Genomic DNA, 72,089 nt, shown 5'->3' with positions numbered 1-72,089 from the left:
CTCCCTAGGATTGATGAAGTCATCGACTCGATGGCTCGATGCGCTCTACTCTATTTCCTTGACTGCTACTCAGGGTATCACCATATAGCTCTCAAGGAAGAAGACACAATCAAGACCTCGTTCATCGCCCCGTATGGAGCTTTCTGCTATACAAAAATGTCCTTTGGGTTGAGGAACGTAGGGGCTACATATCAACGAGCCATCCAGGAGTGCTTCAAGAAGCAGCTACACCGCAACGTAGAGGCGTACATGGATGACGTGGTCGTAAAGACCAGAAATCCCGACGACTTGATAGCGGATCTAGAAGAAATCTTCGCCAGCTTGTGAGCGTACTGGTGGAAACTGAACCCAACAAAATGCGTGTTTGGTGTACCCTCCGAAAAACTACTCGGGTTCTTAATTAGTCATCGAGGAATCAAGGCTAATCCCGAGAAGGTTGCTGCCATCACAAATTTGCATGCCCCATCGTGCATTAAGGATATCTAGAAGTTAACTAGATACATGGTGGCCCTCAACAGATTTATCTCAAGACTTAGGGAACGTGGACTACCTTTCTTCAAACTATTCAAGCGACAAGATAAATTCCAGTGGACCGAGGAGGTGGAACCCGCCAGTTTAGAAATTGCTATACGCAATACTACTCACCTCGCGGAAGCTACGATACTACTTCCAAGAACACAACATCTCCGTCATCACAGACTTCCCCTTGGGAGACATCCTCCATAATAGAGATGCAACAGGAAGAATCTCCAAGTGGGTAGTAGAACTCGAAGCCTTGTCCCTGGAATTCAAGTCAAGGACTGCCATCAAGTCGCAAGCACTAGTCGATTTCATGGCAGAGTGGCGGGAAAATCAAGTACCTACATTGGGAGAACGACTAGAGCACTGGGTCATGTACTTTGATGGATCACTTAAGCTCGAGGGTGCCAGTGCAGGAGTACTCTTAATATCTCCCAAAGGCAAACGGCTCAAATATGTGTTGCAAATATTCTAGGAGGTCTCCAATAATGAAACTGAATACGAAGCGCTTCTGCATGGGTTCCGCCTGGCAGTCTCACTGCGGATCAAGTGGTTGTTGGTCTATGGTGACTCACTGGTAGTTATCAACCAAGTCAATGATGAGTGGGATCGTCTCAAGGATGATATGGATGCATACTGCCTGGAAGTATGCAAGCTAAAGAACAAGTTCTCTGGTCTGGAGTTCCATCATGTGGCTCATGACAACAACGTAGCCGCAAACATCTTGTCCAAGCTTGGATCTACTCGTGTTCAAGTTCCAGCTGGGTCTTTGTCCATGAGCTACACAACCCATCCATAGTGGAGCCAGCACCATCTAAAACCACCGATCGAGGCAACGATGCGTCAGACTGGGAGGTTATGATGATCGATGTAGACAGGAGAATCCCCTTTATCAACTACATCAAGGAGCACAAATTGCCTCTCGACAAGACAGAAGCAGAGCAAGTCTCGCGGCGTGGCAAGAACTACGTTCTAGTCGGAGATAAGCTCTACAGGCGAGGCGCATCATCAGGAGTACTCATGAAGTGCATCTCACGACAAGATGGCAAGGACATATTGGAGGAGATCTAAAAAGGCATCTACGACAACCACGCATCATCAAAAATGATCATGGGCAAAGCTTTCAGAGTGGGATTCTATTGTCCTACAGCTCTCGCTAACGTCGAAGAACTAGTCCGCCAGTGCCAAGGTTGTCAATTCTTCACCAAGAAGCAACACGTCCATGCCTACAAGTTGATCACTATACCTCTCTCTTGGCCCTTCACATGCTAGGGCCTGGATATGATCGACCCATTGCCTACAGTGCCTGGAGGGTTCAACCGAGTACTCATGGCGATCGACAAGTTCACCAAGTGGATCGAGGTGAAGCTGGTGACCTGTCCCAAGGCAGACAGGGTACTCAACTTCCTCGATGAAATCGTCCATCACTACGGCTTTCCCAATCGCATCATCACAGACCTGGGCTCAAACTTCAACAACCACGAGTTCTGGAAGTACTATGAGAATAGTAGGATTGACATCCGGTACATCTTTGTTGCTCATCCGTGGGCCAATAGCCAGGTTGAGCGTGCCAATGGGATGTTACTGTAAGCTTGGAAGAAAAGACTACATGACATTAGAAACACCAAAGGTAGCAAGTGGCTCAAGGAGCTACCCAATGTCCTTTGGGGGTTTGCACACAACCATGCAAGCCTACAGGGTACTCGCCCTACTTCCTGGTCTACGGATCAGAAGCCGTTCTCCCCGCCGACATGATGTGGAAATCTCCAGTAGTCAAGCAGTATGAGGAAGGTGCAGTTGAAGAAACAAGGCGTCTAGACTTAGACAGCCTCGAAGAAGCTTGTTGTGCAGCACTCGTCCAGTTAGCAAGATACCTTGAAGGAATTTGCCGCTATCATGATTGCAACGTCAAAGAACGTTCGTTCAACACAGGTGACATGGTCCTCAAGCGTATTCAAGACACCAAGGGGCTACACAAGCTAAACTCGCCTTGGGAGGGTTCTTTCATTGTCTCCAAGGTCACTGGATCTGGGTCATATAGGCTCCAAACTCTCACAGATGAAGAAGTCGACAACTCATGGAACAATAAACACTTGTGTCGATTCTACCCATAGTTTACATATTCATATAAATTGGCCTTCGGCCTCAGTTGTAAATTACAATACAATAAAGCAGAGTTATTTTTTATCGCAAAAGACTAGTCTCTTCCCACTCATGACTTGTATTCACAAGTATGCACATATATCTTTCGGGTTATTCAACTCGTTAGACAAGACAAGCAAATGGCAACTGCAAGCCTAAACACAAAATTACTAAGCTCATCATCTACTTGGATAAATTTGTCCATCGACGGCCTTTGCAAAAAGAAGTCGTCAAGCAACTTGGGAGTTATCTATACTACCCGAGTACTTACCTAGACAAGTTTGTCTAGTCATGGCTTGTAATAAAACAAGTTTGCAGTTCCAGATCTTCGAACCACAACACCAAAACAACCCAGAGAGGTTTCAAAGGTAGGCTCCAGATAATGATGTCCTGAAGAGTCTATTCGCTTGAAGAGTTTGACTACCCGGATACCAGAGTACTTGCACTCCGCAAAAAGGGGTCGTATCCCAAGTGTACTCAACATTGCATATCCGAAGAGGCTCACAGGAGTAGCCTTGTGCGCAGACACTCATGACTACCACACGAGCAAACATCAGGGTAGTTCGTGGGATGCACTAAACTGAAAAGATTTAAACAAGTCGACAAAAAAAATAGAAATTGTGACAAGACTTCAAATAATTTACATTTCATATTCATGACTTGTTTATATTACAATAATTTTTTTAGTTACTCAAGGTCTATTTGACTGGCTACCTCCTTGGCAATAGGAGCTATCTCCTCCAGATACTTTTGGAACTGCTCATCAAAGCAGTCCTCGGTGATGCCCATCGCCACAGGAGCCAAGTTGGCTTGTGGATAGAACGACTTCACCACTGCCATCAACTGCTTGGAGATGGACTCTACCATCTTCTGGATGTAGTCAGTGATCTTCACGGGAACTTCCTTGAGTACTTCCACCAAGGGGTGGGGCTCCACGCCTTCATCTGAGGGCTCCACCATATCGGCCACAGGCTGAGCGACTTCTGATAGCTCCTTCAGAGCGAGTTTGGTTGCTGCCAACTCAACCTCCTGCGCTCGGAGTTTCATCATCAGATCTACCAGTTCGACTTCTCCATCAACTTGCAGCTTCTTCTCTTTCTTGAGCTTGTGCTCCAGGGTCTCATACTTCACAGTCAGCTTGTCGTGCTGATCCATTACTCGATAGTACAAGTTTTGCTAGTCCATGGCACGATCTTGGAGATCTCTATTCTCTCTAGTGAGCTCTGCAAGAACACAAACACGGAATGAATTAGCATCACCAAGTATAAGATTAGTACTTGAAAACTAGCATAAGGTGACAACTTACCTTCACACCGATTCCTCAACCCTTTGTTGAAATTCTGTAGACGGTCTTTCTCCTCCGTGGCTTTTTGTATGGCATTTTGGTACTGTGCGGCTTGGCTGTCGTACTTCCTTAGTAGCCAGGAGGAGTACTGCCACTCTTCGACTAGCTTCTACTCCAGTGCCTGGGCCCGCATGGTGGTGTCCCCATACCCCTCGATCATCTTTGACTTCTCACGGGAACGCTCGATCAACTTTTGCAAAAATAGAGCAAGTACTCGTGTAAGCTACGAGCACAAATTTCAAGACACAGACAACTACACGAAGTGAAACTTACCACAATATACTCGCCTACATGGTGGTGCATCTCCATGATCGTGGCCTCCATCTCAATGGTGACAAGAGGGTCAGCTATCAGCTGGATCTTCTCCAGGTCCACCCCGGGAGCAATCCAGTCTTCTCCATGCTCCTCCTACTCCTCGGCCACCAGCGCACCGAGAGGGACCAGTGCTCGGCTTGGTGATAGACCAGCCTCCTTTGGTAGGAGGGAGCCAACGCCACAACTAGTCGACGGCCCCGCCTCGGACGGCGGGATGACGGCTAGTACTTGAAGCGCCCCACCGACCTCCACATCAGCTTCTAGCTCGGGGGCTGCAAGTGCAGCCTCGACTTCTTCAGTGGCTGCCACCTCCACCTCGGCCTCTGGCTCTGGCTTAGCTTTGGGGTTTAGCATGAGAGCCACCAACTCCGTCACCACCGCGGAAGTACTCTCCGCGATGGGTTCAGCCTCTAGCAGCTCAGGGGCTAGCACTACAGAAATGTTAAGTGATACCAAGATGTCATGCATAAGATCTGCGACAAGGGATACCTCACTTGGAACAATCTCAAGCGTGTGCTGCTGCTCCAACGGTAGAACTGTGGACTCCGAGATGACTTCCTGGGCCGAGCGGCTAATGCCATCGGCTCCAGACCTTGAACTCGGGCCCTCAGCTTCCACGCTAGTGGATTTCCTAATAAAAGACAAGTGTCACAACATACTACTCGATCACATCAAAGTTAAAATTAATGCACGGAAACTTACTTGATGGACCTCTTTATCTTGATTGAGGACCCGGTTCCTAAACGTGGTGCCTTAACGGTAGGCGACGGCCTCTTTGGCGCGGCTCACCAGATCACAGTTGGATCCTCGCCAGCCTTAGCTATCGTATCCTCTCTTTGAGTACTCGGCGCCGGGACTTCTTCTATAGTTGGCAGCCTCTGCCGCGCGATTACCGTAGTCATTTCTTCCGCCGCTGTCTCCGCCTCGACTACCTGCAAATTGGTCATGTCAAAGTCAAAGTTGAGAGTGTGGTAAAGCAAAAACAATTTTGGAGTACTCGATCCTCAAGATCTTGTTTTCCTTCAAGTGAAATTACTAGAGGTGGGACTTCATCAGCCGACAAGTTCTTCACCGCCCATTTGATGGCAACAGTGCGTGCCTTCTTCGGGGGTGGTGCCAATTCGACTTCCAGAATGTCCTTTGCTTCATGCTTGGACATCCTAGAAGATGACCCCGCCATGTCAGAAAGATGGGGCTTGACGACGTACTTCTCAGCAGCCTCTGATTTAGAGATGCTAAAGGAGGACCTTTCCGGCGAATCCTCTTTCTCCTCCTCCTCCTCAATCGCTTTCTGTACAGCCACAAGGGACTGTACATGAGGAGTGATGTTAGCTCCAGGTGGAGGAGGGTTGGAGATGTACAAGTTGAGTTCACCCTACAAGTAGAAGACAAGTCACTGCATTAACAGACTCCAAAATTAGTACTCGAGGGCTACAGGCCACGAGTACCTACTTAGTTTGGTGGGTTGGTGATGCAATGTTCTCTCAAGACCGTAGGGATGCCCCTGACGTGCTTGAATAAGCACTTCAACCGTGCCATTACTTCATCCACAAACAAGTCGTGTGACGTCATCTGTGATGGGTCATTGGGACCCGAGTAATCATATCCCCATGTGCAGCGCAGCTGCAGGGGTTGGACTCGCCTCCTCATGAAGCTAAAGGCTACTCCAACGCTGGTCAGACCGTCTGTCTTGAGCATGGCAATCTTTGCCATCAGCTCCGGCAGCTAGAAGCTGTCCGCAGTACTCAGCTTGTCCAACCAGTGGTTGTTCCACATTGGATGATGGCCGGTGATCTTGGGAAGATGAGGATCATGGTTCCCAATATAAAACAACCATTGCTTCCATCCAGAGTGGGAGTCTATGAGTTCATACTCCAAGTACTGACCCTTGACCTGCTCCCGAAGCTGGATCCCTGCCCGCCGACTACTTCTGTGTGGACCAATCTGGGGTGAGGCTTCACTCTGAAAAACTTCCTGAACAACTGGAAGTGGGGCTGAATGCCTAGGAATGCCTCACAGAGGTGTACGAAGATGGCGACGTGAAGAATGGAATTGGCGTTGAGATGAACTAGCTCCAAATTGTTGTACCTCAAAAGACCTCAGAAGAAGTCGGACAACGGGAGAGCTAGCCTGCACTCGATGAAGTGCGAGAAGATGACTGTCTCGTTGCCGAAAGTCTCCATAGGCCACGGGTCGCCATGTGCTTTCCTCCAGTAGGCAAAATCTTGCTCCTGGAGCTGATCAGCATCCACCAACGCCTGGATGTCTGCCTCGTTCATGACAGATTTTTTCCAAGCGTAGGCTTGGTTCGGCAGTGCTGTCTGACTGGTCTTCCCATACTTGGACGTCGACAGTTGGATCTCCTTCTCTTTCTTGGTTGCCTTGTGCTTCTTGGTCTCCGCCGGCTTTCTTGAGGATGCTTTCTTCGGTGCCATCGCTCCTATGGTCTTCATGCACATGAGCTGGAAGGCTAGAGAGTGGAGGGTGGTGGCACTCGAGCTCGAGAATGGCACATGGCGGCGCTAGGGCTATAGTGCAGAAGGTGAACGGGTGTAATAGCTCAGGTGAAATGAAAGGGATGAGTCTCTCCGTTATTTATAACCGCGGCACAGTTAACCAAGAGGCGAAAATTATGGGACATATTCCGTTTTTAAAAGTCCTCAGTTATCGCTAGAACAGTTTCCAAATTTTTTTGGAAGAGATAAGGTTACTAAAATTGAATGGTCACAGTGACCAAAGGTTAACCCTTATACCCAAACTAGTCGTGTAACGGCTCGGGGGCTATGTGCCACGTGCACATCAGCTAAAATGTTTTTTCTTTGGGTTTTAAGGCAAAAGAGATGCGAAATTACAAGATTGACCCTCAACCTGATTCTTCGATTCAACCTAAGGCTCGGGGGCTACTCCATATGGAGTGTGATTTTTATCGCATTTCCATATAAAGATTCAAGGTTGAAGATTCAAGACCAAAGTTAAATGAGGCTTGAGCACCTTTTAGCCGCATGGCACTACTCGAGCACATTCGAAGACTCAATCTGATGTAGTACTCAAAGGAGCACCACAAACTAGTCAAAGACGTCTACAGAAGTACTCAAAACTGTTGCATTTGACTAAAAAGTACTCGGGGGCTTGTCAGCCATACATCTATGGGCCCACCGAAAGCCTTGGACAGTCCTATAATATGGAGTTGTACATCGAGATGTGTCAGACATGGAGACTACGGTGCAGGATAGCGTGATCTATGTGGAGGACATTGACTAGTCGAGGATTAGGAAACTACTCATAGCAATTAGCGTAGGATTCTCTAGTCGAATCCGACTAGTACTCTTGCAAAACAACCGACCTGTAACCCTACCCCCGGCAATATAAGGCGAGGCAGGGACCCCCTCAAAACATAAGCGGCCCAAACCTGTCTAAATCGTGTGTTCGAGTTCACCTTTGAGTTCCTGATCTTTGGCGAGCCCCATGCACAAAACACTACCTCGGGTACCCCCTCGGTAGGTTGCCGGGTCTAAACATCCGTTTGAAGGGCAAAGAGGATGAACTTGTTGATGCAAAAATAAAGAGACAACCTTCACGCACTAACACACGAAATCTGGGAGAATCTACTTTGCTCTTGTTCGGGTTGTAGCCCTATCGATCTGCAGATTGACAAGGACAAGTAAAATGTCAAATACAAGAGCAAATCTTCCCTGGGAAAGCGCCGATGTTTACCAATTAACAAGTAACAAAATATTTTCTGTTCCGAAATCTCCTTAGTCATGATTGCCTGAAAAAGCGTCTAGGGGTAACAGCTCTTTGGGTTTCGCATAGGTGGCGGATGAGATACCACATTTACCCTCTCGGGTGAGTTTATAAATATACGACCGTCATCTTCTTCCCTACCGGTTCATCTTCTCGCATCGCCACACCTTGCTTCCTCTTTACTCCAAGCGAAAGGCGACCTTTGATGATTCCCAGCGACCATTAAAGATCTCCAGCGACCATCGGTGATTCATTTGCTAATAATTTCATATTCCAAACTAGTTCCATGGCCACTCTTACCATCGTCCCCGAGGTACACCTCTCTACCTTCATCATTTTCCCATGCTTCTATTTTCCTTTCCTTACTCAGCTATTTTCGCATTTCTCAGGAGCTTAGAGACAGAATAACCATCCCCGTAGCTGATACCTCTAGATTCATCACCATAGGGCCCATGGGAGACCCTGATTCAACAGATCTAATTAATTTGGAGACTAATAGAACCCCTTTTAAATCTGCATCGATGGATCTGGACAATTGGGATCACGCCTTTAGATCTTGGCCCGACCGCACACCCGGATGGAAAAACTGGTATCCTAGGATGGCCAATTCCAAAAGGGTCTTCTAGCAAGAGCGCCGCATCAGTCAGTGCATTACCCTTTCTCTGTCAGATATGGCTGGAAATGAACCCATGCTCATAGCCGCATCATATTTCTGGTCGGACGCCCTAAGCGTCTTCTTATTCAGTCACGGGCCAATGACCCCAACCTTAGCCGACGTCCTGATGCTGACGGGCTTGGATATCACTTTCGCCGATTTGCCATTTCACTTCCCGGCTAAAGGTTCTCATCGGCTGGAGACAAAATCCATTGGCGGATGGAAAGGTTATGTTGATCGTCACATCAAAATCAGATCTATTGAAGAAAAGGAGCATGTGGACTTTCTGAATATGTGGTTGGACATATTTGCATTATGCGGAAGATCGGCCGGCCCGGCCAGTATTCTGCAACCTTTGGCCAAAGCATTGGCAACGGGGTCTTCAATTCCCCTAGGAAAGCATCTTCTTGGATTGGTCTATCACTTACTGCATCAAGTATCTAGCAGACTATTGGCTTGAGAACCCATCGGCAATCTGGGTGGCCCTTGGTGGTTCATCAATCTGTGGCTCAATCTTCACTTCCAACACGCCTACAAGTACAACCTCAAGAGTATGTCCTTTCCTAGCGATCAGCCAGAGGAAGAACTAGCTGCAACCCACCGATGCATATCTTATGGTGAAGCAGTATAAGCTGTCCCTGGCAGTAAACTCACTCCTTCATGCAGCAGCCGAGGCCTTCAAGTGTTGTTACAATGGACACACCAAAGGGGCTACCGTCTGGTATGCTTATCACAGTGAAGTCCCCATTTCTGAGCTGCCATATTGCTTTGACTTCATCACGTGCACCTTTAGCGGAGAAGTCTTAGAGGCGATCATCAAGCCTGGAATCCTTCCAGCTAACTTCTTCATCGGTAAAGGTCAATATTCAACGTACGAATTTTATCACCCGTCGGTGGCAGCTCGTCAACTCAGCTTTGGACAATTGTCGATAAGACCTTATTTTGCCGATCTTGTGAAGCTTTGTGAGAAACTTTCCAGCGGCCTTGAATATAACAGACTCAGCAACTTGGCCCCAGACACTAGCACCATCAACTTAGAATCATGGATAGCTGCAACCTTCACTGTTAAACAGTTCAAGTTGTGGTGGAAAGAATGGAAGAATCATCTCTTCTGCGTGGCGACAGGGATTTATTGTAGGAAGTTTGACCCAGACTTCAATGATCCTGACGGAGGGGTAATTACTACTGATTTTGCTGAATCTTCTTTTGTCACAAATATTGTCTTCCCACTAATACCTCTCCCCTTTGCAGGGTATTGACTTTACACCTCCAAGAGTTAGCCAAAGCAACAAGCCGATTGCCTACGCTCCTCCATCGGCTGATCCTCTTATCAGCTACGGTGTGCCATCTTTAATGGACATAGTCTCAGGCTGAAAGTGCAAAGTCTCCACCCTCGAGAAGACTACCCACAAGAAACGCCTTCAAAAGGGCTTAACATCAGCACAGGCGACTGATCCGCCGATAGCAACGTCAGCCTAGGAGACTGATCCAACGGCAGCGACAATGCCCCAAACGGCCATTCTGACGGAAGTAGCATTGGTGGCAGCATCACTTTTGATAGAGGCTATCCAGGTAATCTCACTTACTTGAATCCCTTTAGATATTTTACCAGCGCTGACTCTTATTTCTTTCAGCCTTTCGCACAATCGGCACCAGAGGAGCCCGTCCTAGTATCGGCCATACCTCCGCCTCCTTCATCTACTGATCCAGAGGTTAAAGATACTCAGGAGACTGCACCAGCCATGACCCCAATATTTGAGGTAAAGCACATGCTATATTCCAGCCCTTTCAATCCTTGTTGCTAAGAATTAGCCGGGTTTCCATACAGACTAACACAGATGTGTCGGTCGCTTTCCTTGAATCATGCCGATACGTCTTCTGAGAACATGCCTCCTTTGGGTTGAAGTAGTTCAACAAGAGCCTCCAGTAGAGTCATCAACACAAGCTAAAGAGACTCAATTGAAGATGGTAAGCACTTTTTCACGTATTAGCTGACTTCCCATCAACTAGCTTCATCATCTTATACTTTACTGATCCTTGCAGACTCAGGACACTCCGGACAATAGCCTCTTCTCTTTCCAGGTTGGGGAAATCCATGAGGAAGAAGTTTTATCACACCCACCAGTTCCAAGATCTATCCCTGATGATGTAAAGGCCAAACTTCAAGACATACTAGACTTCCTTCAGCAAGACATCGGCAAATTAGTTAAAGATGCACAACCGATGCGCGACATCCTCTACAACCACAAAGGTCAGATCCCAGAAGACAAAGAAGAAGCCATCCTCCCCAAGGCCTACATAGAGAGTCACCAAGTCTCAGTGTTAAGGGCTCTACGCCGCACAGCCGATCATGCCAAACAGGAACAATTGCATAAGGACAAGGAATTCCATAAGCTTCAGGCTGACAAAATCCATCGTAAGGTTGGCTTTCTTAGAGATTCTCGCCCCAATATTGTTGGTGAAATTGATCGGCTCAAAGCGAGGAGAGCAGAACTGATGAAGGAATTGAAAAGCATCAGTGACGCCATCACCGTCGAAGAAACCAAGCTTGCTCAGCTTCCAGAAGTCCTCAAGCATTTAGAGCAGGAAAAGCAAGCACACGCCCATCAGGCTATTCGGCTACATCGGAGCATAACTGACATGCTCAGTTCAGCCGATGATGACCGTAGGGAAATAGAGGCTACCGATCAGATTCACCTACGTGCGATAGGCGCTATCTAGACTCTTCTGGAATAGTTGTAATGAACATTATTGGCCCCTATGTATTCTGGCACTTGATACATTCCTCTCGTGATGTCAATATTCAATGTCCATCTTGAATGTGAATTGGCCAATTCTTCGCAGCTTTCTCTGACTCGCCAATGGCTATTTTATTCAATGCGCCTTTTCTAGCCGACCGTTGTTCAGCATCCGAAGCCTTCAATGCCATTCTATAAATAGGAGCATCAATTGTCCTTCTTAGAAGCATCCGCACAACTGCACTAGCCTTCGCCTCTACAAGCACTCAATTCGAGCCAAAATCCACATGTCCAAGATGTCATCTTGTTCATCGGTCAATCAGGTATCGTTATGTTTTCTCAATTCTGAATTAATTATTGTGAACCAAACCTTGACTCTTTGTTCTCTTTTTTAGCCAAATCAAGTGGACGAATAGTTTGAACAAGTCATCCAGATCCTCCATTCCAATGAGCCTCTCACCCAAACAAACAAAGCTTTGATCCAAGCTCATTGTGACCAAATCAGAGATCATCTGCTCGCGAACATCAAATCGATCTTGTCCTCAATCGAAGCTGCAGGCTCAAACTAGCAGGTGCAGTAGCCAATCCTTCGAAGCCATCAACCTCCTCCTCGCGTATTACTCAAAGACAAGTTGACCAGTTTGGAGGCAAGGAGGATCCAACTTCTACTGGAACTAGGCCGAGTTGATAGGGAAATCGGCACTACTGAGACCCAACTGGGGCGCCTCCCAAGCACATCTTGCCAAAGGGAGTAGGTATTTGTCGATACCAATATAGAGCCAGCCAGATTTGCCTGTGATAAATTTCTTGGCCATGAGACGACAATGACTTCGATGTAATAACCTTCTGTATTCCAAATATTGCAAGTATTATTTGTTCTAAGGGCGACTTGTATTGCATCGACCATATCACATCCAATTTCATCAGCTATCCATATGTCTGCCTTTTTTCCTTCTTTTTTTTTTGGACTAAAGGTGATACCCTCGGTATTGGCTATGTCGGTCCGAGGCATCACACCGTCGGCTATGCATCTACCCATATACTAGGGTAGTATTTCTTTAAGTATTTTCCATTTAGAGCCCTTGTGAACTCCTCTCCTTCAAGTGTCTCAAAAATATACGCATTACTAGGAGCACACCGGTTTATCAGATACGGTCCCTCCCACATAGGTGACCAGTTTCCAAATTTGGGATCTTTAGACCCAATCGGCAATACCAATTTCCAGACTAAATCTCCTTGGGAAAACTCTTTGACCTTGACCTTTTTGTCATACCATCTAGCTACCCTCTTCTTATTTTCTTCGATGCAGATCAAAGCCCTTAGCCGATGACCCGCTAGGTCTTCCAACTCCCCTTTCATCAAAGTAGATTATTCTTAGGCTGTTAACTGGCCTTGCAACGACACACGTCTAGACCCAGTCTTTAACTCCCAAGGTAGAACTGCTTCATGTCCATAAACCAACTGATAAGGGGATACTTTTGTGGCTCCGTGACAAGCCATCTGATATGCCCATAAGGATTCATTCAACGTAGTGTGCCAGCACCTTGGCTGCTCTTCAATCTTCCTCTTAATTAATTTAATGATCCCCTTATTAGGTGATTCAGCTTGGCCATTTGCCTGGGCATAATACAGAGAAGAATTCAACAATTTGATTCCCATACTAGTAGCAAATTCTTCGAACTCTCCCGAAGTAAACATTGTCCCTTGATCGGTCGTGATAGTTTGAGGAATACCAAATTGATAGATGATGTGTTCTTTGACAAAATCAACCATGCTTGCCGATGTTGCATTCTTCAGGGGAATTGCTTCAACCCACTTAGTGAAATAATCTGTTGCTACCAATATGAACTTATGACCCTTGCTTGAAGGTGGATAAACCTGGCCGATCAAATCGATACCCCAACCCCTGAATGGCCACGGCTTTATTATAGGATTCATAGCCGATGCTGGGGCTCTTTGCACATTGCCAAACTTCTGACAATCTTGACAACCCTTATAGTATTTAAAGCAATCTTCAAGTATCATCGGCCAATAATACCCATTATTTCTAATCATCCATTTCATCTTGAAAGCCGATTGGTGAGCTCTGCACACCCCTTCATGGATTTCACCCATCAAATTCTTGGCTTCTTCGACCCCGAGGCATTTAAGCAAGACTCCATCAACCGTCCGATAATAAAGGTCATCCTCAAGTAATACAATTTCAAAGCCTAAAATCGAACTCGCCTATCGAATTTCTTGGAAGGATCCTTTAAGTAATCTGCTATCTCTTTCCTCCAATCATCAGCCATCAACTCCAAGGCCAAAGCGCCACAAATTGGCCGATAACCAGAAGCATGCTGAGCGAGTTTGTTAGCATCCTCATTGTAATCTCTTGGAATATGCTCAATAACCACACTTTTGAACTCTTTAAGTAACTGAAGGCACTGCTCATAGTAAATTCTCAAAATATCATCTCTACATTCACATCCTCTAGTCAGCTGATTGATAATAAGCATAGAGTCCCCAAATATCTCAACGGCATCAGCTTTGATTTCTCTCAACAATTGGATCCCCTTAAAAAACCTCGATACTCAGCCTGGTTGTTGGTAGCAGAAGCCTCAATCGGCAGCGAGAACTCGTAGTTTGCCCCCCGAGGCAATATGAGGATCAGTCCCACATGAAGATCCATCAAAGAATAAAGTCCATGGGGCTACTTCAACAATAGCAACCTCTTGCCCACAATGCTGAGCAATGAAATCGGCCATGACATGCCCTTTGACAGGTTTAGTCGATTCGTACTTTAGATCAAACTCCGATAGAGCAAGAATCCACTTTCTAATCGTTCCATTTAGAATCGGCAATGACAACATGTACTTGACCACATCATCTTTGCACACCACAACGCACTCGGAAGATAATAAATAGTGTCTAAGCTTAGTGCAGGAGAAATATAAGCACAGACACAATCTCTCGACTGGAGAATACCTGGTCTCCGCATCCAAGAGTCTTCTGCTCACATAATAAATTACTCATTCCTTCCCTTCAAATTCTTGGACAAGAGCCGACCTGATAGCACACTCATCGGCTGATAGGTGCAACCTAAACGGCTTGTTAGCTTGTGGAGGAACCAACACAGGAGGTGACACCAGGTATTGTTTGATATCATCTAATGCCTTTTGCTGCTCTGCCCCCCAAACAAACTCCTGATCAGCTTTCAATTTAAGCAACAGGCTGAAAGATTGGATCCTTCCAGACAGGTTTGATATGAATCTTTAGATAAAATTGATCTTGCCGATCAACGACTACAACTAAGTCTTATTTTGTGGAGCCATGACCTTGTTAATAGCGCTAATGATCTTCTGATTATTTTCAATGCCACGTCCATGGACCATGAATCCTAAGAATTGTCCAGTCGACACGCCAAAAGCACATTTATTCAGGTTCATTTTCAACCCATGTTTCCTTGTGCAATCCAAGACTTTACGCAAATCAGCTAAGTGCTCCTGGTACCCTTTTGATTTGACTATGACATCATTGATATAAATCTCCACTAAGATGCCGATAAGTTTATGGAAGATGTAATTCATAGCCCGTTGATATGTAGCCCCAGCATTTTCCAATCCAAAGGTCATGACCACCCATTCGAATAAGCCGATATGCCCAGGACATCTGAAGGCCATCTTAGAAATATCTTCTTCGGCCATTAATACTTGGTTATATCCAGCGCTGTCATCCATGAAACTGATGACTCTGTGTCCTGAAGCGACATCTATCAACACATTAGCTGTCAGCATCGGGTAACCATCCATCGGCGTGGCCTGATTGAGATTCCTGAAATCAATACAAACGCGCAGTTTTCCATTCTTCTTGTACACAAGAACCACATTAGAAATCCACTCAGCATACCGACGTTGTTGAATAAACCCTGCTTCAATTAATCTTGTAATCTCGGCCTTAATATCAAGTAATATCTTTGGATTACAACATCGCGCAGGCTGCTGGTATGGCCAATATCCTAGCTTTATTAGCAACCGATGTTCGACAATAGATCGATCTAAACCAGGCATTTCATGATACTCCCAAGCAAAGCAATCTTTGAATTCTTTTAACAACTTAATTAATTCGCGCTTATACTTAGGATCTAACTTAGCACTAATATACGTTGGCCTTGGCTTGCTCCCATCTCCAAGATCTACCATATCTAACTCGTTGGCTAATGTAAACTCGTGCCCCAACTTCCCGTCTTCTTGGGTGGACTCATCCATCAGGACGATTCTTCAGAGCTGTCTGCTTGGATCGGCTGTAGCTCAAAATCGGACAACTTCAGGAAGTCTATGTCCCAGACTCTTGTTGGAGGTATGCCCTAGAGGCAGTCATAGAGATGATGATATTCCATTTTTATCCATGATTTGTACATTGTGTTCATTGAATATCCATTAAAGGCTACTTGAATTGATTTGCAATTATGTGAATTGTATGTGAAACTCTTTACTTGTATGGTTATTCTAATGTTGTCCCTAGTCGGAGTTCATGTGAGGACACACATGAATATTAGACTAGCACATGTATTAGTTGATGACTATATTTCAGAAGTCATGGACATGGAGATGTTGAACTAATAATGTGGACACATGTGGAGACATGTGCTAGGACTGACCCAACACGAGGTGTAGTTCTCTCTTTAAACAACATATACGCTTTGTCCTTAGACCTGAGATTGTCGCATGTATTCAAGATGTGTATCGACCTACTTAGGGGCTATCAAACGCTATGCCGTAACAGGGTAGTTATAAAGGTCCCATAGGGTCACACACTTAAGGGGCTGGAAGCCCAATTCGGATCTAATCCGAGTTGGATTAGGTTTACACCTTTTTGGTGAAACACATCTGCCGCGCCTCCCACGCCCTCGCCTGTTGCAACTCGCGGATCTAGCAGTCCGGCTTGCGACGCTTCCTCCCTGCACGTGTGGATACCTTGGAGGTGTTGCGCCTGCAGCACTTGGACGAGCCGCCGACGAGCCACGACGAGCCGACGACGAGCCGCGGCACGAGGGCGATCTTGCTGCACGTGGACGAGCTGCTGAGGAGCTGCTGGACGTTGATGTGATCGACTACGTACGACTACGTTGATCGACTACGTACGACTACGTTGATCGTCTTCACTGCATCGACGCAAATCTACATCTTCCGCACCAGTAGTGCGTCGAGTGGTAATCCCATGATCCTTATACGACAGTTTTCCTGGTTTACGCGGTAGAATTTTTTGATTTGCGCTAGTGTAGCCTACCTCGTATCCCAACAACTCTGCTAGATATGCAGCTCACTTGTTCATAGTTCCACTGTTGTGCATCGGCTGCAGCGATGCTGAAAGAAAAATCGGCGGTGACCACTTCAACTGAGTCGCGGATCCATTGGACGAGACATTGATGCATTGTAGATAGGATGCATCAGTTAGCGTGAATCCAATCTCGACCCAGAAGCATGTTGTAGGACCCTTACCATTAATGACAAAGCAAGTAGTAGGTAGGGTCTTACTGTCGATTGGTGAGGTCGATGTAGAGTACCCCCCGGGCCGGGGAGACATTTCCTTCGAAGTCCTTCAACATCATGTGTATTTTGATCAAGTCTTCCTCGCCTTTGCTGAGCTTGTAGAACATGGCATATGGCATGATGTTCACGGCTGCACCTCCATCCACTAAAAGCTTGGTGACCGGTCTCCCATCGACTTGCCCCTTAAGGAAGAGAGCTTTCAGGTGCCGACGTTTGTCGTCTTCAGGTTTTTCAAAGGTGGCTGACATTGGCTCCAAAGCTAACTGTACCATCCCCTGTTCTGCTTCCGTTGCTTCTTGATCAGCTAGAGCCATGTATTCTATCGGCAAGATAAAGACCATATTGACATCAGCAACTGATCCGGGATTGTTATCTTTATCATCGGCTCTATCTTTGATGCTCCACACCTGGGATTTGACCCCTTTCCTTTCCGAAGCACGCCTTTGTTCCTCTTCCTGCTATTCCCATTGTTGCAGGCATTGGACCCTCCTCTTCTTGGACTTAGTCAAACCTGGTGGGCACCATCTAGGATGCTTTGCTGCTTTGTCTTGTGACGCACACTGCCACTCTGGTTCATGGCACAGAGGCTCTTCTTCGAGGACCCTTGCATTGGCCCTTTCCTCCAGTCTGCTGGGTATATTAAACTTGCCCCCCAGACGATCGTGTATACTGACTTTGCCCCCCAGCTGATCACGCATTGGGATACGCCTGTCATCATGGTAATAACTACTTCACTGACTCCTAGATATGCAAGGCTTTTTGGCTGTGGCTTTATTTTTGCCAAAACGTCTAAAGTTGGTCCTTACTTTCAATATTTTAGCTTAAGTTCTAAGTTCATTAACCAGTCTAGATTAGCAACTTATACTAAGCAAGCATTGTTTCCAAACAATTAAAGACCAAGCATTAAGATTAATATCATCATGTTCCATCTTTACTCAGTGCAGAATAGCGATCAAGTAGTTCCAAACTGTGAGAGGCAGATGAATCGATTCAAATTTATTAACCATGCATGGCAAACCTAATCCCACGACATCCACGCACCACAAGGGTCGCTTCATTTGTCAGCCATCCCCATCGATCCCTTAGGCACGTGTCAGGTCCAAACTTCCTTTGGTATGCAATGCTCCATAGTCCCAGCTTCTTGCCATACTGTGACCGCACTTGCACCCACATGATGCACCATGGGAACAACGTTCCAAGGACAGCAGGAGTATAAGCCACGTCCTAGTTCAATCAGGTACTAGGATTCCCTATCCCATAATAGGTATGAGAATCAGGTACTAGGCTTCCCTATCCCATAATAGGTATGAGATTAGTACTTTCAAACACTTGATCACGAACGCCAACACGTTTCGACCTTAGCAAGTTCATTACTAGACAGATGGGGCAAACCACCACATCAAAACCATTTTCCGGTCCCTTCCGTCATCCTTATAGTTGTAGCATGGGTAAACAAACAACTCCTATAACTCGCGAGTGACAGACAATCACTCGACTTTTACCAAGTCCTATTTAGCACAACAACTACTCAACCTTAGCACTAGTGTTCAAATCAAGGTACTAAGTTCATGCATCCACGATTTCAATAAATTCCTACAAATGTAAATGCACAATCATAAGCATCAACATATTGCACAATTTAAAACAGGGAAGCATGCACCGGGGCTTGCCTTCAGGCTCAGAAAAGGTTAGCGGGTCCTCGGGGTCTTGATCTAGCTCGGGCTCAACTTCCGCGTGATGTAGCTCTACGGCGGTTTCCTCTTCCAGCGTAGGGTGGAGCTCATAGGTTCCGCCAGCGATATTAGCTTCTACACGACATGCACATGCAAAGAGTTCAAATTCTCCATGCTTTGCATGAAGGATGCAAGACATGACATATTGCTGGAATGAAAGTTGTATTTCGACCATATTCACTTAAACAAGGTTCTAACTTTCATTAACTTCACGAGGTAAGGTGGGTTGTGGTTTAAACTCGAGGTTGACTTTGATGGTGATTGTGTACATATTTAAGATTCTTACAACTTAGAGTTTCACAAGGAAGGTGGGGTCACTTTTAGGATTGTTCGGGGTTCATTTGGAGAGTTATTTATTTCTAAATGTTTTTTCACCTCTTCCAAAACTTACCCATTAAGTTTATTAGGACTTACATTTCTTTATTCACTTAAACCGATTCCTTATCCAAAATTTGGTTCCACAAGCAAACAATAACATATGGCACTTAGAAAATTACAACACCTTACATATGTCATTAATGAGTTACTATTAAATTTTGGGATCCAAAGGATGAGTACAAAAAGAATAAAAAGTATTGTACCACCAAGGGTAGCATACACTTAACCATTTTTATCTTAAAACCTACAGTGATTCTGAGGGTGAAACTTTAACAGCAGATCGAAGGCGTGTTATAGAGACTTTGGTGAATTTTTCATGATTTTTAGAGAAGGACATCTATTTCCCATATTTTTCTCCTATTTATCTTGCTCTATAAAGGAAGGTGGGGTTCTTTCTATTTCTGACTAGGTTCCATATGTTTCCTACAAACGACACTTGAAAACTAAGCTACTCCAAGTGGTTTAACATTTTTCTCAGCTCTGGATTAAAACTTATGCAAAAAGGAAGATTTAAACCTAGATTTCAATTATAAGGTTAAAACAGTGATTTAAAGTTCTACTCCAGAGCCCTAAATATTTTTCTGAGCTTCTACTCACTGCAACATACACCACAGAGTTAGATTTACCTTTTTAGCATTTTTGTTCAATTTACTATGATTTAAAAGGCCTAAGCAAGAAATAAAACTATAGGGTATTTTTTCCAATAGTAACATGGGCAAGATTATTTTTGTATGAAACTAGACAGTTCACTGAGTCCAACAAAAGTGGTTTGACATTTTTCTAATTTTTCTATGATTTATGGTGCCTTTACAAAGTTTATCCTATTTTCTGCCAATTTAAAACAATAAATCGAAAATAACTTACAATCTACCCCTCGGCTCTATGGTTTATTTGCGCAGGGGTTCCTAGATCTTGCACTAAGGCCCCTAGAAAAAGGAGAACGACGCAGGGAGGCCCTTGCGGCGGCTAGCGGTGAGCTCGACTTGATTCTGGCGAGTCTCGGGGTCAATCGAGGGCAAGAACAGGCGGGGAAGACGTGGGAGCTCACCGGGGAGGGATTGGTGGCGTTTGGGGCGACGGAGTAGGCTCGGCGGCGGCAGAACGGCTTGGGGACGGAAGGCAGCTTCGGTGGCGGGGTCCCGACGGAGTTCCGGCGGAGTTCCGGCAACGGCGGGGCTTCGGGAGGGCAACAAGTCGCTCGAATAGGAGCGCGTGGTGGTGGCGGAGCTCTCAGTGGAGGTGTCGAGGTGCAGGGAGCGGCGGAGACAGGGGCTCCACGGGAGGGTGGTGCAGCATCGCTTAGAAACAGGGGAGCGGCGTGGTTTTGGCGAGCGGAGTGAGGTCGCGGCGAGGCGAGGGTGGCTTTTATAGGGCTGGGGAGGAGCGGGGGAGTGAGGCGGAGCTTCGGGCGCGCGCGGATAGGATTGGAGGGCTCTGTGGGCTGCGGGCCGGAGCTCCATTGGCGACGACGCCATTGGCCGGGGTGCAGAGACCGTGGGACAGGATCTCCCGGTCATTGGCCTTACGAGATTTGGGGCGTGCAAGCGCGGCAAAGCCGCGGCCGTGGGTTGGCGGAGTGAGATTCCCGCGCAGTCGCTGTCCAGGCATCGATAGGCGGTCGAAGCTTGGCCGGTTTGAGGCAGTGGCGTGGCATCCTCTGGTGGGTGGAGCTTGCTCGGGACGGGGCGAAGGAGATGCGTGATGCCAGGGAGCAGGATCAGCGCGCTCGCCTACTGGGCAGTTGGGCGTGTGAGTTGTCGTGTCGCGGCCACCAGTTGGGCAATGGCGAGTTTGCCGATGGATGGCGGCCACGCGGCGGGTGGCACACGGGCGAACGTGCGGACGCGCGGATGCGCTCCGGGCGTGCGCTGGACGGGGTGCTCCTCGGGGCAGCCAAAAGGTCCGGTTTTGGGGCCTTTTTCTCCAAACTTTTCAAAAGAACTCGTGAAACTCCAAGTAAAACTTGTAGAGTTAACATCTAGCTCCAAACTTTACAAAAGGAATTTTCTTGAAAATGAGATGGATTTGAAACTACGGAGTTGCAAAGTTCGGCAGAACGCCGGCCTCCGGGGACTTAGACAGATCTCGGTTTTGCTGTTTTACAGTGTTTTGGCCAAATTTGGCTCAGATTTTGAGTAGCTTCCTAACTGAATCAGGCCAAAATGTAATTGAAGGAAATGTTCTTCAATCTTAGGACTCCAACTTCTATTAGGGACTTTTCTCGAGTTCAGTTCAGCTTTTAGGAGGAACAGGCTTGCCAAAATCCGCGCTCTGGACGTTTTCCAGACTTAGCGCTGGGATGTAAGTAGGCTGAGTTGACTGCTTTACACAATTTTGACCAAGTTTCTGAGTAGGTTAGGTTGTGATTTGGACCTGGGTCAGTGTAACAAAGTTGGAACACACTCAAGGAACTACAACTTCTATTAAAGGTCTAACTTGAGGTTAGATATAGAATGGTTAGATAACAGGTTGCAAAGTTGAGGAAAAACATGAATTCCAGGTGTTGACGCCAGATTTTGACACGTATTTTAAATCGATGTCAGGGAAGGAAAAGATTAGCCGATGCGGCGGAGTAAAAGCCACAGTTGGGAATCGGCCGATTGGTGCTACAGTGTATTGGCCGATTGACGAATGGAGTTGATAGAAGTCGGCCGATTGGAAGGTTCGAGTAGCTGGGCCAATATGGGCTTAAGGTGGGCCAGAAAGGAAGATAGAGAAAGATTGGCCCATGGAAATATGATAACCAACTCCGATACGAGTTGTGTTTGTAAATATTTGTTTTCGTTTAAATTAGAGATAGATCCTAGTCGGTTAGGAAATCAGTTGTAACAGGCTATAAATAGCCATCTCTAGAGATTTGTAAGGAACACATCAATCAATACAAACAATCTACTTTTTCATCGTACTTTACCTTCAAGTCGGCGACTTCGCCAATACATCTTTTTCTTTCACGAGTTCGTACCTATTGTTTTAGTTTTTATCACCAGTTATCCAGCTTGAGATTTGAACTGTTGGCTTTATTACTGTTATTCTTGTTTATTATTACACAGCCGATTAGATCTATTTCAAGTGTTGCATTTGTAGCGTTGTTTAGCCTACTCCAGTAGTTTCAATTGCTGCGTGACTATTGGTTGTTCTGTAGCCGGTCATCTTCATAGCAAATCGGTCGATTCGCTGATACGCTTTTCGAGATAGATCGGAACTTTAGCCGATCGAAACCCCTGAAATTTAATACGTTTCTTTCCTTGTCAATCAATAGGTTAGATTGACTGGCACGCCGCGCAAACCGTACCAGGGCAATTACCCGAACAGGAGCTAAGCAGATTCTCCCGGGTCGTGTGTCCGATGCTGAAGATCATCGGCCGATTTTTAGCGCCAACACACTTTTGGCACACCCGGTGGGACCACTTCAACGTCCAACATGTTAGAAGCCGCCAAAATCTCCGAAGACAACATCATCGGGGTTATGGAAGCAGATCTTAAGGATGACCAAAAAGAAGAATTGGCAAGGCACCTAGAAGAATACAGGAAGACATGCTTGCAATCTTTCAGTCGTACCAGAAGCGGGGAGACCGTCAAGAAAGCTCCTCTTCCAACTCCCCGCCAGATCACCGTCGCTGAGGACTCGAGCAAGATGTCCGATATGATTCAATAGTCCGTTTATCAGGCTTTCATTGACCAATCCTCAGTGATGACCAACACAGTATACAATGCCATCATCAGTTCCCTGGTTAGTGGAGTAGCTCAGATATCAGGGGCCAGCATACGCCCCACCTATTGTGGCTCCAGTCAGAAGCTTACCAGGCATGTCTCACTCAGCTCCTCAGCCGATACCGACACAACATGGAGGATGCAACACTTCAATGCCTCCAGGATACAATGGTGCGCCATGCTTTCAATCAGAAGCGCCGCCTCATCCTGCCCAGATTTCCTCCGTGCAATCACTACCCTCAAACTCAAGGCCTTAAGGGGCACCAGCAATGGCAGCTGGTTTGGACCAATCAACCGGTTACAGAAGCTCTCCGATCCAAGCACCATTCCAATCGGCTATCCGGTCAATGGGCCCACAATATCAACCGGCCTCGTCAGAAAGCGGCAGGGGGGTAGACACTGCGGAAACACTCAAAAGCGCGACGCCGATGATGCTGTACGATGGGACAACAGATTCGCTACGCCACCAACTGTCAACTGCTCAGCCGGCCACGCTACCGCAAAATCTGCCACACACTTTGATCCATCACCCGGTCATCCCACTGCTGATCCATCAGCATGTGCCAATCCCTCAACCAGTCGTTCATCAGCAACAAGTGGATTGGACAGCAAGGATAGCGGAGGTGATTCAAGACCAATTCGGATTGCAGCCGAAGGTACAGACCTATATGTACAAGACGCCATACCCACTTGCCTACGACTTGCTGTCGTTTCCCTATCGGTACAAGGTCCCTGACTTCACCAAGTTCTCCAGACTGGATGACACATCAACCGTAGAGTACGCGAATAGGTTTATTATCCAATGCGGAGAAGCAGCCACACAAGATGCTCTGCGTGTACATTTATTCTTGTCACCCCTATCTGGATCGGCCTTCCAGTGGTTCACTACGCTGCCACCCAATTCCATCGTCACATGGGCCGATATAGAGAAGCAATTCCACAAATACTTCTACGCGGGAGTCCACGAGATGAAGCTTATAGATCTGACCAGCCTTAGGCAGAGGAGCGACGAACTAGTAAGCAATTACGTATAGAGGTTCAGAGAGGTCAGAAACAAATGCTACACCTTAGTCCTGACTGACGCTCAGCTGGCTGATATCACCTTCCAAGGTCTCCTGCCACACATCAAAGAGAAGTACGCCTCACAAGAGTTTGAAAGTTTAAGTCAAATCATCCACCAATTGGCCGGTTAAGAGGTACGCCCTTTCGACCAACAGAGGAATTTTCAAAAGAAGGTGGCATACTTGGAGGGATCTGAATCTGAAGAGGAGACAGAAATCGGCCTAGCAGAATGGGTAAAAGGAAAGAATCCAATATCATGCCCGTTCGGAGAAGCGTTCGGTTTTGATACGACAAAGGTCAACAAAATTTTCGATTTACTTCTCCAGGAGGGGCAGATTAAGCTGTCACCTTATCATACGATCCCATCGGCCGAACAGCTCAAAAAGATGAAGTATTGCAAATGGCACAACGCCACGTCCCACGATACAAATGAATGCAAGATCTTCCGACAGCAAATACAATCGGCCATCGAGCAAGGCAGACTCAAGTTCGAGGTCCCGACAAAGCCAGCAAAGCCAATGAAGATTGATCAGCATCCTTTTCCTACTAACATGGTTGATACGGGGAGAAACGCACTCCAAACCAAGGTGCTGACGTCAGAATCGGCTAAGAGGAGCGACGCCGTGGACCATAGAAATCAGGCTACGGTTGAGGATGTCAAAGGGAAAAGACGGGTCGACGACGAAGGTGAGGGATCAGAAAGATCATGCAGACCTATCACTTCCCAATTCTTACTCAACAAATATCAACGGCAGTAGGAGAGCTCGAGACACCGTGAGGAGATGATGCGCCGACACGAAGATCATTGGCGGTGCCCTTTCTTCATCCACTACTGGGAAAATAACCTCAGGTTGCCATCAGTCGATAATTGCCCTGAGTGCAGCGGTCCATATCGCGACAGTTGCCCGTTCAAGAGGTCGCGTTCCAGAGACAGAGGATTAGAGCCGATCAGCAGAAACTGGCGCGAACAAGAGGATCGGCGCCTTTCAGTGCGTGATGGGTTGGGGGGCAGAGTTGACCGGTATGATCGGCCAAGGGGCAGAGCTAAATAGTATGATTGGCAGGGGGTAGGATTGACCAGCACAAGCGATTGGCGGGCAGAGCCAGCGCACATGATCGGCTAGAAGACATGGCCGACGCCAGGGTGTCAGACAAAAACCCCCTAGGACAGGAACCATACTGGGAACGTGCAAAACCGCCGGTCAAACCGGTGAACCCCAGGTGGTGCCCTGATGGCTTGACCAAATCCCAAAAATGAAGAATCCAGCGCCTGCGCCAATGGGAACAATAAGAAGAAGAACAGAGGTAGACGGTGGATAAGAAGGATGACAGGTCTCGGGTCTGGTGCCCCAAAAGAAGAGCCGATGAGGAAGACGACAATCAGGAATTGGTAGCTGACGTTAGCATGGTGTCCATCTTGCCGATGGAGTTCATGGCTCCCGCCAATTGGGACGATGCAGCAATGATAGAGAAGCAAATGGCGCAATTGGCTTTGGAGCCAATGACAGCCACTTTTGAGAAACCCGAGGACAAAAAATGGCAACATCTCAAAGGTCTATTCCTCAAAGGACACATCAACGGGCGACCTATCACCAGGTTACTGGTAGATGGAGGTGCTGCAGTCAACATCATGCTCAAGGACTGACCAAGACGGACATGATGCTCAAGGACTTCGAAGGCAACGTATCCCCTGCCCGCGGAGCACTCTGCGTCGACCTCACCATCGGCAGTAAGACCCTACCCACTACTTTCTTTATCATTAATGGCAAAGGGTCCTACAACATGTTGCTCGATCGCAATTGGATACACGCGAATTGCTACGTCCCATCTACAATGCACCAATGCCTCGTACAGTGGGTCAGCGACAACATCGAGATAGTCACCACCGATTCCACCTACAGTGTTGCTGCGGCTGATGCGCAACAGTGGAGCTGCGAACATGTCAATTGCATATCCGGTAGAACTTGGGACACCGATTTCCTGAAAGTGTCCGATTTTGGCCTACAGCCGATTCGAGCAGTCGGCTCTGAAGATTTAGATTAGATGGATTAGTTCGTCCGGGAATACAGGAAGCTTGGTCACAGATTTACGTCGGTCGATTCATTAGAGATGGTGGACTTAGGGGATGGCAGCAAGTCAAGACTGACGTATATTAGTGCTAGCCTGGATCCCATGTACAAGTGTAAATTGACAAATTTATTGAAAGAATTTAAAGATTGTTTTGCCTGGGAATACCATGAGATGCCTGGTCTAGACTGGTCCATTGTTGAACACCGGTTGCCTATAAAACCAGGATATCAGCTGTATCAGCAGCCTGCACGATGGTGCAACCCTAAAATTCTACATAATATAAAGGCCGAAATTACAAGATTGATTGAAGCAGGATTTATTTGGCAGTGCCGTTATGCCAAGTGGATTTCTAATATCGTACCCGTATATAAGAAAAACGGAAATCTGCACATGTGCATTGACTTCAGGAACCTTAATCAGGCTACGCCGATGGATGGGTATCCAATGCCGACAGCCGATGTTTTGATAGATGCCGCCGCAGGACATAAAGTCATCAGTTTCATGGACGGTAATGCTGGGTACAATCAAATATTAATGGCCGAAGAAAATATTTCAAAAATGTCTTTCAGGTGCCCAAGCCACCTCGGTTTATTCGAGTGGGTAGTAATGACCTTTGGATTAAAGAACGCCGATGCTACATATCAAAGGGCTATGAATTATATTTTTCACAAGCTTATTGGTGTACTGGTGGAAATCTACATCGATGACGTCGTGGTCAAGTCAAAAGGACACCAGGAACATCTGGCCGATTTGCGAGAGGTGTTGGAATGCACAAGGAAACATGGATTGAAAATGAACCCAAACAAGTGTGCATTCGGCGTGTCGGCCGGACAATTTCTAGGATTCATGGTCCATGAACGTGGGATAGAAGTCAATTGAAAGATCATAGCTACCATCAACAATGTTGTGGCCCCGCAGAACAAAATTGAACTACAGTCCCTAATTCGCAAGGTCAACTTTATCAGAAGATTTATATCCAACTTGTCCGGGCGTATTCAAGCCTTCACGCCGTTATTGAAGTTGAAACCTGACCAAGAATTCGTGTGGGGAGAAGAACAGCAAAAAGCATTGGAAGACATCAAGCAATATCTGATTTCGCCACCTGTGTTAGTCCCGCCACAGGCTAACAAGCCGTTCAGACTATACTTATCGGCCGGTGAAGGGGCTATCGGATCGGCGCTGGTACAGGAGTTCGAAGGAAAAGAACGGGTGATATATTATGTTAGCAGAAGACTCCTGGATGCCGAAACAAGACATTCCCTGGTAGAACGGCTGTGCCTGTGTCTGTATTTCTCATGTACCAAGCTCAGGCACTACCTGTTATCGGCAGAGTGCATAGTCATATGCAAAGACGACGTAGTAAAATACATGTTGTCATTACCAATTCTGAAAGGGAGGATTGGAAAGTGGATCCTAGCTCTGTCAGAGTTTGACCTAAGGTACGAATCGGCCAAAGCTATCAAGGGTCAAGTAATGGCTGATTTCGTAGCTTAGCATTGTGGACCGGAAATCGCTGTCGTTGAACCAGTTCCATAGACTCTATACTTCGACGGGTCTTCATGTGGGGCCGGATCAGGAATTAGCATCGTCCTCATATCGCCTCGGGGGGCAAGTTATGATTTCTCTCTATCGATAGAAGCATCCACGACCAATAATTAGGCGGAATACCGAGCCATCCTAAAGGGCATTCAATTGTTGAGAGAGATCAAAGACGATGCTGTGGAAATTTTTAGTGATTCCATGCTCATTGTGGATCAATTAACGGGGAGATCTGAATGCAAAGATGATGTCTTGAGGATTTACTACAAAGATTGCCTCCAACTTTTAAAAGAATTCAAGTCCGCGGTTATTGAGCATATTCCCAGAAATTACAATGAAGAGGCCAATAGGCTTGCCCAACACGCGTCCGGGTATCGGCCGATTCAAGGTGCCATGACTCTGGAACTTGCGGTCGACGACTGGCGAAAGGAGATCGCAGATTACTTAAAAGATCCGTCCAAGAAAGTGGATCGGCGAGTGTGTTTTCAAGCCACGAAATATGTGTTGCTTGAAGATGATTTGTTTTACCGAATGATTGATGGAGTTCTGCTCAAATGCATGGGAACGGAAGAAGCAAAGGTCCTGATGGCAGAAATTCACGAGGGCATGTGCGGGGCTCACCAATCGGCTCACAAAATGAAGTGGATGATTAGAAACAATGGGTATTATTGGCCGACGATACTCGAAGATTACTTTAAATATTATAAAGGTTGTCAAGATTGTCAGAAGTTTGGAAACGTGCAGCGTGCACCAGCCTCGGCTATGAATCCAATAATCAAACCATGGCCGTTTAGAGGTCGGGGAATAGACCTCATTGGATAGATTTACCCTCCATCAAGAAAGGGACACAAGTTCATATTAGTAGCCACTGACTATTTTACCAATAGGTGGAGGCAGTTCCATTGAAGGCCGTGACATTGGCCGCTATGGTTGATTTCGTGAGAGACCATATTGTTTATCAGTTCGGTATCCCTCAAACCATCACAACTGATCAGGGGACAATGTTCACTTCAGGAGAGTTCGAAGAGTTCGCCGCCGATATGGGAATTAAATTGTTGAATTGTTCTCCGTATTATGCTCAAGCTAACGGTCAGGCCGAATCGTCCAATAAGGGGATAATCAAGTTGATCAAGAGGAAGATAGAAAAAAAATCCAAAAAGTGGCACCTATCTTTAACTGAATCTTTATGGGCTTACAGGATGGCCTGCCAAGTCGCCCTTAGAACAAAAGTACCAACACATTTATTGACCACATTTTTTCTTAATCTCCCTCTCGATCCAGCCTAATTCTATCAAGAGGCGGGTGCTCTTTTCCTCTAGATCCTCCATGGTGGCTTCGACCTCAACTTGATGAGGAAGTGGGTGGCTCCTGTCAAGAGGTGGTTGGGATATCACCGCCGCGGCATCCTCAAGGGTGACCTGACAAGGAAGCAGATGACTCCTTTCAATTGGTGGCCGCCTGGAGCAGTTGGCGTCCCTATGGTCCAGGATCTTCTGAACGTCAGCGGGGATATGATCTTTGAGTTCTTCGTAATGAGCCCTGATCAGATGTCTGTCCGCCTGCGTCAGCGGTTCGTCGGAATGCATGACCTCGATCGCTCGTTCTAGGTCAGGACTAAGGCGTCTCGGCTGAAAAGCAGCAAACAACCACTCATCGTCAGATTGATTGAAATGTCAGACGGAGGAATGAAGGAAGATTTTGTACCTGATTGACGGAGAAGGAAGAAGAGGAAAAAGACATCTCTGCGTCTAGTTTGAGGGTATGGAGATCAAACTACTAGAGGAAAAGAAGACGGGCAATGTGAATGCTTTTAGAAATGATACGGGGCTTCATACTTATAGAAGGAAAAGGATGAAGGGTTTGTAAGATGCGTCCCATCGGAATGAAGGGTCATTAAATGAAAAGGCTGCCACAAAGGACGGTCCAAGTTTGAATCCGCACGTCAACAGGCAAGAGGACATTAAATGTTACAAAGCATTCAGTACTTTTACAATTCACCCAAGGAGGGCATTAATAACCGCAATCGCTCACTGCCTAACCTGATCGGCCAAATCTAAAGTCCTCTGGTCATTATCAGCCGATCCAGGGACTTCTGGCATGTGAAAATGGAGTCTGATTGCTTCATGGGCCAAGTTCTGCCACTCCTGCTTCAAATCTGCAATGACAGATGGGAAGTCTTGAAGTTTCTTCTCTTCGGTGGCTATGGCCTTGGTCACCTGCTCCATCTTCTTGGCAAGTTCTGCCCTTCGCCGTTTGAGGTGGTCTATGGTGCTGACGATATCCGGGTGGGAGTTTTCAAGGAAGCTGATTCTTTGATGCACTTCTTGAGCTCGGTGTTTATAGGAGTTCTCTTCTTCACGTGCTTTTGCTAATTTGGCATGATCGGCCATATGGCGTAAGGCCCTGAATACTGGAATCCGCATTGACTCAATGTATGCAGCGGGTGCTAGGGCCTCTTCTGCCTCTTCTGGAACTCGGCCTCTTATTTCACTGAGAAGCTGCCGAATCGGCGAAGCGTCTTCCACTAGCCAGCCGATGTCATCTTGGAGGAGGGTTCGTATGCTCTCGAGCTTGACACGGACCTCATCGGGGATTGAGCTCAATGCGACTTGGCATGAGGCTACCTCTTCTGTTAGAGATATAATATCTCCTGTAACCGAAAGTATAGAGTTGGTTCTAGATTCTGGTTCCATTATAGATAGGACAGATGGTTTAGTTTATCTACAAGATGTATCTCTACACAATGGAATCAAACTCTAACCAACTAGGACTTGTAATCTATCTGGAGTTGTTTGGAACTTCCATATATAAACATGCAACCTATGGTCAGCCGAGATAGGCTGCCATAGTTCCCTGATTTCTTTCATGGTAATCAGAGCTACCTCTTCCTAATACATCTACAAATACACGTCGAAGCCACCTATGGCGTCATCTTCTTCATCTTCGGTTCAGCTCGGGCTAGTTGTATCCAAGAAGCTCACGCCGGACAACTATGTCCTATGGAAGGCACAATTCCTCCCTGCCGTGCGAGGCGCCCAGCTCGTCGGCATCCGGGAAGGATCTGTTTTGGCGCCATGCAAAGTCCTAGAAGTGACGGTTGAAGGCAAGAAGCAAGAGATTCCTAACCCCGAGTATATTTCGTGGGTAAGTAAGGATCAACAACTTCTCAGCTACCTGCTAAACTCAATTACAACGGAAGTGCTGGCAGGAGTAGCGACCACGACTACCTCCGCTGAAGCATGGAAAGCGCTGGAGAATATGTTTGCGGTGCAATCAAGAGCGCGGGTGACAAATCTGCGCATGCAACTGGCAACCCTCAAGAAGGGAAGCCTATCTACCTCAGCATACTTCAACAAGATGCAAAGCATTAAAGATGAACTTGCAGCTACTGGGAAGCCCGTCAGTGATGAAGAGGTTGTTGCTCATATTCTCAATGGCCTCGATTTTGATTATCATCCATTTGTGTTGTCGATGCTTGGCCGTGGTGATCTGATTTTGCTCTCGGATCTCTACTCTCAGTTGATCGAGTATGATCTGCGTCTGGAGATGTTCCAAGAAGCCGACCAATTCCAATCTTCGGTCAACTCAGCCTTGCGCGGTCGTGGCTCCAATCGTGGCCATGGAAATCATGGTGGTGGCCGTGGTAGTGGTCGGTTCGGTCAAGGACGAGGAGGTCAGAATCAAGGCAGCAACAGCAACAGTAGCGTCGGCTCATCCAAGAAGAAAGTCCAGTGCCAAATTTGTAAGAAGGTCGGGCATGAAGCTCCAAGGTGCTGGTACCGCTACGACAACGACGACCAGCAGCATGGCAAGATCGCAGGCACGGTCGAGACTGGTTATGGCTACGACACTAATTGGTATGTTGATAGTGGTGCTACAGATCATGTAACCAGTGAACTGGAGAAGCTTACAGTACGTGACAAGTACACCGGGCGAGATCAGGTTCATACTGCAAGCGGCTCAGGTATGCACATCAGTAATATTGGGCATACAATTTTTCATACCCCGCATAAAAATCTTCGTCTCAATAATATTCTCCATGTTCCTAGCTCCCACAAAAATCTCATCTCTGTTCATAAATTAGCTCGTGACAACAACACCTTTCTTGAATTTCATCCAAATTTCTTTCTTATTAAGGACAAGGACACGAAGAAAATTCTGCATCGAGGTAGATGCCAAGGTGGTCTCTACCCCCTAGCGCCGCATTCATCTAAAGCAAGTCCGAGCAAGCAAGTCCATGGAGTCAATAAGCCGTCACCTTCTCAATGGCATAGTAGGCTAGGCCACCCAGCTATTCCCATTGTCGAGAGAATTCTTAGTTCTAATAATTTGCCGTGTGATAATAATAAAAGTTTGGAGACAGTTTGTGATTCATGTCAAAGGGCCAAGAGCCATCAACTTCCCTATTCAGTTTCAAATAAAATTTCTAGTGCTCCTCTTGATTTGATCTACTCGGATGTCTGGGGGCCTGCACCAGTTTCTGTTGGGCGACATACTTACTATGTTAGCTTCATTGATGATTACAGTAAATACACTTGGATCTATCTTTTGCGGCATAAATCTGATGTTTTTCAAGTCTTCCAAGACTTTCAGAATCTCATCGAAAAAAAATTCAACAAAAAAATTCTCTGTCTTCAGTCCGATTTGGGAGGCGAATATGAAAAGTTGCACTCTTTTTTTCAGCGTATTGGCATTGATCATCGTGTGTCGTGTCCTCATGCTCATCAACAGAATGGCGCCGCAGAAAGAAAACATCGACATATTGTTGAAGTCGGCCTAGCTCTTTTCCACGGATGCGGCGTGGTTTGAAACGGAACGCTCTGCTACCGTCAGCGCTTACGGAAAAAAAGACAGTTACACACTAGGGGTACACAAGACGATCTACTCAGGGGTGTTTGATACGGGCGCTAAACTTTAGCACATGTCAATCAGAGGTTTAGATACTAATTAGAAGTATTAAACATAGCCTAATTATAAATCTAATTGCACAGATGGAGTCTAATTTGCGAGACAAATCTATTAAGCCTAATTAGTCCATGATTTGATAATGTGGTGCTACAATAACCATTTGCTAATGATGGATTAATTAGGTTTAATAGATTCGTCTTGCGAATTAGACTCTGTCTATGCAAATAGTTTTGTAATTAGCTCATGTTTAGTCCTCCTAATTAGCATCCGAATATCTGATGTGACCCTACTAAAGTTTAGTACATCGTATCCAAATATCCCCTCGGTCCGTCCCAAATTATAGTTCATTTCAGTTTTTTTAAATTCATAATTTTTCTATGCATCTAGATATTAGTGTATAACATAGCAAAGTCAATAAATCTAAAAAATCTCAAAACAACTTATACTTTGGGAGGGAGGGAATATCGGATAGGGATATGCCACGTCTCATGAAAAGTATAATCTTACCCTTTCAGTAAATTTTAACGTCATTGGCAAATGACCATGCAACCCTTAATAATTATCTCAATCCTGTTTATTTAGGCATGGTGTTCGTTTCCACTGGCATTAGTTTTTTTAGAACATTACGCTACCATAACATACTGATAATTAATTTTTGGAAAAAAATCACTCCCTTCATTTATGTTTATAAGGCATGATATGATTTGGCATGGTCTTCCAAATAACACTTTGGCCATTCATTTATTTATATTATAATATTATTTATGGCTTATAATAATTGTAGAGTATATTTGATTACGAATCCAACCATATAAAGATTACATTATAAAAATAAAAAATTAATAGTCAAATTATTGGTTAAAGATTGCAAAGTTTGAATCTTGATATGCGTCTGCGTCTTAAATAAAATGGAGGGCTAAACTTGCATTATTTTATAGATTTTTTAAAGTTAGAACTGTACTTTTTATAAAACGGAAGGAATAAGCAGCTACTGCAATTTTTACATGATCTTAATTATATTTTGGAGGACTAGCTTTGTGCTGCTCCCAAACTAATAAATATATACGTGGACTATCTTGAGGTTCAAGATCAAATATTTTTCCTATTACAATTTTTTTTAAAAAATAAATCCAATTTATGTATATTCATCTTTGAAGAGATAGCGTATTCTTTTGGGGGGGGGGGGGGGGGGGGGGTTGGGAATCTATCTTGCAAGCCCAAACCATTGCTAATTCGTGTAGCCATTAAGTCCAAGGCCATGAATTGAATTTTCAGTGTTCCACAGGGATCTACATACACAAATCCATCCCAAGCCCATCGATAAAAAAATCTCGATGCGCTTTCCTTGCAGGAATAGATTCGAGTACTCCGTATCAAGGAACCGAAAACAAGAGCGCGCCCGCATCAAGGAGGGAGTTCTATCCGTCCAGCATGGAGACCGAGTTCCAGGTATCCTGACGGCGCAATCCTTTCCCCTTGAGGCCTCCTTGTTCTTCGTTCCACGCGGATATGAGACGACGATGCTCTTATGTTCTTATCCAGAAAGTTGGATTTCATTTTCCTATCCGATTGGGATGTGTGTGTATGTTTTCTTGTTCTGGCTAAAATAATCAGATGGGGGGGATCGCTTTTCTGCTGCGAAATGGGTTTCTTTTTCTGATTTAAATTTCCTTGAGGGACGGTAAGCGGACAGCGGGTGATGGGATTTCCAGGGACCAGTGCGACGAGGGTTGAAGAGGGATCTCTTCGATAAATTTGGGATGACGGACGCCTTTAGGCCTTGTGATGCGAGTGGGAGTAGGAAATCTGTACGAGACGAACGAATTTGATGGAGACTTGCCGGGGTTACTGTTCCGAACAGCCTGAGTACGGAGTCTTGGGGGAATTAAGTTAGGCTTTGAAATAGCTTTCCATGTCCTGATGAACAGCAAATTAATGAGCTGATGCTCCATCCCATGGGAGTACCAGTCCCAAGTCGAATTTTAAGTGGTTTGCCGTCAATTCGGTTGATTCTGGTCTAGTGCTAACTGCTAAGCAATTCATTTTCTAGTTGTCTGAAACAGAATGAATTAGTCTTTGTTTATCAGGGGGATTTGTAACTATCACAATCACTCGTGTGTTGGGTCTTTCTGTAGCCGTCTCACTACCATTTGTTTTGTTCCACTGTGTCCATAATAGTTGGAGGCTTGGAGGATTCCCTAAGAATGCTATCAATTTCTTTGGTTTAGTCTAAAACAACTGGTGAACCAAGCGAAAAGTTTTTTTTTTGGCTTACTACCCACCTGTTTTTATTCCTTCATTTCTGCAGCCTTGACGAATAAAAGAAGCTAGTATGCCTGTTTAACTATTTAATGCAAATCGATTTAATGCAAATCGCATAGCACGGAATTTTTTATTTCTTTTCAGACAGAAATCTGCAGGGTTAAGATCATTTACTGTCCTGTGGTTCTGTCGCTTGGAAGAGAAAACTATCTGATGCCCTGATGGTTTAATTTATGAAGTGTTCTTTTTAATTTTTCTGCTCTCTATTTTCATTGTTTTCAGCTTTAGTGGCACTATTAACATAGCAGTTACCTTCTGGATTTTGACATATATTGCATAAACTTTATGGCGACTTGGATGCATTCCTAGTCACTGGTACTAATAGAAGTTTCAGTTCCGTTCTGCATACTTTCCTTTGTCTTCCCATGTTGAAGATCATACTTCCTTAGTCTACTTTCCTAAAGGTCAGTGAACATTAGGCGAAATTGCGAAAAGAAATATCAGCAATAACAATTAGGAAGTTCTAAAAGATCTTTTTGAATTTATCTGACTTCTGATAATAAGATTTTGATGTGCAGTTACTTGTAAAATTACTGCAATATTACTATAGTGAAGGACCATCAGATTTAGTACAAGTTGAAAAGTTGTCAACGTGGGTTCTTTCATTTTGTAAATCAGAATGGAAAGGCTCTGCCCTTTTTTCTCTTAATGGACACCGAAAAGAGCATATACAAGCTGCACACATACAGAAGACCTTGGTTAGAGATCTGTTACTTCATACAACATTTTTTATTTTCTAAAGTAGATCAATTCAGATAGTGCATATATAGTAATATACTTCAAATAAAATAGGAATTTGCTAAACAGAGAAAATATTTGTTGTCGTGCCGTCGCTCCTATAAAACATGCTTTGATAGTCCCTCTATTCATCAATGGAAGGCATATTTTGGTAGGGAAGAGGTCTTCCAAAGTCAATTTCGACCATTAGTTGCTCTTAAAAGATACTATGGATTGCTACAAAATTGACACCGTCTTGAAAGTACTTTGAATGCGGATCTATTGGTGCAATTTTTATACAGTAAACATGCATATGATTCTACTAATTGTTGGTCAAAACAAAGTTTGATTTCTCCGTATTCAAAACACGCTTTACGTTGATGGAAGGAGTTTCGTTGCATTTTTCAAATTTATGGTGCTATATGTGTTTATTAACATTATTACTATGACTGCTCTTATATCAGCTTGCACATTCTTAGGGGGTGTTTGGGAGGAGGGGATTAAATTTTAGCCCCTGTCACATCGAATGTTTGGACACTAATTAGAAGTATTAAACCTAGACTAATTACAAAACTAATTACACAACCTCTAGGTTAAATCGCGAGACGAATCTATTAAGCCTAATTAGTCCATGATTTGACGATGTGGTGCTACAGTAACCATTCGCTAATGATGGATTAATTAGACTTAATAGATTCGTCTCGCGATTTAGCCTAGGGGTTTTGCAATTAGTTTTGTAATTATCTTATGTTTAGTCCTCCTAATTAGTATCCGAACATCCGATATGACAGGGCTAAAGTTTAGTCCGTGGTATCCAAACGCCCCCTTATTTCCTTTATTGATTATCTGTACTCGCACTTGTCTCTAATAGTTTCACTTATGGTAGGCTTAATCCTTTTATTTTATTTCAATAGGATGGCAAGCAGGAGGTTATTGAAGCATGGTACATGGATGACAGTCAAGAGGACCAGAGGCTTCCTCATCACCGTGAACCCAAAGAATTCATTCCTCTGGAGAAGCTTTCAGGTTTGCACATTTGCAGCTTGCGCTTGAACTCTAGTATATAAGTGAAAAACATTTAATTTCCTTTTTTGAAAGCTAAAACATTTGCATCTTTTATATCTAGAACTAGGAATCATCAGCTGGCGCCTAAACCCTGATAACTGGGAGAAAGATGAGAACCTCAAGAAAATCCGTGAAGCAAGAGGCTACTCTTACATGGTCTGTCTGTGCCCTTAGGCTTGCAATGATGATTCATTGTCTTATGTTTTAGCCTAGTACTATTAGGGTTTAGTAAAGTGAAATATAAGAAAGGCATTTGTTGCTTTGCTACTTGCAGGACATTTGTGATGTATGCCCAGAGAAGCTGCCAAATTATGAGGCTAAGATAAAGAATTTCTTTGAAGAGCACCTGCATACTGATGAAGAGATACGCTATTGCCTTGAAGGGAGTGGTATGTCTTGTTATGTTTGTTTGTATCACTATGTCAACATTTTAAGAAACATGATATCTTTGGTATGTGTGCAAAAATGAAAAGGACATCTTTTTCTATATAGTTACATGTTTTGTTCTTATGTTTCTAGGATACTTTGATGTGAGGGATGAAAATGATAAGTGGATTCGCGTAGCAGTGAAGAAAGGAGGCATGATTGTTCTTCCTGCAGGGATGTATCACCGCTTCACATTGGACACAGACAACTACATCAAGGTACTTGTGACACTTGTGCTGCCCTGTTTTTATTGACTTAATAGCTTTAGTTGTGAACTTGTGATTGGTGTGTGGGCTCGGCCCTGGAATGCAAGATGGCCAGGAGCCATGATGGAAGTGGTGGTATTGCTGTAGAATAAGTGTGATGCACAGGGAGAGAAGGTGGTGTGTGGGGAAGTGAAGGAGAAGAGAGGAGTTTGAGATAACTTGCTTGCTCTATCTAGAGATAATTCTCTCTTTGAATAATGATGAGGCCCAACAAATGAATCTCCGAATAAGTGGTGTGGGTTTGAATGTTTTATGCGACTAATAGATAAGGTTTTGGTCCTAGCAGCCATAGAAATGGCTGACACAGGCCTAGCCTCTTGTCTGGCTCCTGTAAACCTTGCTGCATGTGACACAAAGTATTGAGCTTACTGGGCTAGGATCACATTCATCAGATATAACAGTGAGTAAATGAATTTTGCACATGCCATTTGTCGTCATTGACCAGAGGCTGCTCTGGAATTCTTTGAAATTGACACAGATTTGTGGACTTCAATTTGCATGGGCCCATTTTGTTTTGTGAACTAAAAATTAGTGTCGAAAAGAAAACCATTGATGTAGAACATGTTATGATGTATGGCTTTCCAATTTTTTGTGCAAACATACAATCATACCTGCATCTTGTGCAAAGAAGACACATGCACATCTTTAAACTTTGGTTCCTATTAACATAAATTTATATATGGTCCTGAGAAGTTACCATCACCAAGTAGTTTCTGCAAATTTGCGCTGTTATTAATACCATACAGGTGTTCATTATTTAGCTGAGGCTACAAACCTTCCATTATCTTTTCTCTAAGTTTTGTATGATTTACACTTCATTTTCTTAAAAAAAGGATTTACACTTCATTTGGTGCGTCAGATGATTAGCTTCATAATCCTGTTACTGGAGCCATGCCACTATGATGATTTTTTTTCTCGAACACGTAGGAGAGCTGCGTATCATTGTATTAATAGAAGATGCCACTACGATGATCACGAGCATGTTTTTGCAGGCAATGCGGCTCTTTGTTGGTGAGCCTGTTTGGACACCGTACAACCGTCCCCATGATCATCTGCCAGCGAGGTAAATCCCGTGTTACATTATCATCATGGCTCTATCTCGGTTCTTTCTGTTCAACCTGTTCCTTATGGAGTCATGGCATCCTTGCAGGCAGGAGTATCTGGACAAGCTTGTCAAGGCAGAAGGTGTGAATCAAGCTGTTGAAGCTCGCTGAGGCCATTCTGAACCTACCTGTTAGGCTGTTCCAGTGTGTTCTATGTACACCTTGAATAAGATGTTGTGTGTCCCTACTTATGTAGTGCGTTCTGGTCAGTTTGAAGTGAACATGTGAAACATGATTTCTCTCAACTGTGTGTATCGGTTCAGCTGGCCTATACCCCTACATTATATTACTGTCCATATATCTTGAATAAATAGAAACGGGTGCTTCAATAGATGAAGGTGCGCCATGTTGAAAGATGATCAAAAGCTTCCCCTGGGAAATGTGTTGTGTTTGGATTGTGGAAATTTTTCTTGGTCCCTATTAACTTCTGAAATTCTAGCGGTTCTGAATTTTCTGAACCTGTATAATTGAGAGTTGGATTATGGTGTACGCCTACCAACGTCGGTAAACTGTTCAAAGGCGTCGTTAATTTTTGCCGAGGAAAACGGTGGGTTTGGATTCTCAAGATTTCCAGGCATCTTGCTTCCTCAGTAGAGCTGTTCCATTTATCTAGTGCACTTGGCGGGTTGCATACGTGACCTGTCAACGTCACCTTCTTCCTCTCCCTTCTTCCTCTTTCTCTGCTCACCACTGGCGCTGCTAAGTTAGGGTCTTTCGGCGCAGGGTTGTCAAGGAGCTCCAATAGCTTGTGACCTTAGAAAAGAAGTAGGGGGTGCATGGAAGCATGGTGGCGGAGGTAGGTTGTGGGGTGGGGCGATGCTTGACAGGTGGTGGGCTAGGGACTGGGCGCGGGCGCGGGCGGGACATGAGCTCTCTCCGGTAAGTGGCCGTTGGGTTAGCGCGCACGGGAGGGGGGGGGGAGGGAAGCGGCCGTCGAATCTGACGGCGGGAGCCACCGGAGATGGTGTTGGAAGGCGGCGCGAGGGCGAGCAAGGGAGATGAAGCGAAGGAAATAACGATAGCGAATTTTGCTGGAGACGGAGCTGGCAGAGGCGTAGGGATGGACCGGCAGTGGTCGTGAGTCGCGCGCTTGCTGATGCCCCTGTTGCGACGCATAGACGCGCCAAATTGGCGGGACGTGCTGACCCCACCGGCTTCTGATCCAATTGGCCCAAAAAAAAAGAAAGAAAAAACTTTTGATCCAATTGAACTGTGTCAAAACTGCCCCATATCTCGGATTCGATTACAGAAAGTCGAACTATAAGCTTGACCTGATTGACCTAAACCTGACCAACGTTGTTGGCGGGTGCCGGCATATAAGTTTGGAGCCCGTTGCTAACACCTAGCTAGCAGGGCTTGAGCTTCAATATTTGGCCCGCAACCTAAAAAGGGAAAACTTGGAAAACCTTGAGCCCGATCACGTACGGTTAAAATCAGTAGGGCTTGAGTTTCAATGTTCTAGCCAAATCCTAACAGTACCACATGAAATTTTGGAAAAATTTTCTTCAAATATTGCGTAACGTAAACTCCTCCTTAAAATTGTACATTTGTTCAAGCACATAATAATTTGGTCAATGAAATGCTTGAGGACTAACTAGGGAAATTAACCTTGGTATCAACTCACCATTTCTTTTGGTATCGATGAAGAAAGTCTAAGAAAAATGTTATGCATTCATTCCCACCGTATAGGTGGGTTCACTGACACGTTGGGTTGCATGATGTTGGATTCGCTTATGATATTTGGTTGGCTTTTGTCGAGGACCTTGCTCTTGGTGCATGTACGCGGTCCTTGTTTTAATTTAATGACAATTTTGTAACTACTTTTCCCATTTTGAACTGTAATGCACAGTTTGACTAGTATAGGTTTTAAGGCAACACTTCGGCAACCAATAAGTTTTTGTTCATGACCATAAAATTGATTTCAATATGGGAGTCATCCAAATACAAATCCAATATCACTACTCCCTCCGCCCCCAAAATTGTAGGTCGATTTGGTATTTTTAGGTTCAAAACTTTTACTTATGCACCTAAACAATATGTAGTAAAAATTATGTACATCAAAATGAAATTTGGAACGGGTAAAAGTAAAGTTATTTAATATAATGTACAGTGCTTTGCATTACTGGTTTAAGTGGTTTTGCGTGGAAAAAAAAGATAGGAGGGAGGGGGCGGTGGTGCTATGGATCGTTTGGACTTTGGTTGTCGGAAAAAGGTGTTGTTGGTACCATTCAATATTCAACGGTGAAAAAAAGGAATTGACTCTAAAAAATTACAAAAATTGACTAATGCACGCCAAAGCATTGCTTATTACTACAACTGGCAAGCAAGCACGGAGGCGTGACGGCGTGGGAACCAAATTCAGCAAATTTTCTTGTGTAGTTGCAAATGTCCCGACGCAGGCGCGACACGTGTCCACTTACTGTCCACTCCTGCAAGACTGCAATATAAAACTCACACGAGAAGAAATATCTGCCGGGCCTTGGAGGAATCTTGCTGACTTGGCCCATCCGAATGTGCTCTTAGAAAAGAATAAACTTTGCGAAATTTTTTTTATTTTTAACCCTTTTTTTTATTTATTTTTAAAAATAACCTCAGCGGGGGTTTATTTGCGCGGCCTAACCCTTTTGGCCGCGCCAGACCGCCTGGCGCGGCAGGAACATGCTGCCGCGCCACATGCACTGGCGCGGCAGCCCCCTGCCACGCTGGCGCGTCGACCCGCGGCGCCAGGCGGGCGCTGACGTGGGCCGCGCTTTCGCCGCGCCAGCCCGCCTGGCGCGGCAGCTGCCACACTTAGGCCACGCGCCGGCTCCCTTCCTCCTCCCTCCCTCCTTTCTTCCTCCTCCAGAAACGCCCGAGGCCGAGCTTCCAGCGACGCCCGAGGCCGAGCTTCCAGCGCCGCCCCCCGCCGCCCCACCCCCAAATCCACCCAAAATCCGGCGTTTTCGGTGGGGGAAAGTAGTGGGAATCGATCCCTGCTTCGTGTGGAAGGTATTCCCCTACTTATTCTCGTGTTTTACCGTTGCATTTGGTAGATCGGAGGATGTTTAGGTGACTTAGGGTTAGGTTAGTGATTTGAAATTTCAATGAAATGCAATGATGTTTTGTGTTAGGTGTAGAACTTATTGATTTAAGGATATATTCATTGAATCGTATAGTGCAATGTATATGTGTATATTTTGTTTGCAATTTGTCCAATATATATAATGTGTGTAGTTGATATGTCGAATATGTTCAATGTGTAGTGTATATGACATGGTGAAATGTTTGTATTTTGTAGATGGATCGTTTAGTTCGATTTTTTCATGGTGGTGTTGTGAAACAAAATGGGGAGTTAGAGAATATGAATGAGTCAATTGAAATATTTGATGGTCCTCCAAGTTTTAGTGATTTAGTTGACCGTGTAATGACGAAGTATGGATGTAGAGTGGATGAGATAAGTTTGAGAGGTCGTTTTGATTGTGGGAAAGCTAGAGCTCATTATGTTCTCATGAAGTTAGCATCCGATGCGAATTGGAAGCACTATAAGGATGTTGTGCACGAAGCTAATGTTGCATGTTTGGAGGTTATAGTCGAAATTGTTCGTATGCCTGGCCCAAATGTTGTCATGAGGGAGGAAGTGACGGTAGTGAACCATAATGGTACCCAGGAGTCAGAAATGTTGCATCACGTGTTAGGTGAAACAGAACGTGATTTTGACTTGGCTATTGCCAATGATGATTTTCCCAATAACTTTTTTGAGAGGGATGAAGCAAATATAGATGTTGATAATGTCTCTATGGGTTCCGAAGATTGTGAATTGGAGGAAGATGGGGTAGTAGGTGAGGAGGTAGAGGAGGAATCACTATTTGAGAGTGGTGGGCATGAATATGAGAACGTCGGGGTAGAAAATGAAGAGGATGGACTGCAATTTGACACCGCAACCGTACATGATGTAGAAGGCATTCGTCGTATGTACGATTATTTTTCTTACACCCAGTGTGAGTTGCGGATGTTAAAAGAACGTGATGTCGAACTGCCATCCGTTCCCAATGATAAGGACATAAGTATGGTTCACAAAGCAATTTGTGAATCTAGTATGGTGAATGCAGAAGGGACGTCCATTGGTGAGAGTCCAGTGATTAAGAAGGGGATGAAGTTCAATAGTCTTGAGGAGCTGAAGTTTTTCTTGGCTGACTACGCGGTGAGGTTACATAGACCTTTTAGCGTAGTTCACTCTGACAAGAACTTAAGATACAATGTGATGTGCAAGCAAGGATGCCATTGGCGTGTATGGTCTCGGCTAATATCAAGCACCGGACAATGGAGAATTTCAAATGTTGTGCAACCGCATACTTGTCGGTCGTCACAGCCGAAGCGAGAGCATGTACAGTGCACAGCAAAGTACCTTGGACGGCGTATCCTAGGCATTATCCGTAAAGACAGCGAGACATCGGTGCCATCACTCGTGGAGTCCATCTTCATCTTTAGTGGGTACCGTGTGAAGTATTCCAAGGCTTGGCGGGCGAAGCAACACGCTGTTGCCCTGCTTTGGGGCGACTGGAAGGAGTCGTACGGCATGGTTCCTAGGGTACTCTCAGCTATAACCTACTACAATCCCGGAGTTAAATGGTGGATCGACTCATGTGGCATGATGGTTCCTGACAATGGAGTGTTGAAGCATATACTGCAACGGGTATTTTGGTGCTTCCCTCAATGTAGTGAGGCATTTCAACATTGCCGTCCTGTGATACTGGTGGACGGTACATTCTTGACTGGCAAGTACAAGGGTACATTAATGATAGCAGTTGCTGTAGATCCAGAGCAACAGATTGTGCCTCTTGCTTTTGCCTTGGTCGAGAGTGAGAATAATGAGAGTTGGTCATGGTTTATGAAACTTGTTCGGGTAAATGTTCTTGGACCTTCACGGATAGTGTGTATGATATCAGATAGGCATCATGGGCTTCTAAATTGTGCAAGGGACCACATTGATGGTTTTCCACCGCTTGTGCATAGGTGGTGCATGAGGCACTTTGCTGCCAACATGTCGCGTCGGCAGAAGAGCAAGGGTGTGATTGGAAAATTGAAATTATTATGCACGGTTCATACAGAGAGTGAATTTCGTGAGAAGTTAGAAGATTTAGTGAAGGACTTGAACGACGACGCAAAAGAATGGTTGAAGGGTGAAATGAGGGACAAGGATAAATGGGCGCAGGCTTTCGATGAGGGAGGGATGCGGTGGGGTATTATGACCACGAACTTCTCGGAATCAATCAACGGAGTTTTCAAAGGCATCCGAAGTAGGCCCCGTCGCTGGAATTATTGAATACACATTCGAAAAATGCAACGCCTACTTTGTGAACCGATGGGGAAAGGCGCGTGATATGTTAGATCAAGGCTATAGAATTGGGCAAGTTGCAGATAATTATTTATCAGAGGCTGAGCTTAGATCCGTGCACCACTTAGCAGATCCGTACGGGCCAGAAAGGATGGTGTATTCTATAAGAAGTTACGGTTCGACTAACATTGGGGGTGAGAGTCATGGAGGCCGACACTATAGAGTGGATCTGCACGAAGTTTCGTGCACCTGCAATGTTCCTCAATTGTTGCACCTTCCATGTTCACACTTCATTACAGCTTGCAAGGCAAGAGGTCTTAACTTTGAAAGCCCCATGTACTTGTCACCGTTGTACTCTAGGGAGCACACCATCAAAATTTGGGAATCAAGCTTTCAACCTTACCTAGATCCGTCGCAATGGCCGGCATATGAAGGGGTAGGGTACGTGCCTAACCCCAATTTAATGAGAAATAAAGTAGGAAGGCGGAAGAAGAAACGTTTCACAGGCGAGATGGACGTGTCGGAAGGGAGGCTTTCTGCAGATTATGATACTGGTGATTTTGATATTGACAAGTCGGAAAATCGTTGCTCCAAGTGCCACAAGATTATTAGGAATTGCACATGCCGCAGTAGAAAATCAAAAGGCACTAAATCTAGACCGAGCAGTAATGAGCCGGGTAATTCGAACAATTGGGTATGCGCGTTGCCTATCATATTTTCCGTACATTATCATATTTTCCGTACATTATCATATTTTCCGTACTTATCATGTAATGAAGTTTTTTACTAACGATCATTTATGTTGTTTTTTTAGGATGGCGGCCCCGGGATACCCTCTTCTTGAGGCTGCTTACGATTTGCACCACCGTGCCCACCACCTCGCGGACAATAATGAGGTATGACAATGGTTGCTATTTTTTGCTGATGAATGCATACCTTAGGATGAGAATTGCAAGATTTTCGTATGAAATGTTCTTATAAATTAATTAAGGATGTGCCTTTCGTTACTATTCGCTTGTGTAGAGTGTAAACAATTTCATACTGAAAATGTCATTTGTATCATATTTGTGTTAGTTACCACTTTAGAAGCCCGTTATTCACAATTGGTAAGACTTCTCATACTGAAATGTTCTTATAATATTTTGCAGAATTTGACACCACTGAGGGCTAGGGTGCACTCACCACTTAGGTGGGATGAGCGGTACGCCCAGTACCTGCAGAGAGCAGGTTTCTTGGATATCGCTGTTCAGGTCGTGGGGGGTCTCCCTCCAATGGACGGACCACTGTTGACTGCTATGGTCGACAGGTGGCGTCCGGAGACTCACACGTTCCACATGCCGTTCGGAGAAATGACTATCACAATGCAGGATGCGGCTATGATACTCGGCCTTCCACTGCATGGGCTGCCAGTGACAGGTATTATCCAGAATGAGAACTGGCGTGATATGGTCGAGATGCATATCGGGATTAGGCCGCCAGAGCCAGAGGGCGGAGATAGCTCGAAGAAGACGTCCGGTGTTAGCTCGGCATGGTTGAGGGAGCACTTCGAGGTGTGTCCTCCGGGAGCAGATGACGAGGTCGTGCAGCGCTTTGCTCGAGTGTGGCTATGGCACTTTGTCAGTACATTCCTCCTTCCAGATGCTGCTGGGAACACAGTATCGTGGATGGTTCTTCCCATTCTAGGTCAAGTTTGGGAAAACATAGCCACTTACAGTTGGGGCTCAGCGGCTCTTGCCTGGCTGTACAGACAGTTATGTGAGGCTTGCCGGCGCACAGCGAGAGATTCTAATGTTGGAGGGTGCACTTATATGCTCCAGATATGGATTTGGGAGCGAATGCCCGTGGGTCGACCTTCCCGCCTCCGTGTCGATGTAAGTGACAACGGTCTACGTTAATGTTCGATAAACTATTGTATCATGTGACCAATTGGATTTACTTGCAATTTCAGCCATGGCATCGACACGATTCTCTTCCCACGTTCTATCACGTGTGGAAGCATGTGCGGCCCGTTCGTGGCAATCCCGACAGGCGCTACAGGGCCTACACGAACGAGTTTGATGTTCTCACGCAGTACCAGGTAATTTGGTAACCATAATAGTTTTTTAAGGTAACTTGCATATAATGGTAGATGAAATAAGTATTGCGTGAAAATTTTTGAAGGTGGAATGGAAACCGTATGATCGTCAGCAGCTTAGCGATATCGTCTTTTCACCGATGTGCTACAGAGATAGAGAGCTGTGGAGGTGCACAACCCCCATGATAATGTACTTCGTGGTAGAGTTTCATATGCCGCATAGGGTGATGCGGCAGTTTGGGAGGATGCAACCGTGCCCTCCTTTGGAATTATCGACTTCGCAACAGCTGCACAGGTACGCAGGAATAAATAACTATTGGAGGGTATTCAATTAACGCAATTAACGTGTTATACTAATACTTCACTAATTTCTGATGCAGTATCGACCGCAGAAAGCGGTACAAGGAAAATGATTGGAGGGTGAAGCATGACCGGTACATCCACATGTGGAACAACAAGGAAGGATGCGATCCTGAAGGTGGACCGTACTGGCGACCCAACAATGAGTACATAAGATGGTATTGTACTTCGACGAGAACCAAAGTGAAACCATCTTGGACTAATGTGCCCATTGAGGATGTACCGTCTGAAGATGACGCTGACATAGCTGACGCGTACGACACCGTGACACGCCATGGGACACAGCCTGAGCGTGCACCTCTCCACGACTATATGGTAAGCTTTCGGTTTGTAATTATAGTATCGTCACATTGATCACTTATGGAATGAAAAATACTGCGTGCAGGGACAACAGCTTGCAAGGCTCTCTAACGAGGCGGGCGTGATTATGGAGCACGCTGTTGGGGAAGGTGATAGTCTGCTTCGTGCTTTTGCAGAGGTAGAAGTCCAAACAAATTTTCACTTACGCTCGTATTATCTTTGTAGCCATCAATAACATAGTCGTGAATATATGGCAGAGGGTTCGTAAAAGTTGCAGGCGAATGGCGCAGAGGATGAACTGCATGACATCCTCAAATGCACACGACGGGGCCAATGTCCAGGGTACTTCTTCAGGATCACGTCGGACTGCATTGGTGACTACCCCCAGGGCTGCAACACCGTCCACTGCGGCAGGTCCTAGCAGGAGATCGCGAGGTAAGGAACCCGCATCCCCTCAGGAAAGCGAGGACTCGGAAGGTGAGCAGTCCGAGGATGATGACCCGACGTATGGTGAGGAACTCGAGATTTCTCACGATGCTCCACCTGTGACTCAGACGCAGGGAGAGTCCAGCCAGGTATATTCAGAAGTTCCTCCAATTTCAATTATAAATTTTAATGTTCGCTCCCGAATTGTCATACAAATTTTATGATTTGTGCCCAATTATTCAATAGGAACCTGCAACTCATACCCGGTTGCCACGCCGACGTCGTCGTTCCCGGGACCACACCGACGTTGGCAGCGCCAATGTGCTGCCCACGCATCCAAGGAGGGAGCGTCGCCCAAGAGATCCTTTTAGTCCTCCGGATGAGCGGCGGTCACGCCACTGAACCTATCATGTGCCCAATTATTCCATGTCACGTTTATTCATGTCACGTTTGTAAAAGACTAAGTTGGTAAAAAACTAAGCATGTTAGGTTTATTCATGTCACGTTTGTAAAAGACTAAGTTGCTTGTATTTCGTGTATTTTTCCGTAAATGTTTAGCACAAAAAAACGTTTCGGCGAAACCTACTGAAATTGGCTCCGCCGCGCACCCTTGCCGCCACCAAAAACGTTTCGGCGAAACCTACTGAAATTGGGTTGCTGCCACCACCCCCCGGCGAAACCAACTGAAATTGGGTTGTAAGGCCGACCTCACCCGGCGCAACCTACTGCCAGGCGTCCTGGCGCGGGAAGGCCGGCCTCACCCGGCGCAACCTACTGAAAGTAGGTTGCGCGTGGCGCGGCAGCTCAGCCCTGCCGCGCCAGGCGTCGTGGCGCGGCAAAGCTTTCTTTGCGCGGGGGCTGCCCCGCCGCGCCAGGCGGCGTGGCGCGGCAGGGCTCCCCCCCGCGCAACCTACTGAAAGTTGGTTGCGCGTGGCGCGGCAGCCCAGCCCTGCCGCGCCAGGCCGCCTGGCGCGGCAAGGCAGCCCCCGCGCAAAGAAAAAAGAATATAATTAAAATGGAATTGGCAATATAATTTTTATGCACTTTTGAAATGAAAGAAAAAGGAAGGATTTTTTGAAATCGTTATTTCTTGCCTCCGTCATATCACGAAAACCTTTCGATTTAGAATGAAGAGAGATGGCTGAGTGGACTAAAGCGGCGGATTGCTAATCCGTTGTACAATTTTTTTGTACCGAGGGTTCGAATCCCTCTCTTTCCACCCCCTCGGATCATTTGGGACTTTCAAATTATAAGGAATTCTGACAACTAATTATAGTTCCCAGAATAAACATAAACATAATGTTCTACATTGTTTTCACAGCTACAGAGAAACATGATCCAGCTACATCAACACGTTCATCTAGTCCGAGTCACCTTCATATAGTAACTCGTCATCATCATCATCATCATCAACATCTCCGGCAACAACAACTCCCTTGCCTTTCTTATCGACATTAACCTTACCAACAGGTAAATCGGCAACAAGAGCCTTCATTGCCTCCATCTGTGCCTCTTCCGCTTGTTGTTGTAACTCTTCCATTTGAAGCCTTCTTTTTCTTGCCGCTTTTTGTTGCAAATATTGTTCCCATGAACCCTCAGGGTATTTCACATTCGGATCAACCACATAACCTAAGCGATCTCTTTCCTCCATCAACCTTTGTTTCTCCAAGTCCCTCTCCTCCTGCAACTTCCTCCTATTTTCTCTCTTCTCATTTTCAGTTAGAGGTCGTGGATACTTGGATCTATTTTGCCTCCAATACTTAATAATAGTTTCCCTTGCATAAAGTCCATTAGGTTTCACTCCAGTCTCATGCACCATATCTTGATATATTTTTCCCCAAAGCAAGTCGTCGTCAGGAATAGGCACATCATACTTTTTTCTAATCTTTTCTTTAATTTCTTGTTGTTTCCTTAACTTCCATGGTTCCGATGTATTTCCCAACTTTAATAACAAATCATATCGACCACAAAAATCTTCCCAATCACATGTCCTTCCCTCCTGCAACAACAATTCAATATTCTTACAAATTTGAACCAAGTTACAACCTTCATAAAACATAAGAGACGAGTATTTACTAACCCAGTAATCGCCATGTGCATTTCCACAGAACGAACCATATCCAAGTTCAGAAGGCACCACACCTTCTGTTGCCAATATACCACACTTGCATCTATCACTAGGAGAGGACACACACGGCCACGGTGCATTTTCACTTTCAAACTCCCGCACTTCCTCCTCTGTTGGCCACATTGCCATTGGGCCGTATATATACTCATTGAAATCACACAACGGCCACCCATCCTGCAAAAAACCCATGACGTGAACTACTCAGATGTAAAGTAACTACAAAACGCTTCTCCAACTACCAACGACATACTAATATTCTCGTAATATACTTACATGAGTCTTTAGGGAGCATCGAAAGAATGGAGTAAACTTAGGTGGATCCCCTAAGTTAGGACGCATAAGCTTAGCAGGAACACCACACTTGCACATGGGAGGATCCCTCACACGCCTACAAGCAGCCTCCTGCTTCTCCTCATCGGTCATCCTAGGTGGGTTTGGTGGAGGAGGAACCCAACGCCTAAACTTATGGTATGGTTTAAGCTCTGTGCTATGATATGGGAATAGGCGGATCCTAGGATCATATTTGTCGGGTCCATCGATCCACTGAAAGAAATCGCAAGGTGCGGCAGGCAATGGATCAAAAGTCCATTTGCATACATAGAAGGCTCTTCCGGCTGTCTTTGGATGCCTTGATTGTTTCACCTCTGCTTGCGCGCCACATCTACAAAGTGGTACCGGAAGAGCAGGAGGTACGGGACCAGCAACATTGGACTCGCCCACATAACGCACATACCACCTACGCCGTTTGTATTCAGAACCAAACGACGCCATCTCACCTGTAAATCAAGTGCAACAAATTTAATACACAAATAAACTTTACACACGTAATCCATACTAGCTATATACATCATTTTGATAAAATGTAAACACTCGATCTACAAAATACAAACACTGAAACAAAAATGAGACTAATTAATTGAACATATAAAAAAAATACATGTCATGTAAAGCACACAATTGGATGAATATATACCTAAATTGAAGCATTCAACAAGTTCTACACGTCAATATCGCGGGCAGAGACTCAATTGCGTATGAACTACGTATCATCTAACACAAAACATCATTGCATTTCATTGAAATTTCAAATCACTAACCTAACCCTAAGTCACCTAAACATCCTCCGATCTACCAAATGTAACGGTAAAACACGAGAATAAGTAGGGGAATACCTTCCACACGAAGCAGGGATCGATTCCCACTACTTTCCCCCACCAAAATCGCCGGATTTTTGGTGGATTTGGGGGTGGGGTGGCGGGAGCCGGCGCTGCAAGGTGCTGCTGTGTGGTGTGTCTGGAGGAGGAAGAAAGGAGGGAGGGAGGAGGAAGGGAGCCGGCGCGCGGCCTAAGTGTTGGCCCTGCCGCGCCAGGCGGGCTGGCGCGGCCGCTGCCGCGCCAGGCGGGCTGGCGCGGCGAAAGCGCGGCCCACGTCAGCGCCCGCCTGGCGCCGCGGGTCGACGCGCCAGCGTGGCAGGGGGCTGCCGCGCCAGTGCATGTGGCGCGGCAGCATGTTCCTGCCGCGCCAGGCGGTCTGGCGCGGCCAAAAGGGTCAGGACGCGCAAATAAACCCCCGCTGAGGTTATTTTTAAAAATAAAGAAAAAAAAGGGTTAAAAATAAAAATATCTCCAAACTTTGCTGACAACTGGGCCAGATCGTGAGCTGCGGGCTTGCAATTGGGCCTCCTCCAACCCCCCGCCCGCATCGTCTCCAGAAGCTTCCGAGCCTCCGCGGCCGGGCGGTCGCCAGACGCGTGGTCTAGAACCTTCCACAAGCCTCGCGACGTGTCTCGACGCGCCCGTACGGCGGGGTATTTAGGGTACGGCCACCGCCCGCCCTCCGCTCTTCTCCCGCAACCGGGTTCACCGACCTCTTTTTTTTTTCACAGCGCAGAAATATCTCCCCCCTCTCCCCTTTCGCTTCCACTCCCCCCAAAACCCAGCAACAACACCACAGCAGCAAGTATCCCAAGAGATTCCCTCCGCGATTCGCCACTTGTCCGAGCGATTCGACCCCCCGATCGCGCGAATCGAGTTCTTTGCCGCAATCGGGGGTTCCTTTTCGACCAAAGGAAACTCAATCGGGGAGTCCTTGGCTGCCGCGGGCCGAGTGAGTTCTTGGCGGCGGCTGGGGCCATGGACCCGTCGGCGGCGGCCGCGGGCATTGTGAAGGAGGAGCTCCTGGAGCAGCAGCCGCTTCAGGACGGCGTGGCGGGGGGCGGCCGGGACGCGCCGCGCCCGATGGAGGGGCTGCACGAGGTCGGGCCCCCGCCGTTCCTGACCAAGACGTTCGACCTGGTAGAGGACCAGGCCACCGACGCCGTCGTCTCCTGGAGCCGCGCCGGCAACAGCTTCGTCGTCTGGGACCCGCACGTCTTCGCCGACACGCTGCTCCCGCGTCTCTTCAAGCACAGCAACTTCTCCAGCTTCGTCCGACAGCTCAACACCTATGTGAGTCCGCAAAGCCGAAACCCACCCTTTCCCCTCCCTTTGGAAACTGGAATCGTTGCTTCTTGTTCTTGCTTGCGGCCTGCTAATGCTGACATAGTAGTTTGGTAATCTGCGTCTGATTGTCTGGATTTGTTGGTTGCAATTTGCAAACTTTCTAAACTGAGGTGATCAGGTAGATGCATCTAAATCAAAACTGTTTCTTGATCTCCCCGGAATGCTTGAGCTAGTGTGGCAATGTATCAGAATCTTGGCGTTTACCTGGGGTTCTAAATATAACGTTTCAGAGGAGCATGAACCAGTAATGAACTCAATCGGCTACGTACGTCCTTGTAGTCTACTTGCAAATCTTGGAGTCTACTTGCAAATCTTCCCTGTATATTGTTATATAGACAGAGTACATGCATTGGGCTAAGTGTTGATTTTGGAAATTGTTTCAGTGCACCCTTTAGAGTTACAGAAAACAACCATTTCAATGCATTTTGTCAATTGATTTCTGATCATACTGCATTGGGTCGTATGCAGGTTTTAGTTTTGAGGAGATTACATAGAAATGAGTGAACACTACCCATAGTTGACCATGTTATGCTAATTTTTGAACAGAAAAGATAGGCGTGCGCAAAGATAAACTAGGATTTTGAGCATATCCAACAGTATCTTGGGTGAATGGTAGATAGGACTAGTTGGGCTTCAGTGCTTTTAGTTTGATGTCGACTGATGCATGTGTGTAAATCAATACTTCCTTGAATGCGATTATGCTTGAAAAGAATACATCCTCCAGTGAGCTTCATCTTAAGGTGAGGCAAGGAGAGGAGAGATGAAGTCTCCCAAAGAAATGTAATCCTGACATGGTTTCTTAAACTTTTTCATTGTAGCTAGATGGAACAAGATACTGGATGAAGTACAAGCTATGTTACACGGATACTCCGATACGGATACGGATACGCGATACGGTGATACTCCGATATGCCATATTTTCAAAAACACCAATACGGGGACACGCGAATATATAAATTATATTTATATTTTAAACACATAATAGAAATAAAAATACATACATTATTCGTAAGCATCACTTAAAAGGTTATTGGAGTACTTGATTGCTTTTATTTTATATAATAATTCATCATGTCTTTTGTTATTATTCCTTGTTAGTATTGTGTATTTATGTGCAGAATGAGGGATTAGAGTTTCAATGTATCGGGAAAGAATCGGAAATGTGTTGACAAAGTATCGGAATTATTTTATTTATTTACAAATTATTAAAATATCCGATACATGTCCGACAAGTATCGAAGGAGTATCAGTATCCGAGAAGTATCGGAGGAGTATTGGATATGGATATGTGAACTTTGGAAGTATCCGCGCATCGTAGAGTACAAGAACCAGATTGTTTTGTTCTAGAAGACTCTACTGATCAACTTCAGATGCTATAGTATACTGCTGCTCATTGTCACTATCCCTGTTATCCTTATTGCAAATTATAGAAGTACATGAGCTGAAATCTGCAGAGGAGTTTTTGCCAAGCTAACATATTGGCTTTGTGAATGTGACCTGACAATAGTCATTTCTTGTCTGTTGCAATCTGCAGGGCTTCAGAAAGGTCGATCCTGACAGGTGGGAGTTTGCAAATGAGGGTTTCCTCAGGGGTCAAAGGCACCTACTGAAGACAATAAAGAGAAGGAAGCCGTCATCAGCTGTGCCACAATCACATCAGCAGCAGGCTCCCGCTTCTTGCTTGGAGGTTGGTGAGTTCGGATTTGAGGAAGAGATTGACAGGCTGAAGCGTGACAAGAACATCTTAATCACAGAAGTAGTAAAGCTAAGGCAGGAGCAGCAAACTACTAAAGATCATGTGAGAGCCATGGAAGAGAGGCTACGTGTGGCTGAGCAGAAGCAGGTACAGATGATGGGGTTCTTGGCAAGAGCAATGAGGAATCCAGAATTCTTCCAGCAGTTGGTCCAGCAGCAAGATAAGAGGAAGGAACTTGAGGATGCCATCTCAAAGAAAAGGCGGCGACCAATTGACAACACTCCATTCTACAGCCCTGGGGAAACAAGTCAGACCGAGCCGCTTGATTCACAGTTCGTGTTCGATTCGGGTGTGCTTGATGGGCTCAGTGAACCTGGAATGCCTGAGCTGGAGAATTTAGCAGTAAACATTCAAGAGCTTGGAAAGGGAACTACAGATAGTGTAAAGATGGATCAAGCTAATGGCCAATCAGAGCTGAATGATGACTTCTGGGCAGAGCTGTTGATCGAAGATTTTGGAGACAAGGCAGGGCAGTCAGAGTTGGAGGCAAGACCCGAAGATGTGGATGACCTTGCTCAGCAATTGGGGTATCTGAGTTCTTCTAGCCCAAAGTAGAGTTGTGTTCGTAATGGTTCACCTGACAGTTACTGGTGCAGCTTTCTGTACTATTGCAGATCATCTTGAACTACCTGGTACACTTCAAATTCAACGACAAACTGTTAGAATAGCTGAACTTAGCGAGTAGTGACATTTTGTTCTATTCATCTTGCTGGAATATGCAGGAGTGAAGATTAGAGTAGTGGCGGATCTTGCCGACGTGGCTGACAACTAATGATGATATATATTTGTTTTCTTCTTCAAGCTGTTCCCATTTATGTTTGTGCAATTGCATTTTCAAATTTACTCCTCTGTTTTTCCTGCTTAGTGCTTACTCCTCTGAAGCATTCTCAATTGCTCCTTATTCAGTTGACTGGTGGAGATGTACGGCCCTTCTCAGGTGTTCATATATGGGAGATCAAGGGCATATAGATACCACTACTTTGACACTGCTGGCTCAGTGCTGTAAGTATTCAGCTGCCCCCTGCAAAGAATATGTTAACGCTATGGCATTGCTATTGTTACACTGCCACGTGTACTGATGTTCTAATTCTTTGGTGGATGCAGGTGAGAGATCCGTGAGGTCTTGGCTAACCTCTCCACGCTGACTGGCAAATTGCTCCTAATGACGGTGACTGCCAAAGAGGTCCTATAGAAAGACCGACGAAGACATACAGCTGTTATCAGCTCTTATCCGATAGCTCCTACAGGCGGCGGAAGCTGTGGAAGTGCTCTACCGTAACATACACCAGTCATTGCACGTTGCAGGTGTCCTGTCGTGGACTTTGGTCAGGTTCTGGCATTTGGGTTGTAGGTTGAGAGTACTTGAGTCACTTTCTATGTGCTGATTGCTGAAGACATCCTTAGCTTGCTGTTGAACTGGTATAAGCATGATGTTTTTGTTCACGCACCAGTGTCATAATCCTTGTACATCAAGTTGCAAAATAGGACCAAACTTGAACAATATAGTATCTCCGTTTTTTCTTTCTTGATGATTCAATTCTATTCATGTTTTTCTGGACTCCTTGGGTGCAGCCTCTGCAGTTTCTTTGTATGTGACGACAACCAAACTCTAGCCTGATGCTTGCTGAAGTTGTTGTCCGGCTTCTGCAGTTTCCCACACGACGTGCGGTTTCCTTTGCCATTTGCAAACAGACGTGGCATATGTACTGTTACTGTTGATGTGGCCCGGCAATTGCTCGCGGTAGTGGATTGAGGTAGTTCAGTGATGTTGAAAGCTCTGAATCCGGCCGGAGCCCATCAGAGGCTACTAGTTGAGGCAAGAATAAAGCATGATCACTGTTAGAGATGTGGACAGCACATGATAGTGGAGCGTTGCACGGCACGTAGTTAGGAGAAAGCCAAAGGGGCGCAAGTAACACAATACTAATTTTGTACGGTAACAGGGGTAACGGGGCTATGTTCAGTCTAAACAGGATGCGTATCCCCTTTCTGTGTCTGATGCCATTATGAGCACAAGTGAAGACATCTGACAGAGAAAGACAAGGAAATGGAAGGACATGCATCAAAATATAGTAATAATTCAGACATCATGAAACTTGCATCGAGAATGCCTAGTCACCACTCCATCGGTCCATTGCTTAAACAGTGAAAAGGCAAATGGACATCAGATAAACTTCACGCTTAGCGCACGGCTCTTTTGGAACGTGACCTTCTTTTGTTCCATAATGAAACAGAAGAAGAAAACATTGATGAAAAAAAAAGTAAAGGAAGTGAGCCTAAGTCAACTGATTAGGATGGAAGTTGGTTGTACACTTTAACCACCCAAGTTCGAGTTCCTTCTAGCTCGAATTTGGGTGCATATTTTTTTCTTAATGAAAAATCGTCTAGATCCTCCTAGGTCGATCTAATTTTTTTAAATTGATGAATAGAAATAGACGATGTTATAAATTAGGATTTGGAAATCGGAAAATATACGATGCACTGGACCTAGGTTATTGCCACAAATTCGGCTATAAATGCATGCTCTGAATTTGGGAATTGCGAACCAGTTATCGCTGGCTGAAGGTTACTGATTACCAACAGGTAAGTAAATCAATTACATTGCCGATACCAAATTATAGTGCTCATGTATTGGTTGCCACATGTTTGAACACGTGAAAAATATTCCGTTATATCCTATAATAAAGTTGAATACTTATATGGATGATGAAATATATATTGTCCCCTGTCCGTTATAGATGACAATGATCATCATCCTCATAGACATATAACCACAAGTAAAATCCGTCTTTGTTCGCACTTCAATCTGCTAAAGAAAAAAAAGAGAGAAACAACCGTATAATCAAATATAAAATGACTTTCTGAATTTTGGAACTGGAACTTTGCATCTGTTATCGCCAATAACCAGCCAGTTATACCGAGATTTGAATCTTTGGTTTCAAGAGCTGCATTTGATCCAACCAACCAGCAGCAGGAGTGCCCACAATGCCAAAGGGAGGAATTAAGGGAAAGAAAGGGGCCCAAAAATTCTCATCACTGGGGCTAGTTTAGCACGCCATCTTTGGGCCAAAAGCATGGATGGAATAAGAAAAGGAGGCACACACAAAAGAAGCAAAAGATTAAAGCAGCAAGGAAGGAATTATAAGACCAGTACCATGCCCCAAACCACCAAAAAAAACATGCATGGGCAGGCTAAAAGAGAATGTATCAGAGATTCAGAAAGATGGAAGAAAGAAACCTTGTTTAAGACTGATCAAGCCTGCAGAAAAAAGAGAGGCATAAGAGAGAGAGAGAGAGAGACTAGAGACAACAACACTAAAGGGTGGATGTCTGGTCTCATCTGATCTGACTTTGAAGCCCTAGACAGCCTTTCTAAAACACCCCTACACTAGGTACACTACGTACCTGCAACAAGTAAACAGAAAGTAGCCTTTGAACATCAGTCACAAGGTGTATGGAAACAAACTCCTAATGAACAATCCTGGTGATGGGGGCACAGAATAAATCAGAATTGAAGGAAGAGGTTCAATGAGTGGGTGTGCTCTGTGCTGGAACTTTTGCTTTCTTTGTAGGGTGAGCCTGATCCCTTGTGTGTGCGATACTGCGATGCATGCTCTATGTTCCCCCTGTTTTTTCCCCCTTTCTGTCTTCTTTCTAGTCCTTGCTATAGTTCCAATTGTGTTTTCTGACTACAATGCAGGTGCAACCAGAGCTCCAGCTGAGATTAGCAACAGGGAAAACTAGAAAAAAAAATGTGCACTGCTTCAGTAAGGCTAATGTATTTATGCTGATTAGTTAAACTCTGCACCAACCAGTTCACTCCACAAAGAGAAAACAGAAAAAAACATAACACAAATCATACTGATCTTAGTATGTTACTGGCCTTTCGTTTGTAAAAGTGGAGGGATTTTTTTTTTAAAAAAAACTAGTAGTGCCTTTAACACATGCATCTATCTGATTATCAGTTTACAGTCTAAGCTTGGTTGCTGATATTGAAAGTTGGACTAATCCTGTCTATCTGTGTAAAAGGAAGAAGCTAGGAAGCACTTCGCAGAGCATTTCCTCTTCAGTTGTACCTTGTTTTACTAGCTAGTATGCATGTCGACATCGTCATGGCCTTATCAGTTACCATAAAAGACATGCTGGGCTGGCTAAAAGAGCATTCATGCATCAGAGAAAAGAAACCTTGTTTAAGACTGTGATCAAACCTGCAGAAAAAAAGTACAGACGACTGGACGACTGATCTGACTTTCAAGCCCTAGAAGACAGCCTTTGTAACTCAAGATACACTATGCCTGCAAGTAAACAGAAAGTAGTATACAAACATCAACTCACAAGATGAAACAAACTCTGAATGAACAATACTGATAAAATCAACATCAGAGGCGATTGTCACCCAAAAAAAATCAAAATTAGAGGAGAGGATCAATCAATGAGTAATGGGTGTGCTCTGTGCTGCCACTTTTGCTTTCTTTGTAGGGCGATCCCTTGTGTGTGCATGCTGCTCTATGTCCTGCCCTCTTTTTTTCTTTGTAGTCCTTGCTATATTTCCAATGGTCTACTCTGACTACAGTGCAACAGGGCCAATTTAAAAAAAACAAGAATCACCATGCACCACCTCAGTATATGGCTGATCTTTTCATACTGATAACCTAAATTCTGCACCAACCAGTTCAAAGTCCACAAAGGTAAATGCAAAAAATGAAACATAATACAATGCATGCTGATCTTAGTATGTTACTGCCGGTTCATCTTTGGCACATGGACTACAGTACAGAAGAAAAATCAGCGCCTTTGACACACATCAGCTACCTGATCATTACCTTGTGGTGAAAGGCCAAATGCTGCAAATATATAGAAGTTGAACTTGTCCTCCCATCTATGTAGAACATAGACTATTTCTTCTTCAGTTCTACCTCAATTTTGCACAGTCGCAGTCCCAGTCAGAAAGATAGTGATGTTATAGCTGCTAGCTGGCAACCATACACAGAAATGAATTGAAGCTATTTTGCCCTCAGAAAGATAGCATGTCGACACCGTCATGAGCTAAGACAACTAAAATCTTTTACATGTCATCACTAGCTTATATATTTATATCAGGTTTTTTACCACACGTTTTATTGCCTACTAAACCAAACAAACATGCACGACTATTGGGTAGTAGTAAGTAGTAACTTGCTGATGATGGAGTGATCACTGATTTACAATTTTACTTGTGTGTACCAGTACTGTATAGCTCAAGTTTCTTTTCTTTTTTTACCACATGTTCATGCATGCTCGCTGCATGCCATTGAGATAAAGGTGCAGAAACTAAAGGGAAAAGATGGCACGGCTGGATGGCCGTAGCTTTTCTCTGGGCCTGACGGGACCTGCAGCGCGAGTGCACTCGATTGCAGGCATCTCTCTACACGTAGGCCTTCTTATTCTGGCCGGCTGCAGCAACTGCAGCCTGCAGAGGGCAACGCCAAACCCACATGTACACCGCCACATCCCCTCGCTCGCTCCATCCTCTCTGACGCCTTTTCCGAATCCTCTGCTGCAATAATAATCTGATTGCCCCCTCTTCCTGCTGCTCGATCCATCTCCTCTCTCAAATAATCACACTTGGGACACAGCACCAGCAGGTATAGTAGCCTTGAGCTGAGACCACACAACCACTACAGAGGGGAGAGAAGAGAGAGAGGGGGGAACCGGGGAACTGAAGTCTGGACTGCAAGAGAACAGCAAGAAACGGACACGCACGCTGGTGAGTGGTGATCATGATGCTCTCTGATCTCTCGTCTGACCACGAGGCCACTGGATCCAGCTCCCATGGCGGGGACATCGCCAGCTACGCCCTGAGCCCTCTCTTCCTCGCGCCGGCGCCGCCGCTGGCGGGGGCGGCGGCTCCGCAGACGGAGGCGCCCAGGGTGGGGGCCAAGAGGAAGAGGAGCCAGCCCGGCAACCCAGGTATAACAATTGAAGACCATGCATCTTTCTTGCATATCATCCACAGCCGTTCGTTTCTTTGGTTTCGCTGATTTTGCTCGGCTGCTGGCTGTCTACGCCATGGACGCGACACGCGTAATCGAAGACCCCGGCGCGGAGGTGATCGCGCTGTCGCCGCGGACGCTGGTGGCGACGAACCGGTTCGTGTGCGAGATCTGCAACAAGGGCTTCCAGCGGGACCAGAACCTGCAGCTGCACCGCCGGGGGCACAACCTGCCATGGAAGCTCCGCCAGAGGAGCCTCCCGTCCGGCGCCGGCGGCAGGCAAGGCGACGCCGCGGCGGCGCCGCCGCGCAAGCGCGTGTACGTCTGCCCCGAGCCCACCTGCGTCCACCACGACCCTGCGAGGTGCACGCACGCCTGAAATCCTATACATGCTAGACATCTATCTAGAGGTTGGTGTCGAGCTCGATCGGGTCATAAATTAAAGCCGATGACGGCATGCAGGGCGCTGGGGGATTTGACGGGGATCAAGAAGCACTTCTCGCGGAAGCACGGCGAGAAGCGGTGGCGGTGCGAGCGGTGCGGGAAGCGCTACGCCGTGCAGTCGGACTGGAAGGCGCACGTCAAGGGATGCGGCACGCGCGAGTACCGCTGCGACTGCGGCATCCTCTTCACCAGGTACTTACTGCTCCTGTGTTCTTGTGTGCATGAACGAAGTCATGAATGAACAGACACCCTCATCTCATGAGCAGGCTCATCGATCAGCTTGGTACTTATGTTCTTGCCCCGACCAAGAACCGTTCTTATGCTGCCCTGCTGGATTTCATCTGTTCTTGTTGGGTAGAATATCAGTGCATGTGCGTTCCTTTTTTCTTTACCCATGCATGATGATCTTCAGCTAGAGGGCAGAGCATGAATCCGTGTATGTGTTTTATTGGACAAATAACTCATGTGCTTATGCAAGATCTTAGCTAGTACTCTGGTCCAAGCTTCGGGCCGGGTTCTGGTTTTTCCAATTCTTTTTTAAAGCAATGTTTAATTTACCAAATTCTTGAAGGTTTGTAAGACATATAGATCTGAATTCTGAAGTTACTAGCACCAATTCCTGTGGGGGTTCATATGTGATGGTCCTTGAGCTTCTGTTTGTAATGCCACCAACATAACCCCATGCGACTTCATTGAGAATTTTAGGGTTTTCATCATGCCATAATCTACGCATTATGACACCTCGACCACGTATATATCTTGCTACTTTTTACACACGAAAAAGTCACCACATATATAAAATAAATGCTAAGGACTTCTAAAACTATTGACCACTCATAAAATAACCATCGAGAAAGATTAAAACTCTTCTAAAGCGAGTGAACTTGCGGTGCATATGTACTTTGAATTTTCTTTAGTCAAAAACCATGAATCCCTGGTCAGAGCAGCAAGCTACATGAACATATTTGGAAACATCCAGCTTGCAGCTGCTTTATGCATGGTAGTCCATGTGACCACCATGGCATTTCCATCAAAATTTGAACCAGGCCTATCCCGATCCAAGCAATCGAGGAATGATTTATGATGAGCACACAAATACTGCAACCTGCTGTTGCAGTGCACTGCCATAGCATCGTTGTTGCACTTCCATTTCCTGTTGCACCCTTCCTACATTAGAGTGTGATGAAGTTGAAGGGAGAGGCATTCTCAAGCACGCGCGAGCTGGGGGGTCCCCACAATCGGTAACATGTTCAGGCTGGTTTACAGGCCAGTGCGTTTACCCTACACACGCACGGACATCTAGTGATCAGAAAGGAAACTGACAAAGGAACCCTGCTAATCATATGACTGAACTTTTCGTCGCCAAAGTTAAATGCAGCTTTTACATGCACGGATTGCATGCATTTGAGTACGCACGCATGTGCACATCAACATTAAGTTAAATTGTTAACCTACCATACCAAGTTACCAACTCACTAATCATTTGGCTCCTCCTCTGATCTCCTTTGTTTAACACGCATACACTACATGTCTCTTGCCATGCAGGAAGGACAGCCTGCTCACGCACAGGGCCTTCTGCGATGCCCTAGCTGAGGAGAGCGCGAGGATTCTTGCGGCCGCGAACAACGGCAGCACCATCACCACCACCAACAGCAGCAACGGCGGCAACAGCGGCAGCGATCTCCTCTTCTCCAACAGCAGCGGCGTCGTCACGCCGCTGTTCCTCCCGTTCCCCAACCCTCCTCCTTCTCCTCCTCCTCCTGCCGCGGCGGCGGCGCAAAACCCTAACGCCTTCTACTTCCTGCACCACCAAGAGCAGCAGCTGGCGGCTCCCTTCCTGCACCCGAGGATGGTGCAGCCCTCGCCGTACCTTGACCTCCACGCAGACGCCGCCGCCGTGACCACCGCCACCTGTGGCGGCATCGGCGCCGACACGGTCAACTTCGGCCTCGCCCCGGACGGCTCGGTGGCTCTGCGCCACCGGCGCCTCACCAGGGACTTCCTCGGCGTCGACGGTGGCAGTCAGGTCGAGGAGCTGCAGCTGCCGATCTACGCCACGGCTGCTGCTGCTGCTGCCACCGTCGTCCCCCGCGCCGCCAGCTGCGCCACCGACCTGACCAGGCAGTACCTCGGCGAGCGGCCGCTGCCGCCGGTCAACGAGACGTGGAGCCACAACTTCTAGGCCGGCCTACTTGAAGTTTTAGAGAAGCCACTCAAACCGCATGCACGTACTTGGAAAGCAACCAAACGAAGTGCATTGCGTCGATCGAGCGTGCCATCTTGTGCACTGCTGTTAATTTCTTGCATCTGCATTTCCTTGTTTAATTACTCATCGTCTAGGGTAAGGTGGATTCGACCTTCGAAACTTTTGATGGAATGGACGGTATCGGATTTATGTTGGGTTTTAAGATGTGTTTGTCGGGGAGGCGTGTTCTCGTTATGGTACGGTTATATGATAATACATTGAATCATCTTATCGTGTCTTCTTGTGTGTTGGATGATATGAACACTCCATGTAGCACACACTAATTCAAAAGTTGTACTGCTCGTCCTTTGCACCAAGAAATGCTTTCAGATAAGCAAGCAAACTTTGCATGCACATCAAGATTTTTTATGCGTAAACTTTGAAAATCTACAACTATTATTTTGACATATGTTGCTTAGATACAACTTTTGGGGACTTCATTGGAAAACTATTGCTATTTTGATACCATACTGCTGTGCCACCACACCCGCCACAAGTTACAAGGGCCCACCTATCAGACTAACATCAAGAACACTTCTCACAATAATGTGGCGGTTGATGACACACTGTTTAGGCGCAAGTACATGTTTCATCTTCAGTATTTCCTTCGTTTTAAATTGTAGATTATTTTGATTTTTCTAGGTTCATAAATTTTATTATGTATCTAGATATACATTCTATCTAAGTGGGTAGCAAAAACTATATCTAGAAAACAACGGACAGAGAAAGTCTCGCCAAGCTCAAGTTTGATTGCACCTTATTGTTCATCTCACAAACACGGGCGCGCATTTGGGTGCCAGTGCCACAGCCTCCATAAGTCAGTAAGACAGTGTGTGGTGACAATGTTCTCGATACGTGCATTGTGCAGTGACATAATCGTTGTAGCTTTCTGAAGACATATAATAGTTGTAGCTTTTTTTATTAGACGACTCCAAATTTTGTACTCTACCGTAGAAACTCTCATTCATGCTAGCTCTTAGTTCCTTACTCTCATTCATTCTTTTTTTTCGAATCACACAGTACAGACGTAGACACTCACATACACAAACGCACACTCACCCCTACGAACATACGCATGCAACCTTACCCCTATGAGCACATCTAAAAGACTGAGCCGGCAAATCCTCGAAACTGACGAAGTCACCACAGGCACCTCGCTGTTGAGGGGCACGTCGCCTACAACTGAAAGAATAATGCTGGTTAAATCCTGGAATAAATTCAGAAAAATGCGATCACTAGTGCTGAGTCAAGGACTCGAATCTTGATGAGTAGGTTCCATCACAAGAAACCTTACCGGCTGAGCTACACAAACGTTTGTCCAACTGGTGGTACCCAAACGTATCTGTTATGGCTCGCAGCTGGCATGGATAGCGGTAGACTAAAAGTTAGCCAAAAAAAAAACAGCTATATCTTCTAAATCAGATCCAAAAATTGTAAGCTATCGCAGAAGCCCTCATCCATGCCATTTCCTAACTTTGATTCATGCCGGTTTTAATTTCTAAGGGGCAGCAAATGAGTATCCATGTGTTGGTTGGGTAGACATATATAATAGGATTCAACAAAATTAGCAATTTTTTAAGTTCCTAATCACACATTTGTCATGCAAAGTACATGCATGCGATGTTTAAAGGCTTTGAACCCATGACCTCCACCCTATTGTGATACCTCCACACCATGGCACTGAAAGCTCATTGCTAATACAATAGAGAGTTGTATTCCTTTTAATCCTTGTTGTCTTAAACTTTGGTAAACTATATGGACTTCTAAATGACTTCACATAAAGAAAATCAACTATAAAGTTATTGATCTCTTCAAAACCTATAAAAATTAAAGTTTATCTCTATCAAGTCCATATAAAAAGTTATAAATTTTTAAACAAGTTGAAATTCATATTACAAATTTGGAAAAGTATCCGTGCTAGCTCGTAATAGAGTCAAAATAGATCGTCTTTGAGCTTAGATAACACTTGGGGAATTTATCAATGCCAGCTCTACCTATTACGAGCCGACATATGGCTTATCCATGCTAGCTCAAATTATACCATCATGTATTGGATGAGTGTTTTTCTAATAGTGATATTTTTTTATCATTAATATCAAAAAAGCTATAGGTTTCTCAAAGTTATTCATTTATAACTTTTTTTTATCAAACACACATGGCATAAGGGTCTGTTTGGCATGGCTTCAACTCCACAGATTTCTACTCCACTCCACAACTCCAGCTAGAGCAAGCTCCACGTGGACTTGGAGCTACCTGGGAGGGGTGTTTAGCTAGCAGGGTGCCCCAGCTCTAGAAAAGAGGATTTTGAGGCAGGATTGCCATTCTTGCCCTTGGTTTGATAGAATGTACCATTTTTGAGTAAAACAATCTGTCTACAACTATTTTCACTATTCATGTGAAATAAAATGACGATAGAAAAAGTTAAAATACCAACATATTACATGTCCATGGTATACAATTATTTCACAATACGCCATGTTCTTAATTATTGCACGTACTAGTTCTACGCTAAGACAATAGATGTACCCAAACTATGTACCCAAACTATCACGGAATGCGTCCATGGTCACAAAACTTGGTTTCGAAGTTGATCCATCGGAGGCATGTTGAGACACAGCATACTTGTTGTTCCTTTCTGGGACAGTAGGAACAAAGTTTGGATCTCGATCGAAATTAACAAAGTCTCATTGCTGGGGAAAGCACTTTTAGTACCGGGTCCTAACCCCCCTTTAGTACCAGTTGCGCAACTGGTATTGCTACTTCGGTACCCTTTAGTACTGGGTTAAATAACCGGTACTAAAAGGAAGCCTTTAGTGCCAGTTTTTTATACCAACGGGGTACTAAATTGGTTGCCACGTCGCGCGTGGCCGAGACCAATTTAGTACCGATTTTTTCTTTTCTATTTCTTTTCTCATTTTCTTTTCTCTTTCTTTATTCTATATTAGTATTTCGTATTTGTTTCCTTTACGTATACTAGTGCTAATACGCTAATATATATAAACTTGTATTTGATCTATAATATTACAGTTGAGATAATATTATACATAGACATATTGTGCATACACATATATGAATAATATTACATTGCATCAACTTTTCAAGCTCAATATTTTGGATTAACCATTCTGAACCCGATTCCTGACGGTGATGCAAATTTGATCCATCATTATGAACTCTCCCACTGGATTTACTACCTCGTCCAGAACAAATCCATTGAGTTGTTCTTGAATTGCCCTGATTTTTTCTGTCTTGAGGAGTTCTTCCTTCATATGCGTAATTTATATCATTAGCAAAGGTTATTATATTAGATCAATGGATCTGCACAATTAGAACTAATTTATTGTTAAGAAATTTTTATGCGTACTCTGAATTCGTGGTTGGTTATACGCTTGGGACCTACAAAGCCATGGATGAACTCACATACGTAGTAACCGTATAAATTATTCCCCGAATTCTATCTCAAACAATATATATGGCAAAAGAAGTTATGAAATATTTGTTGTGTTCAAGGAAGTGACACGAGATGTGCAAATTCAATACATACCAGGAATTCAGAGTGGATATGAAGTTGCTCCTTGAATTCACCTAAGTGATGTTGACGAAAGCGAGCGCAAGCTCTGTTAAGCATGTCTATGAGGTCGGTGTATTAATTTCTTGGTCTCCTTAAAGAGTCCAGGATATAGACCATGCTTCGATCAACCACGATAACAGAGTATCCAGTGGAAGCCGTACATATATGCATAGTGAAAAGCTATTCATTCTTATTTTTACCTGCTAGTTTGAAAAATAAAAGAGATGGAAAACACGCTTACTTGAAGTTGTATGGCAGAAGTATGTACTTCTTGTAATGTTGCTTGTCCAAGAAATTATATATATTCTTCAAGGTTCGATTTGGTTTATCTCTTACAGTTGCCTCATTTATAACATCCGGGTCTATGAAGCTGACATCATAGAATCCATTCCTCCGGCAATCTTGAATCTCAATCCTACATGATACAAAATAGAATAAGAGATAGGAGTCACACAATGACTATAGTAGGGATTTTGAAGATAGAGCAAATTAAAAAATTATAGAACCTAGAAACTGATGAGTGATTTGTCAAGTGCGTCTTGATTGTAAAGGAAATAAAGTTCTTTGAGCAGCACATTTATAATGGCATCACCATGGAAATAATGTTGATCTTCAATCCAAACTTCTAGCATGAGTAAACCGGTGGCTGAAACTTTCATGTACCATTGTTGCAATTTATACATCTTCGCTGGAAGACGGTCCACCAACTACGGCCACACAAGCTCTTTCCCTAACTCAAATTTCTATTTACCTGCCCCAGTGTGCTTTGGGATGTGATCCTCCCCTCGAAGTTAAGCTGCGGTGAGATTTGTATCTTTGGAGAATAGAAGTAGGTTCTTATCAAATTCCGAAAGCACCTGGAGCGGGGCAATAAATTGGTTGGATTGGGTTCCGAGCTGTGGAATACTTGGCCCCCTTTTCTTCATCTGAAAATACTTTGTTATTGAGCGGTCGTAGTCAAATAGTGGTAGTTTCTCTGAATTTTTCTTTTTCTCCAACTCCATGCTTCTAATGAAAGCCTGAAATTTAACCTTATCAAGTGGTGGATCTTTCTTCACGGGAGGTTTTGGTGCAAAGTGAGCTTTAACCTCAGGATCCACTACTACATCGATTTCCGCATTAGTCTTGTCGTAAGCTTTATTGGGCTCTGGTTGCTTCGCCTTCGGCTTCTTCTTTGTAGCCGCAGTAGGCGGAATTGAAGACGTCTTTCGCCGTGCAGCCTTACTCATAACAGGGGCAGGTGGACTCATTCTAGAATCCCTATCAGCTGGTGGAGAGCGTGGACTCATGTTAGGATCCCTATCAGCTAGTGGACTCATGCTAGGATCCCTGTCAGGTAGTGGGGAGGGTGCCCTGGCAGATGGCATAGGTGATCTTGCTCTTGAGCCCTGAGGAGATGATCCCAAGGTCAGGGGTTTTGGTTGTGGAATCCTTATGTAGTGCTTGGACCATAGAATCCAACCGTGGATGGCTTCTTCTAGATTCTTTTCCCTGTCACCTCCAGGTACCTCCAGTTTGAGGTCATCCCAACCGTCAACCACTCGGTCCACCCCAACTTTGGCAAAACCACGAGCTGGAATCTCCACACCATGAATTGTTTGGCCTTGGGTCGGTTGTTTAGCTACACCATAAGACACCACGATGAGCTTATTTTTCACGGGAGTAACAAGCTCACAAGGGGCCCTCCTAGTCATGTCGTCCATGAGGTGGCGTTGGTTGTCCTCAACTATGTCTGAAGATCCTCTTGCTGGGACTTGCGTGGAAGCGACGCTGCTTCGACACTGAGAGGGGCTTACATTGACATTAGCCCCTGATGATATAGCTTCTTGTTCACTGGCTTGTTTGCTAAGATCTACAGCCACATGCCGGTCGATGGCTTCCTCCATTCTTGCCTCTATCAAAGCTACGTGTTCTTGCAACTTTCGCAGCTGTCGTGCGTGTTCGGCCTTACTTCTTTGGTGACTTCTGTAGGAATTAATGTGCTCACGAAAAGCAATCTTCCATGGAATTACTCCTTTGCCTATGCAATGTCCAAGGTGTTCTGGATTACCTAGTTCCATAGTCAGCTCGTCTTTCTCTCAATCAGGCACGAAAGTTCCTTTGGTCGTAGCCTTTATTAACTCAACAAGCCTCGCATCCGCTTCTCTTAATTCTTGGCCAAACACAAATGATCCATCTTCAGGATTGAGCATGGCACCATGAGAATAATACCAATGCTTTGCTTGCTCCGGCCATTCGAGAGTTGCCGGTATGATTCCCTTAGAAATTATGTCATCTTCCATTCTCTGCCATTTGATGAGCCCCTTCTTGTAACCTCATAGCCCAAGATGATGGTAGTATTTCTACTACTTTTGCGAGCATTGTCGGTGTTAGTTTTAGTTGCCTTAGCGCTCTTTTGCGATTGCTTGTACTGCACAAAAGAATCCTAGGGATCTCTTAAGTTCAGGTGCTTTGTGAAATCTAGTGTAAGGCCATTTTTATATAGTCTTTATTCAGTTTCTTCTTGTATGTTTGAAAAGCAATTGCAGCATTTCTAAAGCCCTAATCTTTCACGACGGCTTCATCTACACCTGTGAATGTGAAGTTTTCTTTTATCTGATCACATATCATTTCCTTCTCTCGATTAGGGACCATGCTTAGAGGGACCTTGGGTACGGGGACCACGCTCTCATCGATTTCAGGGCTTTTCCAATTCTGAAAGCTTATTGGGATGTTATCCCTAACAAGAAAGTCAATTTGATTCACCAATTTTGTCTTAGCATTGTCTGGAGCAGTTGATTCACCCTCTTCATTAAGTTCTGTGATGATGATACGTCCCTCTAGCTTTTTCTTCTTGCCTCTTTTCTGTTTGGGCCTACTCGATCCAGCTGGCTGAAGATGAAAGAACTATTAATTCCCAATAATCTTGATTAGTCATGAATTTAAATCAGGTTTACATAGAATAATTGCTATACCTTGCCTTGTTGCCCATCATTGCCTCCCTCAGGAATTGGTTCCTCCTTATTGCCATTACCAGACATGTTGAGGTAGATGTCAGTCTGGCTATGATCGACCTCTTCATTTGGTTGATCATTCGTGTGACCTTGAGCAATCAAGAACATTAGGTATTCCTCATCCAATCGGGCCTGCTCGTCCTCTGATCGTGCCATTGTAACTAATACAATATAGAAGGAATTATTCTAAGAAATAGTAGGCCGCAACAATTGAAAGAATGACCGCAATAAAGAATTAAAATACTTGTACAAATTGTTACAGTGAATTGCTCGTCATCAACAATTTTATAATATTTTATGCACATTTACTGTAAAAAGAATGACTAATAGTTATACATTTTGTAACAATAATAAATGATTAAAAAAGAATGAAACACTTATACAATTTGTTAAAATAAATGACTAAAAATTTATTTATAGTGAATTGCTTGTGATTCACTACCAACATCAAATTTCTCGTAACTAATAGAATATAAAAATAATTATTGTAAAAATTAGTAGGCATCAACAATAAATGACTTAAAAAGAATGAAACACTTATACACATTTATTGTAAAAATAATGACTAAAAATGAATGAAATATTTGTTACAATAAATGACTAAAAATTAGTAGGGATCAACAATAAATCACTTAAGAAATGACTAATAATACTTATACATTTTGTAGTGATAAAATGACTAAGGCTAATATAAAACGAATGCATGGCATTTTACAATTTCTAGCATTATTTATATATTTCTAGCACAATTCTAATTTTCATAACACAATTTGTAATTTTCTAATTTTCATAACACAATTTCTAACTTTCTAATTTTCATAGCACTATATTGTCGAACACTACTTATAAATTTTCTAATTTTCCTAACACAATTTCCTAAATACTAAAGATAAGGAAATTTTTTTAAAAAGAAAAATGATGACGTCAGCTTGACCACGGGCTTACGTCAGCAGAGACGAACCCGTGGCCGCGAGGCGCCGGTACAGTGGAGGAGGGGCGGCGCTAGTGGAGGAGGGTGTGGCGGCGGTGGAGGAGGGGTGGCACCGGTGGAGGATGGGCGGCGCCGGTACGGTGGAGGAGGGGCGGTGGCGGTGGAGGACGGGCAGCGCTAGTTGAGGAGGGGCGATGCCAGTGGAGGGCGAGGGGCGGCGCCGGTGGAGGAGGGCGGCGGCCAGCGGGGCGGTGGAGGAGGCAGCGCCGGGGACGATGACGGTGGAGGAGGTGGCGGCGACGACAGTCCGGCGAGGAGGAAGGGGTGGCGGCGCGAGGCGAGGGGACGGCCGGCGTTGGATCGGAGAAGGCGGTGTTGGGGGCAATGGGGGTGGCGGGGGCGCGCGGTGTCGGAGAAGGCGCCGGGGGTGTGACATGATGGCGGCGCGCGGCGTGGAGGAGGGGCAACGATAGAGGATTCAGAGGAGGAGACGACAACCGCGGCTAAGTGTTAGGGAGGAAGGGGATGGGGTTTTTATCCCCCTTTAGTACTGGGCATCACCCCCACCCGGTACTAATGCCCTTTTGTACCGGTGGTGGCTACCACGGTACTAAAGACCACTGCTTTAGTACCGGGTGTAGCTACCACCCGATACTAAAGGGGGTGCGCCACGCGCGAAATGAAAATGCGCCCCTTTAGTACCGGGTGTATCACCCGGTACTAAAAGGGTTGTAGCCTACTATTTCAGATCCTGCCAAGACAAATGTTTTATTTCCTTTCTATTAAAATTGCTATTATATTTATTTATTGCATAGCAAAATCAAATAATGTTCATAAAATTGCAAAAAAAGTTTGTTATCTTGATGTTGATTAGATCTACACAATAAAAATACTAGATGCAGTTAAATATCAAATATAGTAAAATTAGTAATATTAAGTTAGTAATAGGTTATAAATGATCATAATACTTATGTTAACTTAAAAACTAGAAAGAATAAATATTTTGGCCATGCAAAAATCTAGAAAAATAGTGCCTGTAGTGTTATTAACGTGTTTACCATGGCTTAGTCATGTACTTGTTTAATTATATCTAAATTTATTGTTTAATATTTAATGGTACTAAAAAATCAAAATAATTAATATTTTAACCATGCAAAAATATTATTGTTAATAAACCCATAGAATACATGACATATCATTACAATGCGTTATTGCATTATTATCACTTGACCACAAAACACAACATAATGATTCTAACATATTACATATCATCATCTAGCAGAACGTTAATAACCTTGCTCTTGACGAACGTCCCTTGGTTATGATCGTGGCATAAGTATGGAGCATCCTCTTTGGCTAACAGGATGGTTGGGTCAACATCGACTGAAAATGGAGGAAGATCATCAAACTGATCATAATCTTCTGAAATGTCAGTGTTGTTCTTAACTTCTGAAATAGAACTATGTGGTGCTTTGGCTGATCATCTGACTTATTAGCACCTTTCTTGATTGGTTTTCTTGGCATGTTCTTCACATAGAAAACTTGAGTGACATCATTGGCTAGGATGAATGGTTCGTATCTATATCCAATCTTGTTGAGATCCACTATTATCATCCCATAGTTGTCTATTGTTATGCCTCCTCCAGTAAGTTTCACCCATTGGCACCGAAATAGAGGGATTTTCAAAGGTCCATAGTCCAGTTCCCATATCTTATCAATGACACCATAGTATCTATCTATCTTTTCCATTGTTGTCTATTGCATCTATACGGAGACCACTATTTTAGTTTGTGCTCTTTTGGTCTTGGGCTGTCATGTAAAATCTGTACCCATTTATCTTGTATCCTTGGAATGTCGATACTAAGATAGATGGACCCCTAGCCAACCATGCTAGTTGTTCTTCAATCATGTCATCACCCATCAGTTATCGCTGCAACCAAGAGGCAAAAATGTCAATGTGATGATGTGTGATCCTAGCCTCAATCTTCCTCTGGTTTGAGGATAGTACAATGGTCTTGTGCTCCTCCATCTATAGAGCTACTAGGGATGATTGTTGCAGGACAGTGAAGTGGGCTTTACGAAATGTACTCTCATCGATGTCCATTCGAGCTTTCCTCCCTAGTGTGCCCTTTCCCTTGAGTCTCTCCTCATGGCGTGATACAAGGACTCCAATCAAACTCAGGTCATCAATAAAGTCAACACAAAACTCAATGACCACCTCTGTTCCATAACCCTTTGCGATGCTTCCTTCTGGATAGTAACGATTATGCACATACTTCTTTAGAACTTCCATAAACCTCTCTAAAGGGAACATATTGTGTAGAAATATAGGACCGAGAACAAAAATCTCTTCAACAAGGTGGACTAGAAGGTGGGTCATGATATTAAAGAACGAAGGTGGAAAGATTATCTTAAAGCTGACAAGGTATTGCACCACATCATCTGCAGCTTTAGTAGATTGTTTGGATGGATTGCCTTCTGAGAAATCATATTGAGAAATGGACATAGCTTCACGATTGCCATTCTCAAATTCTCTGGTAGAATACCCCCCAGTGCATCAGGAAGCAATTGCGTCATCAGGATGTGGCAGTCATGAACCTTTAGATTTATGAATTTCTTCTCTTTAATATTTATTATTCCCTGTATATTCGAGGAGTAGCCCGATGGGACCTTGATACTATTCAAGCACTCAAACATGCTTTCCTTCTCTCCCTTGCTGAGAGTGTAACTGGCAAGATGCAAGTAATGTCCATCATTTCTCTTTTCCGGATGTAGGCCATCTCGT

The 72,089-nt window shown here is 45.0% G+C and overlaps 3 protein-coding genes across 6 annotated transcripts; all 3 read left to right on the top strand.

Moving 5' to 3' along the window:
• The first annotated feature begins 33,666 nt into the window (after positions 1–33,666).
• LOC101774587 (1,2-dihydroxy-3-keto-5-methylthiopentene dioxygenase 1) lies at positions 33,667–38,654 on the top strand. Its single transcript, XM_004983017.4, has 7 exons — positions 33,667–33,839; positions 36,344–36,455; positions 36,556–36,650; positions 36,769–36,883; positions 37,014–37,138; positions 38,179–38,249; positions 38,337–38,654. Exons 1-7 carry the CDS (start codon positions 33,822–33,824, stop codon positions 38,398–38,400), a joined length of 600 nt encoding a protein of 199 aa, XP_004983074.1. The 5' UTR covers positions 33,667–33,821; the 3' UTR covers positions 38,401–38,654.
• Positions 38,655–50,721: 12,067 nt separating this feature from the next.
• Positions 50,722–54,708, top strand: LOC101774980 (heat stress transcription factor A-2c). 4 transcript variants are annotated; one of them, XM_004983020.3, is made up of 5 exons: positions 50,723–51,338; positions 52,211–52,288; positions 52,927–53,780; positions 54,055–54,150; positions 54,253–54,708. In XM_004983020.3, exons 1-3 carry the CDS (start codon positions 51,024–51,026, stop codon positions 53,701–53,703), a joined length of 1,170 nt encoding a protein of 389 aa, XP_004983077.1. In that variant the 5' UTR covers positions 50,723–51,023; the 3' UTR covers positions 53,704–53,780; positions 54,055–54,150; positions 54,253–54,708. The 4 variants fall into 4 exon arrangements, with proteins under 4 accessions (XP_022679239.1, XP_004983077.1, XP_004983076.1 ...); XM_004983019.3 differs by having other exon boundaries at positions 53,871–54,150; XM_022823504.1 differs by having other exon boundaries at positions 50,722–51,338; positions 52,927–54,150.
• A 3,873-nt stretch (positions 54,709–58,581) lies between these two features.
• LOC101776196 (protein indeterminate-domain 12) lies at positions 58,582–62,048 on the top strand. Its single transcript, XM_004983022.4, has 4 exons — positions 58,582–59,097; positions 59,222–59,483; positions 59,583–59,756; positions 61,110–62,048. Exons 1-4 carry the CDS (start codon positions 58,908–58,910, stop codon positions 61,744–61,746), a joined length of 1,263 nt encoding a protein of 420 aa, XP_004983079.1. The 5' UTR covers positions 58,582–58,907; the 3' UTR covers positions 61,747–62,048.
• The last annotated feature ends 10,041 nt before the right edge of the window (positions 62,049–72,089 follow it).

This window comes from Setaria italica, chromosome IX, assembly GCF_000263155.2.
Source record: "Setaria italica strain Yugu1 chromosome IX, Setaria_italica_v2.0, whole genome shotgun sequence".
Lineage (NCBI taxonomy): Eukaryota > Viridiplantae > Streptophyta > Magnoliopsida > Poales > Poaceae > Setaria > Setaria italica.
This window is presented reverse-complemented; position numbering and strand designations above follow the sequence as displayed.

Excerpts from the sequence above, each read along its gene's own strand:
- LOC101776196 (XM_004983022.4), top strand. The coding sequence starts at position 58,908 with ATGATGCTCTCTGATCTCTCGTCTGACCACGAGGCCACTGGATCCAGC. Across the intron at positions 59,484-59,582 it reads GTCCACCACGACCCTGCGAG|GGCGCTGGGGGATTTGACGG; the intron begins GTGCACGCACGC and ends GACGGCATGCAG. Across the intron at positions 59,757-61,109 it reads TGCGGCATCCTCTTCACCAG|GAAGGACAGCCTGCTCACGC; the intron begins GTACTTACTGCT and ends CTTGCCATGCAG.
- LOC101774587 (XM_004983017.4), top strand. Across the intron at positions 36,456-36,555 it reads TCCTCTGGAGAAGCTTTCAG|AACTAGGAATCATCAGCTGG; the intron begins GTTTGCACATTT and ends TTTTATATCTAG. Across the intron at positions 36,651-36,768 it reads CAAGAGGCTACTCTTACATG|GACATTTGTGATGTATGCCC; the intron begins GTCTGTCTGTGC and ends TGCTACTTGCAG.
- LOC101774980 (XM_022823504.1), top strand. The coding sequence starts at position 51,024 with ATGGACCCGTCGGCGGCGGCCGCGGGCATTGTGAAGGAGGAGCTCCTG. Across the intron at positions 51,339-52,210 it reads TCCGACAGCTCAACACCTAT|CTAGATGGAACAAGATACTG; the intron begins GTGAGTCCGCAA and ends TTTTCATTGTAG. Across the intron at positions 52,289-52,926 it reads GGATACGGATACGCGATACG|GGCTTCAGAAAGGTCGATCC; the intron begins GTGATACTCCGA and ends TGCAATCTGCAG.